This window comes from Cajanus cajan, chromosome 6 (assembly GCF_000230855.2).
Source record: "Cajanus cajan strain Asha chromosome 6, NIPB_CcT2T_4, whole genome shotgun sequence".
NCBI lineage: Eukaryota > Viridiplantae > Streptophyta > Magnoliopsida > Fabales > Fabaceae > Cajanus > Cajanus cajan.
The window spans coordinates 39646155-39718243 of NC_138522.1; the positions used below are offsets into that span (position 1 = coordinate 39646155).

Here is a 72089-nt window from a genome sequence, read left to right on the forward strand (position 1 = left end):
GTGCAACCAGAACGGGTCGTTCTGGTTTCAGAACGGGCTGTTCTGGTTCCAGATGCATTAAAGAAATTTGACATCCACCTATGCATCTACGTGGCATCCACGTGGCCAACAGTTAACTCCGTTTAAATAATTTGGACGGAAGTCCGATATTGCACTAATTTAAATTATTAGGAACCAAATTGAAACCAAAAATTAAAGTGGGACTAAATTGAAACAAAAAAAATATTATAAGGGACCAAATTAGGGTTTTAACCTATATATAAGGAGGGGTCTTTTTACTCAAATAATAAGTCTACCTGAACTTACTCCATTCAATAACTCATGTTCTACATCAAATTTCAATGATCCAACCATTCAATTTAAAGTTCTTAATACATAAATCAAATTTGCAAATTTTTAGAAAATTTAAAAATAATTTGATACTTCGTTTGATTAATTTGAATCAATGTATAAAATGATTTTATGATTATCCGTCAATTTGAATTAATGAAATGAAGTATCAAATGATTTTCAAATTTTCTAAAAATTTACAGATTTGATCTATGCATTAAGAACTTTAAATTGAACGGTTGGATCATTTAAATTTGATGTAGAACATAAGTTATTCAAAGGAGTAAGTTTACCTAGACTTACTCCTAGAGTAAAAGGATCTCTCCTCCCTCTCTCTCTCTCTCTCTCTCTCTCTATATATATATATATATATATATATATATATATATATATATATATATATATATATATATATATATATATATATTTGGGGATACTTTTCTAAGCATGAAATAGAGAGAGAGAAAGTGTGAGAGCAAAGTGTTAAGTATAAGCACAAAGAGTTAGGAAGAAGATACATAGAGAGGAACGGAGAACCAGTTAGAGAGATCAAGAGGTTTATGAAAAGCGCAAGATGTTGCTTTATTGTAAAAACTTGATCTTATTTTCAAATAGTGAAATCTGCTCTCTTTCGTAGATGTAGGCCAACTTGGCTAAACCACATAAATTTGTTGTGTTATCTTCTATCAATATTTTCGTTGTTATTGTGTTTTTTCTATGTTTATGTTTTTTACATTTTTGTTGAATTTTCTCCTTTTTGCATTTTTAGTTTGTTCTTACATAGAGTTTGTTTTTGTTTGTTTTCTTTCTTATTTTAAAATCAACAGTTTTCCTTTATCTTATTTTTTCAAGATTCACTTTGATCTTTTATTTGTTAAAATGATTATTTTAGTCATTTCTCTTTTATTTTTAGATCGATTTGGTTCTTTTAAAATAATGATTATTTTTATTTTTTGTGACATAATTTTGGATCAATTTTGACTGATTTAAAATGCTAAATTTGTAATAATTATATTTACCTGTATAAAAATTATGAAATTCAATCAATATTTGAATCCAAGAGGGCCATAAAAATGGTGATAACCATGTAAAAAATTATATTTTGTACAATTATAAAATATTATGATTTTTTTTTATTTTGTTGTCTTTTAGACTTATTTTTATATAATTTCTACTAATTTATAACACTTTTAATTTGAATTCAAGTTATATTTAAGTTTTAAATATTTAAACACTCAACATATTCATCATCAATTTCAAAATCATAAACAATCATTATTTTTAAATCATCAAATCAAAATATATTTATAATTATTTATTTTTTTTAAAATATTTGATTTATAAAACATATTTGAAAATTTTAAATGTATATTATGACAATATATGGTAAAAAAGATAAATATTAGAAGGGAGAGTTGAATGGTGTATATAAAAAACTTGCACGCTTTGAAGTATGTGAAGTAGCATCTGTCGTAGACGAAGGATCAGTAAGAGCAATTAATAAACACAGTATTTTTATATTAGTTCACCTCAACCACCGAAAATATAAGGAAAATAAAAGCTTTTTTATTGATTAAATTTTCAAAATCCATTTGTCAATAACAAATGTAATTTTTTTTTATTTCACTAAAGTGGATACCTATATATATATATATATATATATATATATATATATATATATATATATATATCCTAGAGTGAGAAACTCCTCCTTCTCTCTTCTCTCTTGCCTTTGTAATTTCTCTTCAATCAATACAACAATTTTGTATTAAACTTATTTTGCATTTCATCTTCATAAAATTTATTGTGAAAACCTGGGATTTGTAAGCCTGATTCGTCAGGTGTGCCCTTGATATCCAGTATTGTGCGGACTACCGCCGAGTAAATCTGGTTCATTGTTGCATGTTCTGCATATTCCCTCTTTCCCCCTTTTTCCCCTTTTTCTCCTAGATCCACTTTGGGACTTCTGGTATCAGAGCCTGATGGGGAAGTAGGAATTTATGGCAAGGTTTAAGTTTATTTTTAATATTAAAATTATGATGTAAGGTTATTATGTTTTGGATCTATGAGCTACGTTTTACCCTTTACTGCTTTCTTTAAATTTTGCTTTGTAAATGTTGTGTAAATCTTCATTCGGATCTAGTAGAGGATCTATGGTGTTTCTGGTATGGGGAGTGAGGCTGTAAGACCTAAGGAGAGGCTGTAAGTCCAGGAGTTTATATGCTGACCGTAGATCATCATAGATACTTACTAGATCTGGAAAATTTTTGTAAAGATTTCTCTAACTGGTTTATTGGCTGGAAAACTCTGGATCTTCTGGTACAGAAGAGTGTCTTCATACACCCCCAGAGAGACTCGTCACAGAGTCACCAACAACGCCACGAACTAAAAAAAAAAAAAAAAAAAAAAAAAGAGTTTTTCTGAGTAAAATTAGTTTATGATCCTTAACTCTTCAGTAACTTTATATGATGGTTTTGTATTAAAATTAACCTAGACCTTACTATAACTTCTTATGGAACCAAGTGAGGGTAATGATACTAGATATTGATAAACCATGAGTAATTTCCTTCGCTCCCTTTCCCGTCGTCTTACTATCAAAGCTTCTTCCTCCTCGTCTTCTTCTTCTAAAAATCTGCTCACAGAGCAACACCAATCTACGGAGGAAGTACCTCCTAAAAACAATATCTTCGAAGAGGAAGTCTGCTTTGAAGATATCAATCAAGCAATTGATAACTGGGAAATCCCTAAAATCCCTCAGGATGATCTTTACATCCCTGATGAAAACAAACATGTCCGCAGTTCTGATTATATCATCAAAACTGCCGAAAACAACATCCCTTTGGACCCCCAAACTGGTGAAGAATTCCACCTCCTCACAAAGCAATCAATTACTGAGCATTCTAGGAAGTATAAATACCTCCATATAGGATGTGTCCAAGTAGCTGTCAAACCTCTCATCAGAGAAGGGCTTAATGCCTCAATCCTTATGTGTCTTAGAGATATTAGGCACAATGACTTCCACGATTCTCTTATAGGAACCGTAGAAACAAGCTTAGGACATGGTCCTGTCTATTTCAATTGTTTCCCTAACAAAACTGTGAGTCTTTTAGACAGAAATGTTCTAGATTCGCTGTTTTTAAACATCAGACTGCATGGGTTGGACATGAAAGAAGGATCTATCCCTGCAGCCCTTCTTTACAGAATCCAATACAAAGTCATGAACACTTGTAATTCAAGGGTTCTGCTTAAAACAACTAATCGGGAAACCACTTTGTTTGTCACAGACATGACAAAAGCCAACGTGGTCGTTCCCAAACTCATAAAATGGGATGAGGTTGAATTACCTACATCCTGGCAAATTGATAGAGCAACCCCAACTTTACCTAGACAAGCCCCAGAATTCCAAGAAATTAGGCAGTCTGAGGCTGGTAAGGTAGAAATCATCTTTGACCGGAGAAATTCTTTCTCTTCAAGATCAGAAGCTACTAGATCGGAGTACAATAGTGCCAGAAGGTCTTTTTCTGTAGCCTCTCAATCTTTTAAGGACTCTGCTCCTAGAATCATTATTCCTGAAACCAACCTTCAAGGATTAGACAATTCTTCGTCTGTTCCTAGAACAATCTATAGTAGGGCTGAGGAAGAAACCTCATCTGAAATCCATTCCCCTACTCAATCTAAAATGCAATATGGTCACTTATGAATAAGTACACCATAGACAAACCTTCCCTTCAAAAGGAATTCTACTCTAATGTTTGGACAACTCAGAGAAAATGGTTTCTTAATAGTTTTAAGGGTGACCGTAGGTCAGAAATCATAGATTTGTTCTATACTTTTCTTAACAATGTCCAAACCCATGTGTGTTTCTTCGATTGGTTAAATGTCTACCTTCGTAGAAACAATATCTATCCTCCTTGGACTATTACCATCACAGAAGACCTTTCTGTTAATACACTTACTGTGTGGCACCGAAAGGATGGTAAGTTGGTTAAATCTGACCTTCCGCCTAACAGTAGTTATCACATCCCGAACTTAGAGGATAAGTATTTAGCTTCACCTTTTAAGTATAAATTGGATGAAACCGTAGGAGCTCAGGATATTAGAGCCCTTATGGAACAAAAAAACTACACCAACAAGTATCTCCAGGTTTTAGGAGAAAATCTTGAAAGAAAATCCTCGTCCTCTGGTACTAAGGATGATGAATCAGTTACCAAACCCTTGTTTAAACCTTTTAGTCTTTCTAGTCAGACTAAAAATAAATTTAGGGCCATCCATCTTAATTGGACTAAAACTTTAGAAGATTCTAAAGGAGTCAAGGATAACTCTATTGTTATTCCAGATACCCCTGGTTCATCACAAGTCGGATCTGTCAAGATAGGACCTGCTACTAGGAGTACCTCTCAAAGAGAACAATCTCTTAGGATTAACAAATTAGGAACCTCCTCTATAGGTTCTGACTCTGAAGACACTGAACCCAGTAATAAGTCCACTCTTCAGGTTAATCTTGTTATTACTAAGGCTGTCAACTGGAAGCAACCTTCTAAGCTTTATTATAATCGGGCCACAGCCCCTGACCTCCTTCTTGAGGAAAAGAATGATCAAAGTTTCCGGTCATTCAGTGCTACCAACATTTATGAGTGGAACATAGATGGTTTAACCGAGTATAATATCCTTAATACTCTTCAACATATGACAATGGTTTCTACAGCATATCAAACTGCTCTCGATAGTGCTGATGAAGCTATTGTTGAGATCTTAACGTCCGGATTTTCTGGGCAACTCAAAGGTTGGTGGGATAATTATGTTTCTAGAGAAGAGAAACATGAGATCCTTACAGCAGTCAAAACTGATGCTGAAGGTAATCTCATCACCACAGCTAAGGGTGAGTCGATCCCTGATGCTGTCAATACTCTTATCATGGCCATCATCAAACATTTTATCGGAGATCCTAGCATCTGGAAAGACCGATCTGGTGAACTCCTATCCAATCTTAAGTGTAGAACTTTGGGAGATTTTAGGTGGTATAAGGACACCTTCCTTACTAGAGTTTATACACGGGATGATAGTAATCAACCTTTCTGGAAAGAAAAATTCCTAGCTGGTCTTCCAAAGTCTTTAGGAGATAAGGTTAGAGAAAAAATCCGATCCCAGTTTAATGGTGACATCCCTTACAACCAGTTAAGTTATGGTAATCTCATAGCTTATGTCCAAAGAGTAGCCTTCAAAATCTGTCAAGATGACAAAATCCAAAACCAACTGGCCAAAGAAAAGGCCCAGAACCGCAAGGATTTAGGAAATTTTTGCCAGCAATTTGGTCTTCCCTGCTCTAAGGATTCTACTAAGACCCACAAGCGCAGAAAACCTTCTCAGCCCTTGCTGGGTAAAACCCAAAAACCTAGACCAAAGATCTCTAGGACTAAGGTTCGGCATTCTAATCCCAGAACTGGTAGGCCTCCTGCTGTCAAAACCACCCCTCAGGGCTCCAATTTCCCAAATAATTTTAGGGAAACCAGGACTTGTTTTAAATGTGGCCGCAAAGGTCACTTAGCAAAGTTCTGTAGAATCTCCTCTAAAGTTAGAGAACTCAATCTTGATCCTACTATCCAGGATCAGTTAAACAATCTCTTGATCAACTCATCTGATAACAGTGATGAAGATGTTCATAATCAAATGTCCTCTTCCGAAGATGATCAAGCCGATGACGACCTTTCCTCCACCAGTGATGAAGGCTCCGACTCTCCTCTCATCAATGTCATTCACAATGATGAGCAAAATCTTCTCCTCGATGTTTTAAAATCTATTCAAGATCCACATGAAAGGGATGAGTATCTTGAAAAACTCAAGCAGATCCTGCGCAAGCCTAACAATTCTCAACTTGATAATAGGTTTGTCAACAACAGGTTTGATCTCACTCAAACCCTCAAGCGCCTAGAAAAATCTGCAGCTAAGCCGGTTACTATTCAGGATCTGCAGATCAAAATCAGTTCCCTAAAAACTGAGGTCCGAGATCTCAAAAAGAAGCAACAGTTACATGAGACCTTTATATCTCAGATAACTGAAGCTTTTTCTGATGACATGGTTCAGCCGGAACATAACAATCACGAGGAGGACCATGATTCTGATCATGATTCCGCAGATACTCTCTTCAATGCTTTGATTAATCAATGTAGCATCCAGAAATTTTATATTGATGTCACTATTCTTATCGAAGATTTTGTCTTAAAAACAATTGCTCTGTTTGATACTGGAGCCGATTCCAATTGTATTTTGGAAGGACTTATCCCAACCAAATACTTTTATAAAACCTCCGAAAAGCTTAGGACGACTAGTGGATCACGGCTTGAAATCCAGTATAAGCTTCCTTCGGCAATTATCAAAAATGATAATCTCCAAGTTGAGACCCCTTTTCTCTTAGTAAAAAACCTTAAGAATGATGTAATTCTAGGAACACCATTTATTAAATCAATTTTTCCAATCAACATTTCTAGTGAAGGAATCTCTACCCAACACTTAGGAAAAACAATTACATTCAAATTCCTCAATCGGCCTCTCCATCGAAGCCTCAATCAGATTGATCAGAAACTCAACCAGATCAATTTTCTTAAAGAAGAAATCTCTTTCAAACATATTGAAAGCCAACTTTCTCAACCCTTCATCAAACAAAAGATCATGAGTCTCCATGATCGTTTTCAAAACAACATATGTTCTGATCTTCCTAATGCCTTTTGGGACAGGAAAAAACATATGGTAAGTCTCCCTTATGAAAAGGATTTTTCTGATAGACAAATCCCGACCAAAGCTCGGCCAATCCAAATGAGTCATGAGCTTGTCAAACACTGTCAACAAGAGATCCAAGATCTTCTCTCCAAAGGTTTAATCAAGAAAAGCAAGAGCCCTTGGTCTTGTGCAGCCTTTTATGTTAACAAGGCTTCTGAAATCGAGCGTGGTGCTCCCAGATTGGTTATCAATTATAAACCTCTCAATCAAGCTCTTCAATGGATTAGATATCCGATTCCCAATAAGAAAGATCTTCTTGTCCGATTACATTCAGCAAAGATCTTTTCTAAATTTGACATGAAATCTGGATTTTGGAAAATCCAAATCAATCCCGGTGACCGCTATAAGACAGCTTTCACTGTCCCGTTTGGGCAATACGAATGGAACGTAATGCCTTTTGGTCTTAAGAATGCTCCTTCAGAGTTTCAAAATATCATGAATGATATTTTCAATCCTTATTCAAATTTTTGCATTGTCTATATTGATGATGTTCTTATTTTTTCTACATCCATTGATCATGGTCATCCACCCAATCTGAAGAACTTAAACCTTGCCATAAATTCCTCTTCACCATCTTCCTCATCCGGATCATATTTCCAGAATGAGGACGACTGCTTTGGTATCAATCTTAATGAAGCATCTGAAGAAGACTAGGTTACTTCAATCTTCAAGATTATCCAGAATTATTATGATAATTTTGTTAAGAGGAGGACATGTCCATGTGACAACTTGGGAGTTCCCTGCTCCACATATCATCATCGTCACTTATCGATATTACTCCCAGACTATGACCATGGTCATCCACCCAATCTGAAGAAGTCAATCAAAAGTCAACAATCACTGCTCCTTTTGCGGAAAGGAACTGTTCACTGTAGCGGAAGCGGAAGTGCACTGTTCACTGTAGCGGAAGACTTTATTTTACTGTTGTAATAGTAACTTTAGTTTTCCTATAAATTTGTATCCTGCCCACATTAGAAGAGAGAACTTGTAATCGAGAGATATCTCCGTGTAAGAGAGCCTAGAGTGAGAAACTCCTCTTTCTCTCTTCTCTCTTGCCTTTGTAATTTCTCTTCAATCAATACAACAATTTTGTATTAAACTTATTTTGCATTTCATCTTCATAAAATTTATTGTGAAAACCTGGGATTTGTAAGCCTGATTCGTCAGGTGTGCCCTTGATATCCAGTATTGTGCGGACTATCGCCGAGTAAATCTGGTTCATTGTTGCATGTTCTGCATATTCCCTCTTTCCCCCTTTTTCCCCTTTTTCTCCTAGATCCACTTCGGGATATATATATATATATATATATATATAGAATGATAGATAGATAGATAGATAGATAGATATACAGAAATCCTTTTCTTTTATTTACAGCAAAATGGTTTGAATCCTAAATAGAAAAAAAAAGGGTATGCATCCAATTCTTAACCCAACTAGATTGAGTTCCACTGACTTTCAGAAAAGTTACAAATATTCTTTTATCAAATCATTTCTGGTTCAAACAAATGTTCTTTGACTGACTTTTTCAAGCAACTACTCAAGTATTCTTTTACTAACAAGTCTTTTTAGGCTCAAACCCATGTGTTCAATTACAAACAAGCCTCTTTAGAGTCAAACCCGAGTATTATTTTTTAGTCAAGCCTCTCTAGGCTCTACCTTATAACAAAGGTTATAAAGGTATTATAAGGTTGCAGTTGTTATCTCTTTTAGGCATGATTACAACAAATCATTTTAGTACAAGAAGGCTCTTGAAGAAGATATTATCAGAGTTTTCTATATTTACACGTCTATTCTCTATTGTATGTTTCTTCTGAGTTTTAAAGCTTTTTGTATAGTAGCTTTGAAAGAGATGAATGTTGCAATTTCTTGAGTTTGATTCATAAAACTATTTCGTCTTACTCCTTCATCTGATCTTTAGAAAGAGGAAGTATCCTTTGGTGCATTGAATACCTCAATTAATGTTTTTCATCTAAACATACTCCTTATCTTTGGTATATCAAGTTAATTATCATAGTAGAGTAGCAAAGAAGGAATAGTAGGAAGCAAAGTCAGCGTGCAGGCGACGATTTAGTTTTTTTTAGCGCCTTTTTCTGTGAAATCCGAGATCTTTGTCCTTTGTTCTTCTACTCTTCATGTTTTTATACATTTTGAACAGAATGTGAGTTCTAAGTCAATAGCTTTCAATCTGTTATGGTATAAAACATTCATTTGAATATTTAAACTCGTCAGTCATAATAAATGATGATCGTTAGAGATAGTATGTATGATTCGTCTTTCAGACACTATTTTGTCTTACTTAGTCTAAAACAACAACTTTTACAATTACTAAAAAAATATAGTGTTTATTATCATTAAAACTTATAAAACATGAGGGATTTAAAATTGTCTTTTGACTTAATACAATATAATATAATTATATTGATAATATAGAAATAGAGTTTAAATAGTAATTTTGTGATGCATTTTTTGTTCTTTAATTATATCGTGTTATCAGTCTATGTTCATTGTCTCTTTTTTATATATGTAACTATATATATATATATATATATATATATATATATATATATATTTATATTATCGAGAGTTACATTACTAAAAGGTTTGTGATAAATTAAGGAGTCGAGCACAAGTAGTTAATGTGTTGAACCTAAGATTAAATTATTCGAACAATATCCAAGTTTAATATTTGACAGAAACAATCATTTGCCAAACTTTACTGTTAGTCCCTTAGCCTCGTATAACTTAAGAGGGGAGGTGAATTAAGTTTTCTAAATTTTCCTTTTATAAAAACTTTTCCAATTACTTTCTTATCACTTTATTTCCTTAGACAAATTTGCATGTAAAGAATGATGATGAAGAACAACTCAAACACAATTAAATAACAAATAAATAAAAGTGTAGGGAAGAAGAATTGCAAACTTGATTTTATACTGGTTCGGCCAATCCTGCCTACATCCAGTCCTCAAGTCTCCCACTTGAGAATTCCACTACTCTTGTAAACCTTACAAGAAAATGAATCCTCCAACACCTCGGAACTCCCTTTCCTTGTGTTGAGATTCAAACCACAACAAGGAGAAAAACCCTTTCTCCTTTACAGATCCAATGATCTATTAAGTAATACAGAATGACTCTCTTGAAGAGTGGATATTACACTTTCATGATCTTTGATGAACTCTTTAGAGATTTTGCAAATGATTTTGGCCAAGTGATTAGTAAAGATTATTTTCACAATAGAGTTCGTCACCTTTCTCTGAAAAATTATAGGTATTTATAGACAATTGTATCTTGAGTTATGTCTTTTCATGAAGAGTTGTAACTCTCTATAATTTTTCAGAAAATAGGCTCTGGTAATCGATTACAAGACTTGGTAATCGATTACAACGGTTTAAGTTCAAAATGTTTGAAACGTTGTATAGTTCAAATTCGAATTTTGAAAATTTCTCTTCTGGTAATCGATTACAGTCAGTGGTAATCGATTACCAGAGAGCATTTTAACATTTTGAAAGGTTTTCTTTCTCTGGTAATTGATTACAGCAAGTGGTAATCTATTACCAGAAACATGTCACTTGTTTTGGCTTATGAAAACCTAAGATATAAAGAGCTTCTATTTTCCAGTTAAAAATATTTTTATTTAATCTTTTGAATACTCTTTTTGCTTTCTTTTCAAACAACTTATTCTTATATTCAAAAGTATTAAGTTTAGGTTTTCTTGAAATTCTTATTTTAATGGCCAAGTCAAATTTGCAAATTCTAAAAGTTCATTTTACATACTAAGCTAAGCAGTCAAGACTTATCTAGTTATTACTTGAGATCTTGCTTCTTGATCAGCTTGCTTTAACTTGACCTTTATTTTCTTCAATGCTTTGGCATCATCAAAACTTTGTGCATATTTTCTTCCACATTTACTTACCTCCCGACTAAACCTTAGAACACTGGTACAAAACAATGATTGATCAATCTTTACTTACTTCCTGATTAAACCTTAGAACACTAATACAAAACCAAAAAGGTTTGTGATTTTTCTTGTAGTATAAAATGAAAAAAAAAATCCAAATTGTATTAAAAATGTACTCAAGAATAACTTATTTAATAAATTACTTAAAGCAACTTAGTATTTAATATATATATATATATATATATATATATATATATATATATATATAATGCACATATTATTTTTAAAGCATTATGTTTAATATTAATTATTTATATTAAATTATATATCAATACAAATTGCATTTTTCAAATGTCTCCATATATTTAAATTTTTTTTCATATTCAATTAAATTAATGTAATGCAATAATATGAATAAATTTTTCATAAACAGAGTTAGGAAGAGAAAATATGAAAATAAATTACTTATAAGCTAAAATTAGTTTATATATAAATTATTTATGAAAATTTTCATATTAATTTCTTTGAAAAATAATTTTTTAATTTATACATAAATTAATTTTAACTTATAATTTTTTTTCCTTTTAAAATACCTATACATAAGTTTATCCAAATAAATCTTACTTTTATTAAAAGTGTTTAAAAGAGTGCACTTTACTAACATTATTTTAATCTACAATTTTAGTATTGGTAAATTATTAAAATCATATAAGGGTGACGTTTTTATTGAAGCACAAAATAACTTGCTACTCTACGTAATTTAAAGTACTATCGTGTTGATCGACAATCAAATAAAATTGAATTATGTTTTATTAATTATAAAACGTTCAAATTTTATATAATAACTATGTTTATTTGTATCTTATATAGACGTGGATGATCATAAAATTAACATGATTTATCTTAGAACTAATAGAGGAGTAAATATTGTAAGGAGAAAAACATAAAAATAATGTGCTAGATACTACCAGATACCAATAAAATATTGATAACACGTTAAACAAAATAATAATCATATATTTTGATTAAAATAAAAATAAGAAATTGTTTGTCATGAGAAATCACCACACCAAATCGTGTCACCAACATGCCTTTTCTAGTGTTCCTTCTAATCACTAATGTCAGTTCTAGTCATGCAAGATCAATGTTAGATTTCTCAAATTTTTAGGTTCTATGTTTTTGGGTTTTCATTCTAGAAAGAAATAGATTTTTTTTTAATTTTAATTGAATATTATATTATTGTCAAAATTGTATTGGCTGTTCTATTTTTCAGCCAAAAAGAATAGTCTTTCTTTTTTTAAAATTTTTTTAAACAGTAAAGGATATTTTATTTATTTAATAGCACCAGAAGTGCAATTCATATTACAAAAAAATTCACTTGGTTAACCGTAATATGGAAATGTCATATTCCATATTACTAGACAACCAGGATTTGTGTTGTACCTCTCAAGTCTAATAGGGACCAGTGCATGTACACATTCCAAACCCTCCTTTAGCCCCTTCGTCTTTTTTTTTTAACTCTATACACGACTCATACCAGCATTAATTGCCATTAGAAGTTTAGAAATTATACACCTATTAGATATTCCACCAATCACCAACAATCTCACGAATAGACCTTTGGATTTCCTCCTTTTTATCCTTAACTTCCCCATCCATTATACAGCCACCTGGGTCAGCTTGCCATTGTGTATAGTTGTATCTGAATTGTTTGTTTAGTGATAACCACCTCCAGGTATCATTTTTAATTTCCTGGATACATTTTTGGATTTCTAGTCTTCCACCCTTAAATCTGATATTGTTCCTCATCATCCACACATTGTAGACCACAACACTCCACAACACTTTCCACCTCTCTGAATTTTTTTTAGAAGATATTGAGATGGGCATTTGCTGAAAATGGTTTGATGGATCTGCTGGAAGCACAGTAGCTAAATCTATCCAACTATAACACGTTTTCCAGACACAATCAGTAACTCCGCATTCAAAGAACATGTGAGAGGTAGACTCCTCTGCTCGTGAACATAGACTTCATAGTCTCTCCGAATCTCCTAGTTCAATATTACTGCTATTAAGATTCATTGTTGTAGGCAATCCTTCCCTAAATAGTCTCCAGATCATTATAGACACCTTTAGTGGTAGGTGTAGCGACCATAGTTCTTTATATACTCCATCTTCTTCTCCACCGTTCTTCCATTAGCTGAGTTGATCATAAGTAGCCTTAATAGTATATTCCATGTTATTTCCTACCATCCAGATCCAATGGTCTTCACTATTTCTGTCCAACACAACTTCTTGTTATCGGCCCATCATTTCTTCCCATTGAATTTCATCCCTTCCCAACCATCTTCTTCTCCACCTAAAGCTCCACTCCCAACCTCCCTCTAGCCATTGTCTCATATTGTGGATAGTTGTTTGTTGTTGTCCTGAATTGATATACAGTCTAGGATAGTCTTCAACCAATGTTTGTTGACCAATCCACCTGTCTTCCTAAAATCTTGTCCTTTTCCCAATTTTCACTTTCCAATTCATACATTTATCAAACCATTTTTCCCTACAATCTCCACCACACATTCTCCTTAAGTCTCTCCACCACATTGAATAATCCCTTTTGTTATCCCCTTCTATCAATTTTACCTATCCTCCATATTTAGATTCTAGGACACTCACTCACAGATTGCTCCTGTCATGATACATGTGCCACCTCCATTTTGCTAACAATGAATCATTGAACAAGGATAAATCTTTTATTCCCAACCCACCTTGACTCTTTTTGCGGAAAATTTTATCCCAACTCACCCATGCAACTTTCCTTTAATCTTGCTCCTCCCCCCACAAGAATTTATGTTGAATACTTTCCACTTCTTTTTGTACTTTCCTTGGCATCTTGTAGAAGGAAAAGTATAATAGAGGCAGTGAGGATAGGACTGAGTTAATGAGACAGACCCTACCAGCCATGGATAACAATTTATTTTTCCACCTAGCCAGTCTTTTCTGCAATTTGTGTATTACATGCTTCCACATAGCCTTCCTCCTCGGATTATCCCCAACAGGGAGTCCTAGATATGTAAATGAGATATTCAAAATCTTGCAATTGAGGATAGTAGCAAATCTGACCATGTTTGTGAATGAAGTTTCAATCGCCCCACATCTACTTTTAAAAAAATTTACCTTGAGTCCCGATACAAGTTCATAGCATCTAAGAATGTTTTTCACAATGATCACATTATTAAGTGTAGCTTCCCCAAAAAAAGATTGTGTCATCTGCGAATTGTATTGTAGGAGGCTAACATCCACCCTTTCTTTACCGACTTTGTAACCTTTGAACATGCATTTCTTCATACATCATAAAACACTCTTATCAAAACCCATATTCCCATCATGTAATAATCACATCATTTTTTTGTTGTTGTATCCAACTCATCATTTTTATGTTTGTGCCACACATGATTTACTCACCAATGACCTTTTTGTTTATCCCTATTTCAAAATTAAATTTTAATATTTTCTAAAAATGTTATCGATAATTAGAAATAATCCTACGGTTTAACTATTTATAAATTCCAATTATTTGAATATAATTAACATATTCAAATTTATTATAATTTTTAATTATATAAAAACAGCTATTTCAGTTAATTTTTAAACACGAAAACATAAACTTTGTTTAAGTAACAAGCGAGTATGGCCAAGCAGATAAAAATATATAGATAAACGATTTAGATTAAATATATAGATAAAAATAAAAATAAAGTTGATAGACATGGTTGAATTTATTTTAGTTAATTGCGAGAATAGTGTGTAAAATATACATATAAAGAAAATATTAAAAACGTCTCATTAAGAAAGTGAATAGGATGAATATCAATTTTTATGTTAGGTATTTAAATTTTTTTATTTCATAAAATAGATGTTATAACTCAAATTCATAAAATAGGATTACATTTCATTTTTGCTTCTCGAAGACAATCCTAAGTTATTCTAACTTAAGTCACTTAACTTTTAGAATAAACGTGTTCAAGCTTGGACTTAATTTTTTTTCAATTCCGTGGATCCAATTATTTGAAAATACAGAGCAACTAATACTAAACGAGGTTTGTAAATCACGCTTCTTTAGAGTATGCTTTATTTAGATTTTGATAAAAATAAATGAAACAATTAACGTACATAATTAAAATACAGATAAATGCTAGTAGTATATTTTTGACATACTCAACTCTTCTTATTCGCTAAAATATATTAAAAATTGTCTTTTATGATTTTCCAACTTTCAATAAATTTTAATCAAAATGTGAGTTTCAAAGAATTGAGAGCGTAATAGACTAATAGAAAGTATCCCCTGGTTTGAGACTAATAGAAAGTATGTGTTATCATTCCTCTTAAAATTTATATTCAATATTTCAATTGCAAATTTTATATTAAAACATACGTCAAGATATGAGAAATTGATTTTAACAATAGACCATACAGTCATTTAATAAAATTTTCTAACTACCAAATGAAACATTATCTTTAAAAACTGGAACAATAAAAATTATAAGATATCTAGACACAAAGACACTGAAAACTAATTGGTGATTTAAAAACATTCACTAATTTAACTGGTCCCACTAGCAACTTTTCCGACACTGAAACTCTAGTACACCAAACAAAAAGCTCCAATTTTATTCCGTACAACATACAGAGGAAACCAGAAAAGATAAAAGTTCAGCAAAGTAATTTACATTGGCACCAAGATTTACTAACTTGTGTTCCGAGACACAAAGGAGTGTACATCCCACGTCACGTGTCACTTAGCTTCTTTCCTGCAAAGGAGAGACTAAATCAAAATATGCATAGCAAAGTTTGGAAGAGTTTTTACAGCATTCCAATGAAAATGGGCAACTAATGATCTACAGAAAGTTACCTTTCAAAGCTCTTCTTTCCCTTTTCCTTGTTCTTGCTGGTTTTGAGCAGGCTTATCTCGGTTCTTTTCAATGAATTCTATGATGTCTTCTTTGGTCCTGTTGCCATCGTATTTTGATATCTTTCCACTTGCTGACTTAAAGTACACGGTTGGATAACCTTTCACTTCAAAGCTTTCACTTGGGACATCATTGGCAATTCCATCCTGGAAAGTCATAAACCACATGCAGAACAAAACTCAATAAAAAAATAAAAAAATGTTTGGATACAAGTAAGGTCCATATCAATAAAATAAAATAAAAATAATAATAACTTATAAAATATACATAGATGATAACTAAAAACAAAATTATGAGTGTAAATCCAAAACACATAATATATTATCATTGTGAAATTATGTGTGAAATAATCTTATAAAAATAATAAAATCATAACCTTTCTCTTGATATAAAATATCCCCTCAGACAAATATCATAAAATCATCCTAATAAAAAAATACACTCTTATAATTCACCAGAAGATCTCGGTCATCAATAAATCATGTCACATTCACTCTGGATCATTAAGACATTAAATTTGTGGAATTTTCTCATTTATATATATCGCTTAAGTTTTATTCTATTCAGTGATACTATTCATATTTACGTTTACAATCTAACAATTTCTTAAAGTCTGCACGAATATACTACAGCTTAATTTTGTTCCACATAGCTTTCGGTCAGCTGTCAAAACTACTTCCACCATCAATTGAAATAAATATACTATCATGATAATCAAAGATGAAAACTAGATACATTTCTTACCAGTTTTGCAATAATCACATCAGCATCACTTTCGTATGAGACAGCAACTTCCTCCAATATTGGAGCCAACTCTGTGCAATAACCACACCAGGGAGAATAAAACTCCAGCAGAACTGCAAGGTGTTTGTGTTAGCAGTTATATTAGTCTAACATCCAATGCTAAAGGCAAAGTGATGTGTGAGAGATCCTACTTTGTGTATAATTACTGCCATGTATAATCACAAACACACGAGTAACTGCAAGGCCATGTTACTTTGTACGTATAATTAATGCTAATATATACATAATCACTGATACTACAGTATCAGAAGGACATGTTTCTAAAATAAAATAGGAAATGTATGCAAAGAATGTAAACAAAATACATTACATAAACAGTATGATCACAAGCTAATACAAGTTAAGAGAGACTTGGCTTTTTCAATACCACATTCTATTTTACTGACACCTTTAATTTTTAAGAAAATAATTCGATCAGTTTTTGTCAAACTTTCTTTTAATTTCATAAGCAAAGAGACCTTCCTTTAATGTTTAACATAACTCTTGATAAAAAAAAATAAAAATTAAGTCTGTTCCTTTATAGTTCGAAACCAATGATAATAGAAGTTTAAAGACAATGAATGCCAAAATCTATCTGATAATCCATGGAATAAAACCAAATCGAAAAAAAATCAATAAATAAAGCATACCATTCTTCCCAGAGTTGAAAACTACGTCCTGGAGACTGTCCCCAACAACCACTTTAACAGGTTCATTGTTAGCTTCAGGAATAGGTTCAGACTTCAGATAAGGTGCAATATTTCCGTCCTGAAATATTCAGAAAGAAAATGACAAACGTTATGATTTTCAAGACAAATAACAACCACAATAAGATAGTTTAAAATTAAAGAGTTCTCTACACATTAAATTAGACGCCAGATTAAATCAGGTAAAAAACAAAAGCTACGAAGAGATATAAGAATAACCTTGTATGCCTTGAGCCAACTTGAAATGTGATCAGGTTCCAAATTGGGTTTAACAAATTTCTTCCCGTCCTTATGTTGTATGACAATTAGAGGTACTTGGTCTTCCTTCACTCCAAGATACTGTCGAGACAAGCCACGCACAATTTCAAATATAGATATATTAAGCAGAAAACAACTACAAAATGTTACACCTTGAGTATTTTGATTTAACACACTACACTTCGGAATGTTTAACAAATTTTGACAAACCTGGAAATGAGCTGTACTAGACTTAACATCTCCCACCAGAAAGCTTAAACCCTGTTGTCTATATTGCTGAGAAGTTTCTCGGAATTTTGATTTGAAAGATTCAGCACCTTCAGCAGTGAAGTTGATAAACAACATTACCTACCAATATCAAATCTTTAATTTAGGTTTCTTGAACACAGGATAAGATGAGAAGAAAATCAAAACAAGGAAGTAATTAATATTTTTGAACAGGAAATGGAGTGAAAGCATGTAAATTTTAGGAATATTGCTATCAAGTTCAGAATGGTAGGCTGATGGGGAGGACACTAATGAAAGAGCAAAATTGACTTAGAGTCAATTATATACAAGATTAAAAATGCTTTTGAGAAATTCTTGATAAAAGCTCTTTATTTATAGTAAACAAACTCTCAGAAGTACTTTTAATTTAATTTATGTCCAAACAGACATTTACACAGCTTTTTCGTTAATACCTTTACGTTGGGACTGCCGAAGAATTTGACAATAAAAGGGTAATTGCTCAGATCATTGTTAAAGACAGTCACAAGAGGGACACTAGATTCTTCAACAAATTTCTCTAGAGCTTCCACATGGAAATCCTACAAGCATGAAACAGTTGTACACAACCAAAATAAGATCAAAACACAAAATAGGATTGAACAATCAATCCACAGAAATAAACACTACCTGGAAGTCAACAAAAAGTTCATCGAATGGCTTGAATAACCTAACTATTGGCCCAGTGACTGATGATTCTCCTCTTGGAAGGTGTTTGGCATTCAGAGTGTGACCAAAGTCATAGTCAGCACGCAACTTCTCTGCTAATACGGTAAAGTTATCAAATTCCTCCCCAGAAAATTTTGGAAACACTCCAACCTGAACAAGGAAAATATGATCACAGACCAATGTGACTTAAAATAAAGCATGAATGAAATGATTGGTCACTTACAATAGCAACTTTATGTTCACCAATAAAAGCAGTAGCATCGTCAACAGATTTAATTTCAGTTGAAGCAGGACCAGTTTGTGTCTTCAAATAGTCAACCATGCCATCTGCTTCATAGGGACCTTTGTAGGCTTGAACATTCTTTCCACCATTTCTAAGTATCTTAATTGTTGGGTATCCCCTAACATCAAATTCCGATGCAAGGACTTTGTTCTTCTCATCATCGGCATCAATTTTAGCCAAAACAACTGGAGGATCATGACTACTCAGGATAGAAGAGGCTTTTTCATACTGCATAAACCAAGATGCTAAAAAATCAGCATTTGCATAATCTTTCCAAGTGAACTCAAAGGATACCCCAAAGTTAAAGGTGAACAAAATTACCTCCGGAGCAAGCTTCTTACAGCGGCCACACCTAGAAAGAAAAAACTCACATCATATGAAAACTTTAATGCACTAATATTGATACCAATTGGTCTCTATGAAATTGCAGCAAACTTACCAGCTAGAACTAAAATTTCAACCAAATGATCTAAAATGATATATTAGTTTAATTTCCTAGCTGGTTTTATAAATAATTACAAAAAATATCATTGTATTTTTTATTTAAAAATATGTATACAAAATAAAATAAATTGTTACATGAATTAATTGTTTGCTATCTGGAACTTTAAACATACACCATAATATGAAATTTCTATAGTTATTTATAAAAATAAGGAATATTAAAAAAAACATGTCTTAAACTAAATAGACCGTTAATGACATTGTAATTTTTTTATTATCGATAAACGATAATGATGACTAAAGTAGTTATTATTATAATTATTATAATTATTATTATTATTATTATTTAGTGAAATATTATTATTATCACATAATATATAAATGCAACTAGTAATATCACCAAACCATTCAATATAGACTTATCATAAGTGAGTGATGTATTTTAGAAGATAAAATGTACTTATAATTGTTGATCGTAAAATCAACAATTAAAATTTGTGATAAATTAAATTCTTACAAAATAAAATTTAAAACTAATTATATATCAACTATTAATTTTTTAATCAATAATTATTGTTACATTTTATTTTCTAAAATATAATTCTCCTATCATTATTTTTTTAATCAATGATTATTATTACATTTTATTCTCTAAAGTGTAATACACTTATATTAGAAAAACTAACTCCTTCAACAAGTGCTTTTCCAATGTAAAAATTAAAAACAACAACAGAATAAAATATATAAAATGATAGAAATGTTAACGTCACACTTTTCCAAACAAATATTTTATTATTGATTATCAAAAATTAAATAAGAAAGTGTATTTTACCTCCTATTTAATAATTTTTTTCTTGATTTTATAATTTTTAATCAATAAAAAAATGTATTAAAAGAAATGTAATGGAAGGTGTATTATTATCAATGATTTTAAAATCAAACCAATAAACCGACAAGGTACTAATTTTAGATTCGATGATTTAACAATGATTAATCAATTATCAAATTAATATTAATAAAATAATAATAATAATAATAATTTTATAATAAATAAAATAATATTAAATAAATATCATATCATAATTTTTATAACACTAAAAATTAAAATTTTATAAGTTCTTAACACTATGAATGCATGTAAAAGACCAAACTAAATGTAACAATGAGTTTAAATTTTAATTAAATATATCAATTAACAACAATGATTGTACATATATAATAAAAAAATGTAAAATTGATATAATATAAAATCATAAAGAATTAAGTAATAAAAAATATGAAATATTTAAATATATTTTATAAAAAAATATTAATGAATTAATAAAATAATTTATTCTAATTTATAGTCTTTATTAAATATGTATTTTTATTTTCAAAAACGTATTTTAAATTTGAAAAATATTTTTTCAACGGATCTGTTGAATCTGTTTTTGACCGGTCTGTTTTCTAAACAATGATTATTGAATTTGTATAGCATCATGCAAAAGCTCTTGTGTGGTTTCCAATAGTATTTTTTTCTTTTAGTTTCGGAAAATTCCACTTAACCTATAATTGTTTTTTTTATTGATTTTATTTTTTTTCTTATTGTAACATTGTGAATTTTGTTAATAATTATTGATTTTATTAATTTAATTGTTGTGATTTGTTGTTTAATAATTGTAGAAACTCTAAGGTTTAAGGAATTCATAGGAATTTTAGTTGTTTAGGAGTTGATTTGAATCAAGGTCAAATTGACCAAATTTTGAAGAAGATATATAAAATTTATCTTAAAACTTAAATTTCACAAATTCATTTCTTAAAAACTTAGAGAGAGAAAATATAGAGAGAAGAGTTTTGGAGCATGTAAGATTCATTTTCTCCTACTGACTTCCTTAAGCATTTAGATCCTTCCCCTGAGCATAGTTGAGTAGTTGAGTTGAGATTCAAGTCTTAAAAGTTGAGAATCAGAGACTCGGGGTCGTCGTGTGAAGTTTTTGAAGGATTTTGTTTTTCCTTCCTTCTACCTCTTTTCTAGACAATTTGAGGTAAGAGAAGCTTACTGATCAATATTGTTGAATTGTTGTTGTTATTCTCTACCAAGAATCATCATGTTGTAGTTGTATTCTTAAATTTGAGATTGATTGAAGTTGGGTTTTGAGTTGTGGTTGTTTTATTCTTATGAGAAGCAAATTGATGATTTGGAGGGAATGTTGGTTGCATGCAAGAATTTATGGCTTATTTGAGTTGTTTATGTTGTGTAATTGTGATTTATGGTGTTGCATCTTCTGTTAAACTAAAGTTTAGGTAATGAGTTGAAATTGTGAATCTGCCAAGTGCAGAATTCATTATTGCGCCAAGCGCAGCTTCACTAACATCAGACGCGAGATTGGTAGTGTCAAATGTGAATTGAAGGGCTTCAGGTGTGGATATCCTTGGAGCTCTCTGACTTGGTAACGCTAGACCCTAGTTAAGTGGCGTTAGGTGTGATCAAGATAGTGGATCTATGCCTAAATGACGTTGAGCGTAGGTTAAATGACGTTGGGTGTGAGTCAGGTAAAGGCTTTTTGCCTGAATGAGGTCAAATGTGGCTTTAGCCACACCAAACGTAATTGACATTGGGCTCTCTACTTCATTATTGTTGGATGTGGGTGCATTGGTGTCAGACACGGGTGAGCTAAAGGCTCTTTGCCTCAATGACGCTAGGTAGGGGGAGAATAGTGTCGAATGTGGGTTACCAAATGAAAATATGTTGTTTATTTAACTAAGTGTTGAACATATATGTAATAAGTTGAATTACTCACATGAATTATGTTGTTATACGATCTAATTCCTTATACATTGATATAGAATGATGTATGTTGATATTTAAGAGGTTTAAAGTTGTAAATTGATGAGTTGTAAAGTAGTAAAGTTGTATGTTGTGTAGTGTTGAAGTAGTTATGTTAAGAATGTTTAACACATGTAGTTGAGTTATGTTAATTGACTTAGGACTGAAGGAGAGGTGTTGTTTTAAAAAATGAATATCTTGTCAGGATATGATGTTGTGGTGCTTTGCAAGCCTAGTTGTTGAAAAATTATTCTTGAGAAATTGACTCTTGACATAAAGTGTTGAGTCTTCTTTAAGTCCTTAATTGATATAGTATAGGCGATAGGTTGAACCATAGTGATTCTGAAGCAATCAATGTAGATCTGTATGAGGACAAGGTCAAGTCAAATGTGTATGAAGTGACCAGCTTAATAAGGTACAAGATTGGAGGTTAAAATCCTTAACTAAGTACTGGAAAGGACACAATACTTGGAAGGTAGTTGACATGCTAATTCCATAATAGGTTTGGTTATGCATGCTAAGGTTGTGGTAAACTCATATCCAAGTTATCCTAATCCTAATAGGAATATTAGACTTTTCTAATTTAAGTGATGAAATTCGAGAAATCATGTTGTGTTATGGATTTTTATCCAAATTTGTTGTTGATCTAATAAGTCCAAAAAATCGTGTTGTTAAGTTGGTTCAGTAGGGTCAAATCACTTAGATTGCTCACTTGTGTTATAAGAGATCTTTTAGTTAAAATGTGTGACGACGCATATTGTTGTTGTGTTGATATGTTGGAAGTTGATATATGTTGATATGTGGTAAGTTGCTTAAGTAGTTGTGTTGTAAAATAGTTGTGTTGTGAACTATTATGTTGATCACATGTTGTGTTGATCATATATTATGTCGAATACTTGTTCCCATAGGCTAAGATGATATGACGATAAGTTGTATGGTTATATTGTAAGTTGAATGTTGTTATGTTACTAATGGTAAAATTGTGTTGACATGTTGATCCGTATCGTTAAGCTGAGTCTTGGACTATTGGGAACTGTTGTGTTGTTGAAGTTTGTTGTATAGTTAGTTTAATATTTCTATACTATATTGTTTCATTTAAATTCAAGTTTACCCTTGTATGTTTTTTTGTAGTTGGACTACGATGATCATACTTACAAGATCATGACAAGAATAAGCTAGGGGATGAACATTTTGAGAGGCATGTCAAAGGATGATGATATCCTTTTTGGGCTACTCTTATGTAACTATATTAGATTATTGTAAACATGTATATATATATATATATATATATATATATATATATATATATATATATATATATATATATATATTGTTGCATGTATACCTAAAAATTGTTTGTTTGGTAATTAGGATTAGTTTGATTTATGTGTTACAATATTATAGTTACTGAGTTATAAAGTTTAAGGACCTTTTAGATCGTTACACTTATATTTTAATAATATTTTATTTTATTTAGTTTTTAAAAGTTAAAACATTTAATTTTAGTCTTTATACAAAATTAAAAGGTAAAGTTTATGAAAATATAAAAAATAAAAATAACACGTAAAAAGAATAAAATATAAGATTTTAATTAAAAAAGATTAAAATGTAAAATATGTACAACTCTAAAGATTAAAAGGTAATTAATCCTTCTTTTTTTCTTTTGCGTATCACATATATCTTTCACAATCTTATTTAAAATCATAAGACCTTTAGTAGCTAATTAGCCAAGTGTTTAATAAAATTGGATATCATTAGTTAGTCTAGAACTTAGAAGAAGTTAATCTATACACTTGATTAAAGTCAAACTGATTAGTTGACAAACTTAAAAGTCTTATCATCTTGTTAACTAGAACAGCTTAAGTCAACTTTTCTATGAGCTATTCATTTTAATATCTTATTCTTTAAAATAATTTTTTTAAAGTATATTTTATAGAGAATGTTTTTCTCGATTTCTTTTTATATTAGCAATATATATTTAAATAATTTTATTATTATTAAATTAAATTTATTAAAAATAAATTTCTATTGATCTTAGTATCTCACTTATTTATCAACTTTTTCTTTCAATTTCTATAAGTTTTAATTAATAACAAAATGTGTGTAAAAAAAACATGTTTAAAAAACATAGCGAATTGTCAACTATACTACACTAAGTTGTTAGAAAAAAATATTTATTTCACCTTTTACATTTTTTGCATATAAAAATTATAAATTTTATTTTTATTTTAATTAATCTTTAAACTTTATTTAGTTTATAAATTGACATCATAAACTTTAATTTTATTTCATCCTTAAACTTTATTAATTTTGCAAATAAATATTTTAATTTCAATTTCATCTCAATTATTCTTTAAAATCTATCCTAATTATAAATAGATTTTTTTAATATCAAATTTGGATTAAATTATTAAGAAAGAAAAAATATCAAATATTTATTTATTTTAAATCTAGTTATTATATTTTTTTAGAAATAATTTTTTATAAACATTAAAACATAATAAAATTTAGAATTAAATAAAGACTTTTCAATTGTTTTTTTATTATTTTCTTTTTTTAATTCATATCTTTTATTATATGTTAATACATGAATAATTAAATTGTAACAAAATAAGAAAAAAGATAAATTTTAAAAATGAATTAAAATATAATTAAAGTTCATATGTTTATTTGCAACAATAATAAATTTAAAGTATTAATCAAAACAAAATTAAAACTTATGTCTTTTTTTTATTTGTTTCATAAGAAAGTGTAAGTTTATAACTTTTTTTATGGAGTCAATTTTAATAGAATAAAGTTATACTTTTAATCGTAACTTTATGTTCAAATTAAAGGTCAAAATATAGTCTTTGATTAAGAATTATAATTAATGAACAATAATGAACAATTTGTCGTAACATCTTTTAATTTATGTATCTATTTATAATCAAGATAAAATTGAAGAATTAATTAGATAAAATTAAATTTTATTTTATATCTATATCTATTAATAAAAGAAATTGGAGTATGTAACTATTTCTTATCTTCACTTTTTAGTGGATTATTATATTTTTTAGATATAATTTTTTTTATATTATACCTAAATAATTATTCATAATTTTCTAATATCATGTCCATATATAATTATTAGAGACACAAAATATTTCGTTCATGTAGTATTTATAAAAATAATAAAATTTTAGGAAGTTAGTTAATATTTTAAAAAATAAAAATAAAAAAGAGGTTATTTCTCCTCTTTATATATATGAAGTTGTGATTTGAAGAATAACTTTATTTCTGTATTGACATATCGAGTGAAAAGTAACAAACTACACCCAGAGTAGCGCACGGAAATGGAAGAGGAAGAGGAAGAATTTTTTTCAATGACTATAAAATTCTCAAAACTGATTGAAAACAGAGTATATGTACACCTTTTTATCGGCATAATTGCTACATTAAAATATACTAAAAGTAAAGAGAGAAAAAAAAAAGGTGCAACAATTGGGTAGTGGTGATTTTTGTTGCTTTATTTTGGCGAATGAAATGCATTTCAACGGTCAAACTTTTGAACTCAACTCTTTAAATTACTATATTTGTTCGATTTAAAGAGTGACAAGGACAAGTAACGAAAGACATACCATGGCGCGTAGAACTGGACGACGATGAGATTGTGCTTGCTGACAGTGTGGGAGAAGTTGGAGTGATCCAATGTCAGAACAGCCTCCCATGTTTCACCGGAGATTCTAGAAGGAAGCGACACCACCGCCAACACAAAGAGGAACCAAATCCAAATCCTACAACAACCCATCTCACACGGAACGGAAGAAGAAAAGCTTTCAATTTTTTTTCACTTGTAGACAGAGACACTCGGAAAGAGGTTTTTGTTACATTTGTAGTTTTGTTTGTAGGAGGAGCAGCAAACAGCGGATTTGGAATTCTGGTATTGGCTACAATACGTATAGCGAACCCATGCTTCCCACGCTGCTACTCTCTCATACGTGGCGTAATCTCATTCGATTCTTCTTGTCACAACGACGTGTTTGCCTTTTATGTTTTCTTTTGCGCCCCGAATAAAATGCCTCTCTGCCTTAAGAGTTAAATGTAAGTAACCACCTCGTAATTCTCACTCCAAAGTACTCATCGTGAAAAATTATGCTTTTATGGTTCATTGGTTTGAGTGATCACGTGGCCCATTTGTTACTTTAGTTTAGTATCCTTGGTTAATACACTGTACAAGAATTGAATGTATTGAAGTATGGAAGGTAACTAAAGCTTCAATTATTAGAAGGACCCTAAATTGAGCACCACCTTGCCTCGTTTGTTGTTCCATCTCGGACCTGCATTTTTTCCCAAACCTTTTCAAGTTTTAATTGTATTGAAGTAGTGATGACATTGATTATAGTAGTAATTAAAATGCAAAAGCAGAAACAAAAAATATGGACAAATTGAAAAGGCATAATCAAGTGAAGGAGACAAACAACCTATTGCTAAGAAATTAGCTTATCTTAGGGGCTATTTATTTTATTTCAACAAAAATATTTTTTTTCGTCCTTTTTTCACTTATAATTATAAAAATACTTATTTTATTTTATGTTGATTTTAAAATAGTCAAAGTAAGCTTTCATCATTTTCTTTATTTTTTTTATACAACTCTGCAAGTATAATACAAAATGGAAATAAAATATCATTCTTAAAATTTGAAATAAAAAACTAAAATAGAAAACATTGTTTCAAATTAAATAGACACTTTTTCAGGTAAATGAATTGAAAAAGAAAATGATAAAAAAAAAAAGACTACTAGTACACATTTTGGTACAACAATTTATTAAACAACTACACAGTCAAATCTCTATGTAACAATTTGGTAAAAAATAATTAACTAAAAGTGTCATTAAATATTGTGTAAAACAAATAGCTACTGACCTTTTTAACTTGTCTGTTTGAAACAAGAAAAAAGTAGGTAGAAGATTCTGGAGGAACCAAAAAGGTGATAAATTTCGTGTAGTCTGATATCATTTTCATGAGGGAAGAAAGAATGAAAAACATGGGACTCAACGATTTTTTAATCTGCTCACTTTTGATAAAACGAAGAGGAAAAAATTGGTTTTATATACTACAAAAACTAATTATCCTTATTCTTTTTGTACATTTTTCTATTAATTTTTTTTGTTATTTAATAATTTCTATATAATTTTCTTTTTCTTTCTACACAACTAAACTATTATTTTTCCTTTCTTATCAAATAGCTTACAAAATTATTTCACTCTTTAATACCGTTTTTTTTTCCTCTTTACCTAAACTTTTTACTTAATTTATTTCTTTCTCTTCTTTTCCAAAATCACACATACCCTTGCTCAATAATCACTGACAAACGACCTTTTATATGCTACTAACCAGTCCAAAGTCCAAACAATTCTAATAGCTTATAATTTGACTTTTTTCTGTTAAATTAATAAAGCTTATCCTCTGGCTCGGCCATGATACTAGAATGCAGTGTGATTTCTTAATGGTAGTTCTTTGTTCGGAAGTAATTGACCCTTGGTGGCATTTACGACACTTAGTGAATCCTCCATTAATAGTTTTCCATCATTAACTCCCGTCTCTTCAGAAACAGATTACAGTTTCCTTCATTGGACAAGTGAAGGATGATTTCATATTTCAGCACACAATCAACTCTTTCAAAGAAGCTTACATGTGTACCCCAATTTAATGATGCTGATCAGCCATTTAGCTTTAATAGAGTCGGTCACAATCAGGACATAGGCGTAACAGAGAAAAGGATAGAATAAAAACTACAGGAAATTAAAGCATGTTTTAATTCACCAGATCATTCTTGAAACTTCTACAAAATTGCCTTGCTTCCTCCTGATTAGCTACTCCTAGGCATGTGCTACATATACAGTCCACCTACAAGTTACAACCAATCAACCAATGAATGAATTTTTTTTTCTGTACAAATTTTACCTAACTGTGGATTGGGTGTTAACAAAGCTGAATTCAAGATGCTCACTCCTGACATTTAGGCACCCAAACCCTTCATTGCTGAAACATGTTCCAAGCAAACCTCTTTGAGGTAATTCAAGAGGTGCTTTCCTACGGAATAAGAATAACTCTAGCTGCAAAACTGGTGGTTAGTTCTAAATCTTCCACCTACCCTAGAAAACCCCACATCCAATCCACACTAGTAAATGCAATCACATGTCACCAAAAGAAATCAAATAGCTGGAATCTCTACGAGTCTCCAACATTTTGAAGCCTGACTTGTTCATGAGCTTTCACCACCTCTGAAGTGAAACTCTCTAATGTCTTAAAAATGGGAATCAAACCAGCTTGTAAACTATTATTAGCTGCATCACGTACAAGTTTGATGGCTTCTTTATGCCTGACCCTCTCTTCATGCAATCTCTTCTTCATAGAATTTAAATCCACTTTTAGGTCATCTAGTGGTAAAACACCACCATCAGAAGCAAACTTTGACAATGCAGTCTTTCCTGAAACTTTATCATGCTCTTGTCCTGAGCCTACCATTTCTGTGCGCAAAGTTCTAAGCTGTTTCTCGAAGTCCTTTGTGAGATACTCCGCTTTGATTCTCTGGCGTTGCGCCTCATCTTGCCTTTCCCATAACTCATGTAGTTTTAGAGCAAATCCATGCATGGCATCTGCCACCCCAGTTTCTGAAATTCTTGTCATTGCTTGATGCCAATCATTGCAAATTATAAAAACTGGTGGAGCATCAAACCGACTTGGAGAGAAAGGGGCAATACCATCAGCTGTTTCTTCAGGTTCATTAGGAAGGCACCTTATGAGCCACTCATTCAAATTTCTGACATAAGATTTTTGAGTCTTAACCCAATTGTTGAACTGACAGCACCAATTCAAAAGCTCCTTTTCAAGTTCTACAATGGCCTTCAAACCTTCATCTCCTTGCAGGCCAATGTTAATCTTAAGAGACTGACTTTTACTCTCCATGATAGCTTTGAACTGTTTCTGGTGGCATCTGAGCATGAATTTCCACATTCTTATGAATCTGCTGACAAAAAGGATATTCATCAAATCAATAGGTTCATAACTTCTAGCTCGAGAAACAATTCAACTGTGTTAAAGAAACAATAGATTTAGCCATAAAACATCTTCAACCATTAACCACTGAAGCCTATTTCTCACCAATCACCCAAAGATATAATGACTCAATGTATACATCTCAAGACAAAAACCTCAATGGAATGTCCGGTTTGGCACATATTGCCACAATCAATTATTGGCCTCTCAGCATCCAGGGGGCTCTGATATCAAGATTTAATAATGACAGAAAAGTTTTTAAATTGCAAACTCAAACATTCCATAAGGATCTTCTCATTCTTAGATGAACAGAGGAGTGACATTGAGCCAATTGAACTGTGGGGAACAAAACTGTTAATTCAAGCATCTAAGGAGGAGAACAACAGGGTTTTACTTAATTAATTAGTACAAAAAAAGAAAACAACTATAACTATTTGATCATTAACTATCATCAAAATTCACAACAGAGAGATTAAAGCATGGCCAACAATGATGTGAAACTTCAAAAAGTGGCTCGTGTGTTTAAAAACATCTAACACTTCTTCATTACTTGTTTTAGTCTAATCCTTATAAGGGAAAAAGAGAAACCAAACAAATTTCCCTTTGAAATATTACCAAAATAGCCTTTTGACAGTATTTTCTTTTCAAAATTTTAAATTTTTGTGACCAGAAATTAATAAGCAATGACAGAAAAATGTTGGCATAGTGAAATAGTGAAGCAAATTGATACCCATTAACTAGTGCTGCAAGTTGAGGCTGCAACTCTTTATCCCTCAATTCGTGTATCCTTCCCATTATAGTTTCAGCAGTTCTGATGCAAATATTGATTTTTGTTTGCAACTTTCTAATTGATGCTCTAGTAGCATCAATTTTACTAGATTCAGCTCCTAGATTATCCAATGTTCTCAGTTTCTTGAACTGCTTCTCGTAAATAGCTCGTAACCTCTCTTCATCCTAAGAACAGGGAAAAAACGTGAACATATAAGCACAATTTGAAATTAACACAGAATGATATTATTGAAAGTCCCTTATTAATACAAGTAATGTATCATAGAAAATGATGCCGAATATGCATGACACATTGACAAAAAAAAAAAAAAAAGGAGGTTATACAGCAAATCAGTAAGATTAATATCAAACTATGAATAGACCCAATCATTTCTAACTTCATTCATTTCAGTTTAAAGAATCTAAATACTTGAATGATTTCAACAGAATCATATTATGCATGATACCTTAACTTCCTTATACAATTTCTTTTCCCATGCATAAAGTTTCTCCAGTGTAGATGAAAGGTTCTCTGGATTCGTCTTGAAGTCTTTCCCAGGTTCACCACAGTATGCTTGCGCCAATTTTATTTCCCTAGAAGAAAATTGTACAGATATGGGATGTGAAGGAAACCTGGAAGGTGCTACCATCTGCAAGATTCTGGAAAACATAACTGCATAAAAATACATAACATAACAAGACATTTAGTTGATCAATGTTTCAAACTCATTGTAAATGTAGGTAAGGTGAATAAACAAATACAAAATATTTTAACAATAAAGCCCAACAAATACACACACATCTATTATGTATGTATGTATGTATATAGTACGTTGTACGAATGTACGCAATAGAAGAGTCATGTGAAGGACCCGGTCTACTTTGACCTTTAAATCAAACTGCACCTGCGTTTTCTTGAGGCACAAGCCTGGGAGGCTGGAGTATGGGAATATAAAACTAAGGGATGCATAATGAAATATATTCCGCTTAGAATTGTTCAACTTGTTGACAATTTATCACAAAATCTAGTACCACCTGCAGTCTGTCTATACTAACTAGACTACCTGTCTTAGGAGAGGATACAAAAGGTGAATAGTACAGAAGAAAATGAACAATTCTCGGGAGTAAAACCACAAAAAACATCTTATTAATATAATTAATAACACTCAGAATAAAAAATATTCTGCCTGTTGAACTCATGCTTTTGCCAAATCAACATGAGCCAATAGCGAAAAGTTGCAGAAAATACTGTTTTACAATAAACCTGCTTCCATTTAATTTAGTAATTAGCTTCGTGCCTTTTTTTTCGATACTATCTTTGTTAAGATTATGTTTGTCCACATACATACATATAGATCATCACAATGAAACCAGTGTGCATAGCATATTTGCATGACCATCAAACTGCATAAATCATGTTTATTCTAGCAAGTCATAAGCACGCTGCCAAAGCCAAAAGAACCCAACAAGATAAAAAATAAATAAATAAAACAGAAGAAGACAACCCGGCTGATAAACAGGCTGAGGTGTTTGAGACGCTTTGTTCCAACTTCCCAATAAGCCCCCCCCCCCCCCCTCCCTCTTCCCCTTTTAATGCGTTTCAGGTGTTTGAAACGTAACTAATACTTTTTGCATAGATTCCACATTTTTCTTACTTTCTTGACAAAGTGACAAAATATGACACACACACCCCGCCCCCCTTTTCGATGGGAACGAGGGTGAGAAAGAAAGCCTTCAGACTACAGTGCTCCTCTAGAGCGTGGAGTAACTCAGGTACTGTCTGAACAGAAATTTTAATTATTCATTAGCCAAAACATGTTTCATGTTTACAAGGAGGGTCTATGTGTAGAAACAAAGCCAGACTGTATTCAAAAGAAACTAAATGTAATCAAATCTAAACAATGAAGCAAACAACACTAGCTTAATCTAATTCAATTACAAAGTAATCCAAAATCAAAACCCCAAAAAAAATCTAACTAGCCTTTCCTTCCCCTAGTCCTACAGGTCCAGCAAAAGGAGCCAATAAGCCAAATACGAGCTCAAGTTCACAAAGACAAAAACTCCATCAAACAATTGACATAAAAAGGATAAAACATTGATACCTCTAAGTGGCGCAACCCTGGAGCGATAAGGCGGTTTGCAAACCTCAAGCAACAAAGCAACCTCTTTCCCAAAACCAGAAGCCGTGACAAACTCATCTCGAATATCCTGAACAACCTCTCTGATATCCCTCGTGCCATGCGCAGACAAAGTGGTGACACTACTCAAAACGGAAGAGTCACCATCCACCGTCGTAACCGTGGCCTCGTCAATCTCGAAACTCACCCCTTTCTTGGGCTCCTCGGACACAACACTGTCGGGGCTGCTCTTAATCTCTTTCTCCACCTCACCGGCGTCGCTGCCGCCGTCGTGAAACCTCACCGTCTTGGAACTCCCCTCGCTGCTACTCACCTGCTGCAACGGCACCGCTTTGGAGTTCGAAGGCCCCTCCCCGAAATCCCTCACCTTTTTCTCCCCCAACTTCTTATTCTCCTTCAACTGAACCTCCTTCGCCGTTTCTTGCTCCGTTTCGTCTTCCAACTCGGGAATCCCCTCTCTCTCCCTCACCTCCTTCGAATCGGCACTGCTCGCACTCGACCCGAACCGGTTCGGGTAACCCGGGTAGCCGCTGTGGAAAGCCTCGAACACGTTGAGAAAATCCCAGGTGGAGACCCGCGGCGGCGAGGGCGGAGGCGGCGGCGGGGAAGAGGAGGGAGCAGGCGGAGGAGGGTAATAAGGGTAGTCCCCATTCTGGAAGCCGTAGAAAGCATTGTAAGAAGGATCCGGCCACTGTCCAAACGTGGCGACGTGTCTCTCCGGCTCTTCGTAGAGCATGGGTTTGCCATGAGGAACGGTCCTCTTCATGTAATGGTAATTCTGATAATAGGCATAAGGAGGAGGAGAAAAGGAAGGTGGTGGTGGGTGAGGTTCTGGGGAAGAGGAATGAGAATGAAAAGGGGAACTTAATTCGGATCCAGAGGAGAGTGGCAAGTGTGAACCGTGAGGGGAATCGTGAATGGAAGGGGAAGAAGAGGAAAGTTTAGATTTGGGTTGGGAGGGTAATGTGAGAACCGGAGAGGAGGAACCGGGGGTGGGGGTGGGGGTGGAGGCTGTGGTGGTGAGGTCCTGGTCTGCGAACTTGCGAAGGGCGTCGCCGATTTGGTTGAGCGAATGGAAATACGCCACGTGTGCTGCGGCCAGGGCGTAGCGTTGTTCCGATGCGGCTTTGAGCAAGTCCTTTCGCTGCCTGCATAGAGCCACCGCGGGGAAGTCGTCGAGCTTGGAGGCGGCGCAGCCCATGTCAGTGAGGCGAGAGCGAGATCGACGCCGAGAAACATGCTTCACGGTCGCACCCGGTCATCATGGTGTCGCATGATGTTGATGTTGATGTGCATGCAAAAGAGGATTGGAGAGTGGTGTTACTATTATGCAATAAAAAATAGGGGGGAAATTGGCATGGAGATTGGTGATGTTGGGGATCTGAAAGAAAAATTGAGAGTGAGAATTTAAAGTTGGAGAGGGGAAAGAAAGGGTAACGGACCCCTTTCATCATTATACCCTCTCATGCTTAATGCTAAATGCTAATCGCTAATCGCTAATTGCTAATTGCTAATTGCTAATGCTTCTTCTTTCATTATTTAATTTTATTTTCATGCTTTCGCTCGCTCAGCCTCAGCCTGTCTCAGATTCATTCCACGTGTTCCTTACTCATGCAAAATATTCTGCCAGGAGGTGGGGTCCCCCTAATGCTTCCGCGCTTTTAATTTTCACACCCTGAGAGTCAATTTGTCATATAGATTAATCCTCCACTATCATCTTATTAAATCAGATTAGACTAGATTAGCTCAAATCTTACCCAATTAAATCCCTTTGTTGTTTCATCTGAAATTCGGTGTACTAGTATTTCACTCTCTTCTTTTTTTTAGTTCATTATAATATGTTACATATAATTAATAGTTGAAATTCAAGTGGTTTAATTAAAATTTAATTTAACGTCCAATCTTATTCATTTTCTCTTTAAATTTTCTTATTTCTTACACTATAGCTTTACGAACCTTTATGATTATGTTGAGACTGCGACTACGTACTTAACTTGCAATTATGGTTATAAATCGCGGTTGCTATATACATGTTCATGTTGTGACCACGACATAGGAGTGATATGGACTAAGTTTGCGGTCCCGTTTGCAAAGTTTGTGATTTTTTAAAAATTTATATAATTATAGAAGAAATTAAATTTGGCATATGAAATTCATAGATTTTAGAATTTAACATGTAAACCTCTCGTGTTTATCTTTTTTTCAATTTTATGAGAGATTTTAAATAATAAATAATTTTAGTTAATTAGCATTGAATTTTAATATATTTTATATTTAAAATTGTATCATCTTAAATATAATCTAATATAAATCTATCGAATCGAATCTATTGAGATGTTTAGGTCCAATCATGGATAATATACTACAGAAACAGAAGGCATATAACTAATTTACATAACAACAAATAAATTAACATAAGGTTTGTTAGACATTCCTAATGAGGTTAGTATTTGTTAGCCATTAAAAATGAAAATTTTACAAGTCAAACCTTAAATAAACTTGACTAACATGTATACCAACCCTACTACAACCATGCTACAGGTCACAATTTAAAACTATACTTATAATAAGTGTATGCATTATTTATGACAAAGAAGTGTTAAAATTATTCAACAAATATAACGAGAATTTTACTAACCTTTTATTTTGATTTTAACTTTGAGAATGGTGCTTGTAATACAGCTTTTATGATAATAAATTTTTATTATTAATTAAAATTTATCAATAAAAAATATTAAATAAAACATAAAATTCAAACAATTTTATAATCTTTAATAAATTTTATTCAATAAAAAAATGTATTTAAGACTATTAGAAAGTTATATTTTACCAACATTTCTTTGTATATTAGCATTTAAGAGTATTTATTTTATAATTATATTTTTATAGTTTAAACCTTTAATATAACTCACTTAGAAAATTTCAAAAAATCATTTTATAAATGAAATGCTTTTTTAAAAGTCAGTCTAGATTAATAAATGTAACATTATATGTTTTGAATGATTTTAATTAATTGTATGATTATATGATTAAATTGTTATGGTTGATGTTTTGGAATTTTTGGGGGTCATAAAATCCTTGAAAATTAAGTTGTCTCTTAGATGATTTTGGTTAGAGTTAGTTGGCTCAGGTAGAGTATGGCTATATATGATTTTTCTTAGGATGTGAATTTCATAAGTTCATGTTTTAAGAAAAATTAAAGAAAAGTTAGAGGAAAAGTCTTTAGAACTAGATAATTCTTTCCTTCCCTCAATTCCTGTAATTTCTCCTTAACTCTTCCTATAGTTGATCGAAGTCAGTAAATTGGAGATTCGACCTTCAAGAGCTAAGAATCTCAAGTCAAAATCATGTGGAGTTTTTAAGCTATTCTTCCATCTTTTCCTCCTTTTCTTATTTTGGAGCAATTCGAGATAAGAGAAGCTTGTTGATTGAATGTTATTGAATTATAAGTTGTTGTTTGTTGTTAGAATTCATGAGTTGTAGTTGTTTTTGATTGAATTTGAATGATAGGATGAGTTATTTGAGTTGTCATTTTGAAGAGGTGTTGTAGGAGAATTAGGTGAATTTCATTTTTGATGGTTGCACGTTGCTTATTGTGTTGGTTTTGAGTTGTTGTTGGTGTATGTATGTTGAATTATATGTTGCATGTTGGTCTCTTTTTGAGTTTCAAGGGACTTAAGTCAAAATGAGATTCTGTCAAGAGTAGAAATATTCATCACATTGGGCACACCTTTATGGTGTCGAGTGTGACTCAAGTTAAGGGCACTCTACCCTAATTACATCGGGTGCGGGGTTGGTAGTGTCAAGCATGGATCAATTAGAATTTCTTCGACATAGCCACGTCGGGCACAGAGTGATAGGTGTCGAGCGTGAGTACTTGAAGAGCTCCTTGACTTGGTGACACCAAGTCCCAAGATAAGTAGCATCATGCGTAATCTAGATAGAAACTCATTACCTAAACGACGTTGGACATGGGTTTAACCACACCAGATGTTATTAACTCAAAGGCTCTTTACCTAATCCATGTTGAGCGTGGGTGAGTTAGAGGTTCTCTACCTCAATGGATGTTGGGGGTGAAAAGAGTAGCGTCAGGTGTGACTTGTTGAATGAAAACTCGGTTTTTAAGTTGTTTAAGAATTGAAGAATGATGATTTGATTAAATAGTTGATGTTATATGATGATAGTTCATTATGCATTAATCTAGGATAATGTATAGTGATGTATAAAGTTGTTTGAGTGGTAAGTTGATAGTTGATTAAGTTGCAAAGTTGTATGATTTTATAGTTGATTAAGTTGTTAAGCATGTGGTGATGACACATGTCTTAGTTGAGATACATAAGAAACTAGAAAAAAGTAAAGTTGTTTCAAAAATTAAAATATCTCATTGTGTGAATATAAGTTGTGGTGTTCTGAGAGCCTAAGTTGAGAGCTCTGAAGTAAATAAGTTGACTTCTGAATGGGTAGTTATTTTAAGTTATCACCTCTAGGTTTATGTGAAATTTGTGTAGGGGTCAGGTCAAGCCATACTTGTATAAAGTGATCAACTGAGTAAAGTATTAAGTTGATGGATAAAATCTTTAACTGATTGTTGGAAATGTGCGTAGTATTTGGAGGGTAGTCAGTAGACTAATCCCATATGAGACTTAGATATGCATGTTAAGGTCGTGATAGACTCACACCTAAGTTATTTTGTCCTGAAATTAATACTAGACTTTCCTAGCTTAAGTGGTGAAAGTTGAGAAATCAGTTTAAGTTGTTTACCTAACACTCTTAGAGGCCTAACGTTGTATCTACTTCATCTAGTTGCGATAGATCAAAATTAGTGATTCGATAAGGTTAAGTCATTTAGACAACTCATCTCTGTTGTAGATCTCCATAAGTTGATATGTGTGACGAAACATTAATTGTTTAAAGTTGTTTATGTTAAGAATGCTTTTATGTTGAAGTTGTTGAAATGTACTTATGTTGAATTATTGATAAGTTGTGTTGTGTTGTAAGATGTAAATGATGATAAGTTGATAGTGTGCCATGAAGTAACTTGATGTTGCCAAAGTTGAATAAGTTGTATAAGTTGTACATTATATTGTTGCTATGATGATTCTTTCACAAGTTTATCCCTTATTTTCCTTGTGTTTGAGACTATGATAATCATACTTAGTATGAGCAGGACATGATTAGCTTGAAAGGTTGGCTTGTTTCTGAAAGGTCATGCTAAAGATGACCACTTTTGATGTATTATTTTGATGCAGTGTTATATAGAGACACTGACCGATAATAGATTTTATGATTTAAATTTATAATATTCTAAACGTATATCTTTTGCATGAATACTAATCCTAGTTAGTATAGATAAATAGTTTATATTTTTGGTTATATAGTACTGTAATATATTAAGTATAGATGTTTGTCTCATTACAATAAACTTTGTAAAGAAAGATAACATCGCACACAAAAATTCAAAGCATTCATACATAGTTTGGAATAGGCATTCAAAGCATTCAAACTTAGTGTGGAATAGGCAAAGAGCAACGGGGACTGAAAAGTAATGCGTAGGTTGTGAGTTAAAATCTTTGAATCATTCTTTTCAAAGATGACGATTACACCCAATTGCAACAAATAATTATCAAATGTCTATGATTAGAAAAAAAAAATTATTCGCTAAATAGATACAAAAGTATTTATTTATAAAATTATTCGCTAAATAGGTATAAAAGTATTTATTTATAAATTTTTTTTATAAAGATAGACATACAGATGATATGGATATATATTTTATTATCTAACTCGTTACTCATACACGTCTTCTTACTTAATGTAAAATATATATATATATATATATATATATATATATATATATATATATATATATGAGGAGGGTTCAAACGACATCGATGTAACTTTTACTAAGTGTTACACCGCTCAATAACTTTATATTAAATATGAATTTTGTAAATCTAACTGTTAGATGGAAAGTTCATATCTCTTAGATCATATATGTTAAATTTTGTTAAAATTGAACAACAACTTGAAGGTAATCAAAGTGTTCATATTTTAGTATATTTTGAAATGTATATATTACGTCAATTTTATTTTATGAGAATGAAGTATCAAATCATCTTAGATTAATATAAAATTTGATATACATGATCTAAGAGATATGAACTTTCAATCTAACGGTTGGATTTACAAAATTCACATTTAATATAAAGTTATTGAGCGGTGTAATACTTAGTTAAAGTTACACCGGTGTCGTTTGAACCCTCCTCTATATATATATATATATATATATATATATATATATATATATATATATATATATATATATATATATATATATTAAAATTATGATGACAGTAAAAATACTCAATCTCAAAGCTATATTGTATTCAAACTTCTCAGTTCTCACAACTAAATTTAATATAATAAATTTAAAACAAAATAAATATGTTACACAAATTATTATAATTATTTGTTGTTTTAACTTGAGAATTTATTATATACAATTAACTTGCGCCAATCTTTAACTTAATTTTAGATATAATTAAGCATTGCAATTACAAATTTATAAAATAATCATTTTGTAAATTTTAATGCCTGATTTAAATTTATTTAACGTATTTTGTTTGTTATAGCATTGGATATACATTATATTTCATAATTAATTTCTTATGTTAAATTAAATAATATATTTTATTTTTATATTTTATAATTAAAATTAAAAATTAATATATTACATGTGGATAACAAATCCAAGTAATACATATTTTGTTGACCAACATATAGTTTAGGGGTTACATTTTCATCGTTTGACCTTAAGAATAATATATGTATGCATTTTGAGTTATGATTTTTTTACTACTTTAAATTTATAATTTAAAATCATTATCTCTAATTTTTATTTTGTTATTAATTTTTATTTTTTATTGATTAGTTTTTTTTATATATATTTCATTTATTTTTAGCTCACTTTTATTTTAAATAAGTGTTTTTCTTTTTTCATGTAATATTTATAATAATTATTTTAGATTTTAAATAAACTATGATCGCTAACTAAAAGTTTTAGATTCGACATTATATATATCTAATTTCTTTTAAATCAAGTTTCAAATTTGAATTTTATACAAAAAAAAATTATATTAGAAGAGTTAACCTCTTTATATTATGGATTATTGTGATTTAATAAGATTGTTTTTTCTGTCATAGGCTCAACAAAAAGGCATGAAATAACATTTTTATTTAGTTAAAGTATATGCAATCCAATATAAATACTTGCTTGTACTTGTACAGTAGTCGAATGTATATATCAACATTGTTACTTTCCGGGGTAGTGGTCAAAAAGTGAGCTTTTTTTTTTTGGCAAATTTTTATTTTATTTTTAACATTAGTATAAAAATGAATATTATAATATCATAGACAAACTCTAACTCTATTTATTGTCTTTCTTACAATTTTTTTTTCAAATTTGAATATGGAAGGATCATAAAAAAAATTTAATATGAAAGGGGAAGATATTTTAATGGAAAGATAAAAAAAAAAAACATTTTTAATTTTATTATAATTTATCACAATGGTTTGAATGACATCTAATACACTTGAATATTTTTTTCTATTTAATCAAACAAAAAATTCATTTTTTTAATTTCTTTTATCTAAATAATTAAAAAAATCATTTATTTACTTTATTCTTTTACTTTTTCCTTTTTAAATTTTTTGTTTACACCTAATGGCTGAAAGAGCCAAGTCCTTAAATAAACAAATACAAAAAATATTTTACTATTATATGAAATGAAGATTTTATTAATGAAAAGGTAAAAGTAATTAACGTAAGTAATTTTAATTATTCATGAAAATTAACAGTTTATATTTTTTAATATTTTATAATTTGTTATATGTATACATTTTTATTAATAATTGAGAATTTTTTACTTTTAAAAATAAAATACTCACTTTAGACAAAGCAATGAAACGAACATGATAAATAATTATAGTTATAGGTACACTAATAGAAGAATGCAATCCTTGGAAAACAAATAAAGTTGATAAACAATATACAGAGTTAATCATCTATACACTGTCAATGTAAAGTTTTTTACACCAGCAACCAATCATATCTTTTTAAATTATTTTATTTTACTTTTATTTGATTAAATGAGCAAATGACATGACACTATTAAGAGATATGATTGGTTGCTAGTGTAAAAAAAATTTACACTAACAATGCATAGGTGATTAACTCATATACATATTAAAATTATTTCCTTAAAATATAAATAACTCGGTCATCCAATCTGAACGTATATAAATTTAAAAGTTTAATGGTAATGTACTTATTATTACGATTGAGAAGTCTCTATATTTATTTAAGGTTAACTACAATACACTAGAAAACATAAATATACTCTAATATATAATTATCATATAATATTTGTAACATTTAATATAGTACAACTATAACGTAATGAAAAATATAAAGTAATCAACTACTCTAGGATTCAAATACAACAATACTTGGACTCAGGCAAGACTCAGAAGTAATAGCATGAAGGTGGTGACGTCGAGCAAGACTCAAACAGAGACTTTTTACCTAAGGTGGGATCGGGAGTGGTAGTTTATCATGTCAGGCACAAGATCTCAAGGGCCTCTACCTTAGCCGCATCGAGCATGGGTTATGTAGCGTCGAATGTGGACGAGGCAAAGAGCTCCTTGCCTGAATGATGTCAGGCGTAAGGTGTGTAGCGTCGGGTGTTAGTTGTTGAAGAATATATGATGCTATAATTGATGAAGTGTTGAATACTTGTTGACTTTAATTGTTAAATGAAAATATGATGAATGAGTTGTAGAGATGGAGTAGTATGTGATGATTTTGTTGTGAGTCGTTAGTTAAGTAGATATGAGTTGTAAGTTGTATGTTGACTATGTAGTTGTGTTGAATATATGATAAATTACTATGATGTATATTGATTAAAAAGTTGAATATGAGTAGGGAAGATTGAGTTATAAGATGTAAACTTGTATGTTGATTTTGTTATTGTGTTGAGTATGTAAAAATATGTTGTGATGTTGAGTTGTATTGACCACTTAAGACTAGAAGGGAGGTTTTTAAAAGTTGCATATCTCATTGCGTGGATATTTTATTGTGGTGCTTCAAGAGTCCAATTTGTTGACAACCCTTATTGATAAGTTGACCCTTGAAGTGGATATTGTGTTGTTCCTCCTCTAGTACTTTGTTGGCACTGTATGTGGACAAAGTCAAGATACACGTGTATGAAGTGACCATAGTATAGGGTCAAGTCAAGTTATACTGATTACAAGTGACTAACCGAGTAAAGTTCGAAGTTGGAAACCTAATTCCTAACTGAGTATCAAAATGGTGTAGTATTTGGAGGGTAGTTAATGGGATAATCTCATAAAAGACTTAATTGAGCTAGCTAATGTCGTGGTAGACTCATACTCAGTTGTTCTACCCTAACAATAGTACTATACTTCCTTGTTTAATTTGTGACATCTAAGAAATCAAGTTTTTTTTGTTGTGGATTTATATCTAATTTGCTATTGATCTAGCAAATCCAAAAAGATCATCTTATGTTGTTGATTCAATCGGGTCAAACCATTTAAACTGCTTATCCTATGTTGTAAGAGATTTCCTAGTTAAAATGCGTAACAACACATATAGTTGTTGTTTAGAGCATATGATATGTTGAGTTGATTGTGTTGTTCATATGTTGTATTGATATGTGATGAAATGTGTTGAAGTGTTGAAACTAAATTGTTATGGTGATATGCGTAGTAAAATGTGATGCCTTGTGTTGTGTTGTTAGAGATGAGATGTTGACGTGATATTCTTAAGTTATGTGTGTGTGTATATGTTATTTCTTTTTGCTCCAACTTACCCTTGCATAATTACTTTTGGTTTGGACTGCGATGATATATGTGGTATAGGAGTAAGGTAGGGATAAGGCTGGAGTGTCCGATGTAGATGAGACAGAGAGTCTCTAAAGTACTCATGTCCGACACCACTCATCTCACGCCTAACGTAAATGAGACAGAGAGTCTCTGAAGTACTCACACCTGACTCCACTCATCCCATGCTTGATGTAAATGAGATAGAGTCTCTAAAGTATTCATGTGACTTCACTCATCTCACACCCAATATAAGTGAGATAGAGTCTCTAAAGTACTCACACTCGATGTCAATCATCCTATGCTTGACGTAACTGAGACAGAAAGTCTCTAAAGTACTCATGTATGATTCCACTCATCCCACACTTGACGTCAATGAGACAAAGAGTCTTTGAAGTACTCATGCTCGATGCTACTCCTCTCATGCCTGATATGAATGAAACAGAGAGCCTTTGAAGCATCCTTGCTCGGTGCTATGATGTTGTGCCCAATGCAATGAAACTTTCTACACTCTACAGAATTGCAATTTGGGTTCTCCCAAATCTCCATTTTCCTACAATTCACTAGAAAACCCTAATTTCAACTAACCAAACCATTTACCTTTGAAGCATTATTGCTTGATGCTATGATGTTGCGCCCAACGTGATGACACTTTCTACACTTTGCAGAATTGTGATTTGGATTCTCCCAAATCTCCATTTACCTACAATTCACAAGAAAACCCAAATTTCAACTAACCAAACCATTTACCTCTTAAGCATTCTCACTCGATGCTATAATGTTGTGCCCAACGTGATGACACTTTCTACACTTTGCAGAATTGCGATTTGGATTCTCCCAAATCTCCATTTACCTACAATTCACTAGAAAACCCAAATTTCAACTAACCAAACCATTTACCTCTAAAGCATTCTTGCTCGATGCTATGATGTTGCGCTCAATGTGATGACACTTTCTACACTTTGCAGAATTGCGATTTGGGTTCTCCCAAATCTCCATTTACCTATAATTCATTAGAAAACCCTAATTTCAACTAACCAAACCATTACAATGCATCTATACATCATATAACTCATAATTTGAATACATCTTAACATGCAACTACATTACATATAAGATCATCAATTATACTCTTTAAGTAAGAAAATCCCAAACAAGAACATCTAAGTTTCAACTCTCAATTTCAATAATCAATGCCATCAATTTGGCAAATCAATGCAATAATCCACACATGTAACACAGTACAGGTTAATCTACAAGTTTTCCTTACCTCAAATCTTCAAGAAAGGAGGAAGAAAAGGAATAACAATGAAGAACATGACCCTTCGAGCTCTCATTGTACGATAACTTCGACTCTTGATTCTCAACTCCTAGGCTTCGAATCACAACACCACAACTCAAATCTTCGCTCTAGGGAAGGATAAAAGCTTTCTTGTGAAGTTAGAAAGGAGAATATATCATTTTGCTATGGAGACTATCTCTCTTAACCTCTCTCTAGTTTTTTGACGGAATGAACTTATGAAATTCAAGTTTTGAGAAAACCTTGTATACATTCTCTCAAAGTTGGTTAACTTTGACTTTAACATCAAATAACTCCCAAACAACTAAACTCACAAATCTTTTTAATCCTTAGAATTTTAAAACGGTAAACCAACACATCAACAAATATTCATTTAATTAATAAAATTAAATAAACAATCAATCACAACTACACTCTATTACACTTATAATATAAAATAATTTTATATTATGCCTAAACTAGATATTATTATCATTATTATATTTTTATTTATTTATCATAAAAGGTTAATAATTTATTAAAAACAATAACTTATAATAAAATGACACTATAAAACAGTATTTCACCTATTTTTTTAAAAAAAATTATTGATAATGCTATCCAAAAATTTCACGGGACACAACCTTTCACATATATTTGTCAAAAAAAATATCATTTTTTCTACAACGACCTATTAAATTAAAACCTATGACCTCGTTTTATAGTGTCATTGTTGCCTTGTGTTAATCATTGTTCATATTTTCGAAAACAATTTTGATGAGAGTAAATTTATAAAAATTATTTTGTATTCTTACTAAATATCCTTGTAACTTTTAATTTGAAATTTATTTTTCTCTCATCATATTTATTAAAAAAACACTCTTTATAAATCTTTCCACTCAACTTGAATAATTTATTTAATAATTTTTTTATTGATAATTCATACTTTATTTTTGATAATATGTTTTGATTAACTTGTTTTTTTTAACATATTCTTAAAGTAATATTTTAAAACAATTTTTTTTTAAATTAATTTAAAATTTGGTTGAAATTGAGTTGAATCGAGTCAAACTCAATTCAACTCAGATCAACTCGATAGTATTTGACTCGACTTGAAATTTGACTCAAATTTTACATTATTTTTTTTTATAACTTAATTCAAACTCTCAAAGAACTTGATTCAAGTAGTTAGCTTGAATCAAACTAATAGTCAAATTTTGTAATCATATATATTTCAAAATATCAGTCATTAATTTATAGTTTTTAGATAAAATATTTATTTAATGTAAAAAAAAATAAAAAAAATTATTCTATTAATTTTACAAGATTACAAAATATTACATCAAAAATACATAATTACAACCAAAATTTTCATAAACAAAAATTACTTTACCCTATATAAAATACTAGAAAACCAATTTCATAATCATGAGTTTGTAAGGTGACCACTTCTTATATCATTAATAATTCATATCTAAGTTTTTGAATATTATTGAAATTTTTTATAAACTGAAATTAAATAAAAAATTAATTATATAAATTATATTATTTTTTTAATGCATAGTCAATTAATGCATCAAACGAATTAAAATATATGTAATTAAATGAAGCCAATTTTCAATTGATTTAATTTGTTAACAAAATTTAATTTATCATATCAAATTTTAAATTAATTTTTGAGTTAATGATTCATTGTACGTCCATGTTCTGTATAAGCATATAATTTAGTTTTGTACATTACGCAAGCAACCTATGGGTGTGTTTGTGTTTGGTAAGCTGCTCCCATGAACTAACTAACCAAAAGGATAACTATTTTGTTTTGTTGGGAAGAAGGGAATGTGTTAATCATTGCTGCAACATCAAACTATCCCAAATTCCCAATAGCTACCCTTTGAGTCAGACACACGCTAGTCAAACAAATCTTAAAATAAAATAAAATAAAATAATTCTATTAAATGAAAAAAAATTATATTTATCATGTATGAAAATCTTTCAAACATATGGTAAATATAATATCATGACTATAATTATATCGGATATAAATAAGACTAAAGTACTATAAAGGAAATCGAGGAGTTCTCAATATAAATTATCTTAAAAGTCATCGGTCAGATCAAAGCATCTTATTTCATTCTATAGCTATCAAAATTATTAGATTACTAATGGGTCTGGTTGTGAGTACAAGCCTATTAAGATTAGTATAAATAGAAATAATTAGTAATAAATAAATGTACATTTTTATAATTATCAATTTGAATTAGCACTCTGACATCGAAGACGGACTTAAATATTGGAGTAATTTTTGTAGATATACATTCTCCCTTTAGGACATATTATGGAAGACGAAAATCCAACAGAAGTAACAAAATTATCAAAGTATCCTCGTGTAGATACAATAATTAATCTTTGATTTAATAAATTAAGAATACATATAATACGAAGAGAGGAAAAAGTACAAAAAATGGTCTTTTATTTTAGTGTAATGTTTTTATGCGAAAATTTTCAATTTAAGATTGAATAATATTGCTAAAAATAAGTTTACAATTACATTAACTATAAGTTACAATTAAAAAAGTTTAACCTACGGTTAAATTGGATCTGAAACAAATAGATTCACTTAAATTAAGTAATCTAAGTCATTAACTAATATGAAAATTTAATAGTTGATATTACGTGATATACAAAAAATATATATATTAATAACTAATTTACAGAAATAAATTACTTCATCAAAGTTCATTATAGTGCGTCCGTGTCATAAATGGTCTTCAGACTTATTGTAATTACAAAAAAAAATTGTAATTTTTTTATGGATTATTACTAAGAGTATTGCGTTGAACATGGAGACTATTTTTCTTTTTAAAGTTAAAAATTGTTGTAATTAATTATTAAGATTACTTACTTTATCTCTTTAGTCTTTACATATTTTCAGAGACTAAACTCTTCAAATTATATTATAAAAAGAAAATGGGTTAACTATTAAAAAAATTTACAAAGATGTGTGGAGGGTAAATTTTGTGGCTTAATTTGATAATTAATAGGTTAAAAGTTAGATGTGGAGTCGTTGTTATGCAGGACAAGAGGAAAATAGTCACCTCAAAACTAACCCAACAATAAAGTTTTTTTCCTTCTTAAAAAAAAAATATTGCATACAACGTAATGACACAAAAGAAAATGAGCTTTACTAATCTATGTTCTTCTAAAATTGAATAGCATTTGGATTGTGGGTTTGGAATAGAAATGTTATTTGATTTTACAAGTAAATGATTGGTTGGGGTCAGAAGAGGATGGCATACCCTACTTGCAATGGTGATAGTTAGTTGCTATTAATTGTTTTTTATGTCCTCTTCTCAGCAAAACTTGTTTCTTTTAATTCTAAGTTGACCTCAAAACACAAGAAGCCACGCAATGGACACCATTTTTTTAAGTGCTTGTTTAATGAGTCAATTAATAACAAGCTTATGATCCTTGATTACACTTAAATATAAATAAATCATCTAATATGAAGCTTTTTTTATATTTTATATTTTATTTTTTATTTTTATATATACTCATCTGCTATCAAGATTGGCATAAAATATTATTAGGATTAAAATAAATTTAAAACTAGATTTTTTTAAAATTAATAATAATATTTTTATAAAAATAAAAATATTTTAAAGATAAGTCTTAAAAAAATAATTATATTAATAATTTTTAAATTATGACACCTTAAAAATTTATATAAATATTAACATAAAATATATTTTTTAAAGAGACATACAGTAGGACTTTGTTAACTGCTTCTTCTTCAACTTTTGTACAATAGTGTTTCTTTCTTCTTCTCCTGTACCAAAAAATAAAATAAAATTGTATAGTACACTGCCTAAAGATTTGCGTGTTATTTGTAATTTGTAATAATAATATTAAAAGTTTTCAATTTGTATACATGGTGATTCATCCTATTAAGATACGGTACATGAATGTACAATTTATATTAACTACTGTAAAAAAATACACTCTGTATCTCTCTATATTTTGAAAAACAATAAAAAATAATAATAATAAATTATAAAGTAAGTGTTTATTTAACAAATAAGAGACATTTAGAAAAAGAAAAAGAAATTGAATGAGTTAGAGATGATTATAATTTTAAAATAACATAATTCAAAAATTGTATATACAAAAATAGAAAAATAAATTATATATATAAATATAGATATATAACATAATTGTATAATGCTAAAATAATTCACTATAAAAAAAATAATAAGTAAATATTAGTAAAACTCAATAACCCCTTTGCATTTGTGTAACTATAAATACAAATTGGAATGTAATAAAAAATTTGGTAGCTAATATAAAATTTTGCCGCTTTAACTAAAATATAAACAACAAAATTAGCTTGTTTTCTAACACTACAACATTCAAAATATGGAAAACAACTACGTCTATATTTACACGTATTAAGAATATGTATTGACCTCCTAATACAATACCGATAACAGTCAATTACATAGTATATCATATTAACCAGTTAACCGCAAATTAGGTGTAAATAAAATATTATAATAATATAAAATTTTGACACATATAAATACTAATATTTTAATTTTTGTAATCTACAAGATAAATGTTTATCATATAAATTTATATAAAAAAAATTAATAATAAATTATATACAAATAAATATTATATTTGAATATATAAATTATATTTAAAATATGTATATATAAATTTTGTAAATATATAAATAATATTTATATTTATAATAAATTATTTATATCATAATCTAAGATTATTTTTATTTATTAATATTTTATTTTAAAATATTAAAATTTCAATAATAAATAATTATAATAAATAAAAATTAAATTAGATAAAAAAGTTAAATAAATAATTAAAAACTCTCTCAAGAAAAATTCATAAAAATATTATCGTATAAGAAAAATCTTCGTATTAATATATATAAATTGAGTATAACAATTTAAACATATTTTTTTTTATATTAAAATATCGTGTATGGTGATTATTTGACCGAATGGTAGAAATAGTTTGAATACATTATTATCATTTTTATTGTTCATAAATTATAAAATCAATATTTTTACTATACTATATATTAACAATATTAACATAAAATAAAAATAAAAAATAAAAAATTATGTATACATTTTGCATAAATATACTATATTATGTATTTTATATATGGGGAATATTAATATACTTCTACCTATTTTTTAGTTGGAGTATGTTAGTAACTTATACCAAAATTTTAGGACAAAAAAACTACTCATTTCTTTTAATTTGGTTAATTTGTATAAAGGATATTATAATAATTTAATTTAATTTTAAATAAAAATAAAATATTTTCTATCTCTTATTAACTTAATTCTCTAAGTCATTTATATCTCCTATTAAATTCTTTCTTCAACCCATTTCTCTTTCCAATTAAATTCTTTCTCTAACTTATTTATCTCTCTCCTATTAAATTCATTCTTTAACTCATTTCTCTCTCATCTCTCATGATCTCTCCCCTCTCTCTCTCTGAATAAACAAAAAATTAATTAATAAAAAAAGAAATGAATTGGAGAATGAAGTTAATAAGAGAGAGAAAATGTTTTATTTTCTTTTAAAATTAAATTAAATTACTATAATATCTTTTATACAAATTAACCAAATCAAAAGAAATAAGTGATTTTTTTGTCCTAAAATTTTGGTGTAGGTTGCTAGCATACTCCAACTAAAAAATAGATGGAAGTATATTAACATTCCCCTATTTTATATATTCGTATATAAGTCATTTATAAGAGTATTCGGTCAAATAAAAATATATTAATATTTATATATTTTAATTTTTTAAATAATACCCGTGTTCAAAAATAAAATTTCTTATTTTAATACTAAATATATTACAAGAAATTAATCTTTTACATTTTTAATAAAAAAATATTCTGAAAAATCGCACAGAAACTTTGTATAGTAGTTCAAAAATTAAAGCTACCACGTTGTTTGATAATTACTTATTTTTAAAATTATTTAAAAAATTAATAACTTTTTTTTTGTCACAATTTAAATTATTATCATAAATTTAAAATATAATTGGCATTATAAAAATATTTACTTTTACAACTTAGTCATAATGTAATTTATATATTTAAAAAATATTTATTTATTATAAATTTTAGTTTTATAAAATAAAAATTTTATTATATTTCTTACACAAGCTATAATTATATATATATATATATATATAATTATATATATATATATATATATAATTTTAGAATTGTATCGCATAAATTAAAAAACTCGTTGTCCTAACTTATGTTGATAAGTGTTGGGTTACCTTCAAAACAACTAAAAACGCTTGATTATTACAAGTCATTAAACTATTAAGAGAATTAAAAAAATATCATTATTTCACTTCAATGACTAGTAACATATTTTTATTAGTATAAATATATCATTCCTTTCCAATTGAAAAGGAGAAAAAGATTATTATATGCTTGTTATACACTTCGTCCGATTACTCTAGACGTACTTATACTCAGCAAGAATAAACCATTATTTTTGTCTCTGGAAATAATAAATATTATTAAATTAGTCTTTAAAATTTTAAAGTATCAAACAAATATCCAGAATATCATATAAGTCTTTGAACTTAATTAACTTATTATTATTTTAATACTTGAATATATATTTTCATTGTTCATTAATATATGGAAGTAGATATCGTATTAATATTTTTAGGCGCTAATTGACACTTATCAATGAATTACTATGTATTTTAGTAATTAATTTTTAAAATAAAATAAAAATGAGAAAGAATAATGTTTCTTATTCTTACTATGCAATAGAACGCGATTCGAGTGTAGGCATTGGCGTCCAAGCAAGAAGGTAGCGTAATTTGAAAAGTCGTAAACAAATGAAATTCACAAACAGAGAGGTCAAGAAAGTGAGGCTTCTTTCGAAATTCGTAGTACAAGTTCCAACAATTCAAATTTCAAAGTCTCGAAAATTAAAAAGGAAAAGAAAAAGATAGGGACAGAGAATTGAATTCAATGTTTGTTTAAGATTTGAGGCAATACTTGGTTCCCTTGTCTGTCAACAATTCAACGCAACGCGTAAACAGAATCTAATTCTCGTGTGGCTCATTTAGAAAATCAAAGTATTTGAGGGTCCCTCTCTGTTTGCTTTGTCATTTTGCCAACTTAAATGTCTTTCTATTCTATTTTCTCCTTTTTTTGCTATAAAACTTTGAACCTTGAAGTGACATCAATTGAATTGTCTCAAACAGTTATTGGGGACGCAGTTTCAGGGTTAGGGTTACGATACCAACTTGGTTAGGACGTTTTGCTCACATGTCACGTGTGTGATTTTGTATTTTTCGAATTCGGCTGAGTCCATTAACCAGTAGGTAGTACGAGTACCTCTATAATTGTGATTTTTTGGTTTGGTATGTTTTGGGTACTTGTCCCTCGACTAGTTAGGAGTTACCGTAGCATTTTAGCCTACTGACACCGATTTCACAAGTGAAGCATAGGTTTGTGAGTAGTTCATCGTATTCAACTTAGTTGATGGATGTTTTAAAATAGAACTTTAGAGATTAAAACATCGAACTTTAGAGATTGTTTGAATATGATCTTTTTATTCATTTTTTAGGATTACGTTTGTCCCACTGCCTTTTTTTGTTGAAGATGTCATTTATCCTTAAAGTCCACAGATCGCTCTTAACGAGGACAACAAGAATGAGTTTTGTAATTGAGACTTGCAACCGTGTTTGAATTGGAGTCACGACGTGAAAAATTATGTTTGATGAGAAGTAAAAAATAACAATTTCTATGTAAATTAATATATGGATGTGGAAAGAAGATAAAATTACGTTTAAAAATGAAAATCAAACACGCACTTCAAGAACTCTTGTGGTTCATAGTTGAAGTTGTATTCAAATAATTTAATGGACCAAACTATTATTTGACTAACAAGTTTAGATTTTCTTAGCATTTGTTTTATTGGATAATCAATTTTAACGATAATTTGATGGCTCTAAAAGTAAGGGTGCAAGTGATAGATTGTAGTGACTAAGATAAGAATGAGTTTCTCAATGATCTAGTATCTAACTTTTATTTTATGGAGAATTTGATTAATGAAGTATATTGGTATTTGTTGTTTTTCTTCCTTTTGAATTAAGGTTGCCCCAATTGCTCATTTGGTGGTTGTGAGATATAGAAGGAAGGGTGCCTTTTGTGTTAGTCTACACAATATGGGAGGTGTGGCGAGGAAAGACTTGAAGTGTCCGAACGACTCTTCATAGGCCTTGTTCCAAACGAAATCAATTGACTTTTTTAAGAGGTTGAAGAAGTGTTTAGCTTTTTCAGTAAGGAGGAAGCGGGCTAGTTTGGCTAATCAAACGATCAATTTTCGTGCCTCTTTTACTATTCATGGGCTCCTCATGTTGGTGAAAGCTTCACATTTGTCATAATTGGCTTTAATGTTGGGGAGCGAGCAAACATCTTTCGAGCTTACTTTGTTCAGGTAAGTGTAATCGAGAACATGAGCCACTTCCCACTCAATTTTTTTACCATAACTACATTGGTGAGCCATATGATAAACGTGAATTCTCTAATGAAACCACAATAATATGTCTACTGTTGCCTAACTTTCGCCTTCTCTAGGTGATCGACTTTGCTTCTTGGTAGATGGAGAGTTTATGACCTATTATGCTGGGGTCAATTCCTAACATATCAACGGTACTCCATGTGAATAGGTTGGTTTGTCGAGGAGGATTTGAGTGATACCTGAGTAGATCTCAAGGGATAAGTGTCTACCAATCTTGGTTACTTGATCAAGATGAGCACTTATTTAGAGGCTTTCCAACTCATCGATGGGTGTTGGACAACTATCTTTGCGCTAAAATCGAGGGTCAAGGTACCTGTAATAGGTAGAGTTGTCAAAACAAGTTACCCGACTTGGCCTGGCCTAACCCACCACGGGTTGGCCAATAGGTGGGTCAACCCAACCCGACTCACCTTCTAATGAGCTTACAAAAAATGAGCTTGATCTGGCCCACCACCAGTTTGTGGGTTAAACGGGCTGACTCACTTGATTTATAAAAAAAAATTAAATGTCCAACTAGCCATTGTATCATTGAATAGTAGTGGCCATATGGGGGTAGTGTGTGGTGTGGGAGGGACTGTAATAGTGGTGGTCGTGTAGGCGTGGTGTGTGGTGCGAGAGGGGCTATGTGTCGAATAGTGGTGGTCTCGTGGGGGTGGTGCCTAGTGCAAGAGTGGTTGTGCATTGAACAATGATGGTCGCGTGGGGGTGGTGCATGGTGCGGGAGGGACAATGCGTCAAACAATTACAAGGGTAGTTGCACAGTGGCGATGTGTGATGGTGGTCGCATAGTGGCAATCGTGTAGTGGCAGTCACACGATGCGAAAGTGGCTATGCTTATGCTTATGGAGAGTGGGTTAAAGAGTGTGTCGCAACCCGAAAATTTCCGATCTTGCGACCTATGATTTAGACATCCTTTTAAAAGTCTCATTAATTAAGGAATGCCCGGACACCAGACTAATCCTTAATTAATGGTTTTGAAAATAGGTTCATGGAGTCGCCACCAATATTTTACTCAAAATATTGGAAAAAGAAAAGGTTTTTAAAGATCCAATAATGGCCTTGATAACCAAAATTGGGTTCGGGGGTCGATTACGTGTAGGGAAGGTATTAAGCACCCCTACAACGCCCTAAATCGGTACCCTATAATGAAGATAACGTAATAAGAATTAATAGATTAAATATTAAATCCCCTTTAATAATGTTTATTTACATACTTAAAATATAAATTAAGCAATTTCTCTAAAATATCTACATTGTGACATTTATTATAATAAAAAGGAAATAAAAATGAAGAATAAAAAGAAGAAAAGAAGATTGAATGAAATACCTCTTGAACAAGCTTTATTGAATCTTCAAATATGGAAAAGGTGTTTTGTGGCGACCTTTCACACTACAGTATGCCTCACAAATCTCAAGAAATACAATAGGAGGGAGAGAGAATATAGAAATGCGACACAAATCTCAAAAAATATAATAGAATGGAGAGAGATAGAGAATTTTCGTGCTCAAAGGAGTTTTATTCGAAATTTCTCTGGCCGCCATGAGAACTGTGCCCGAGGCTTCAATTTATAGGCATCAGATGTGGGCCGGAACGGCCCGTTCTGAAAACGGAACAACCTGTTCCGGTATTGGAACGGCCTGTTCCGGAATTGGAACGGCTCATTCCGATATTGTTGGAACGGCCCGTTTCGGTATTGCATTTTTAGGTGTTTTAGCCACGTTGGAACGACCCGTTCTGATATTGGAACGGCCCGTTTCGAGTTTGGAACGGCCCGTTCCGATTCTGGAACAGCCCGTTCCGGGCTACTAAAACAACCTTATTTGACCTTTAGGCCCTCTGATATCCTATCTTGTTATTTGCCTGCTTCGGGAGCTCCTTTCCTTCATGATGTAGGTCCATTTTCTTGTTTGTGTGCCCCTGGACGAAATTGGGTGTCTACAGCTGCCCCTTTTTACTTCTCCTTTGGAGTAGCTATGTGTTGCTTTTCCAAAGGCAAGTAAAGACGTAGACATTTCGTCCGGGTATCCTCCTCGTCTCTTTGGTATTGGCGCTTCTACGTTCCTTCTCTTGGATAGGTGTATTTGCTCGTGTCCTCGCCCTTTAGAGTAGTTGAGTGTTGGTTGCATACTCTATTGGGTAACAAGGCTGACAAACTGTACACCTGATCTTCGATCTTCAAGTAGATGCTCCATTGTTTCTCTTGTGATAGTGCGTTCTTTTATTTGTAGCTTGTTGAAGAGGGAGTATTTTCACAGCTCAGCTTCCCTCACGGCTTTGTCGTATACCGGATTGGGATGCGACTACGGTCTCTCCAGACCTTTCCCTCACGGCTTTGTCGTATACCGGATTGGGAGGCGAGTACAGTCTCTCCAGACCTTTCCCTCACAGCTTTGTCTTATACCGGATTGGGATGCAAGTACAGTCTCTCCAGACCTTTCCCTCACGGCTTTGTCGTATACCAGATTGGGATGCGAGTACAGTCTCTCCAGACCTTTCCCTCACGGCTTTGTCGTATACCGGGTTGGGATGTGAGTACAGTCTCTCCAGACCTTTCCTTCACGGCTTTGTCGTATACCGAATTAGGAGGTGAGTACAGTCTCTCCAGACCTTTCCCTCACGGCTTTGTCGTATACCGGATTGGGATGCGAGTACAGTCTCTCCAGACCTTTCCCTCACGGATTTGTCGTATACCGGATTGGGATGCGAGTACAACCTTTCCAGACCTTTCCCTCACGACTTTGTCGTATACTGAATTGGGAGGCGAGTACAGTCTCTCCAGACCTTTCCCTCACGGCTTTGTCGTATACCGGATTGGGATGCGAGTACAGTCTCTCCAGACCTTTCCCTCACGGCTTTGTCGTATACCGTATTGGGATGCGAGTACAGTCTCTCCAGACCTTTGTTGTATTTTGAGGAAACTGTCGGTGCCCTCATTGGCTTGCTTGAATTTTGGTAGATATTGCCCCAAGGATGTTGGGCAGGAGGTGTGTCGTGATGCCTCTAATTTGGGCTGCTTTTGTCGTTTGTTCAGATGTTGTCAATTGGAATTTGTGTTTCCCTTTCTTGGCTTTTCTTGTTGGTGTTGTGGGATGAAAGACTGCCCCTAGGTGGATGGGCAGGAGATGTTTGATGTGCCCCTGTGTTGGTGGGTAGAGAAGTGGATGACTAGCAGGGATTCCAGTGTTGCCCCTGCTACATGAGTATTGTGATGCCTCTCCAGGCGCTTGTTGCGGAGTCCTTTTGATTCATGGATGATTAATTGTTGATGGATGGTTGTGGATGCCCCATGGTGAGTATGGATGCATGGATGCACATGACAATGCAAGACAGAAATGGATTGGATTTTTTATTATATTATTTTATTTTTATTTTTTTGTAAAGTGAAGTTATACCCTTTTGTGCACACTTGTGCCCTATGCATGCTATGCAATGATGCCTCTATGCTAATGCTTAAATGCATATTGATTTGTCTTTCAAGAAATTAATCTATGCGCATTGATCAATGACATGGATTGTTAGCCTTTTAGCCATGTCGAATTTAGTGTTGCTTTTTTGAACCTGAGATTTGTGTAGTTCAGCCCTCTCGCTCGTACCGGATATGATATATTAGCCCTTAGATTAGGTGTACCTAGACTCTGTTCTAGGACACCTCCATCTTCTCCTTGTGAGTGTTCACTGTGCATACTCCGTGTATCTCTCAAATTTATCTTAATGCCATATAGGTCAAGAGGAAAGAGAGGAAGAGGATATATATATATATATATATATATATATATATATATTGTAAAAGTTTTGGTAGAAAGGATTTTTTTCAAAAATGGTTTATAGAAGAATGGCTGGCCGAGGTAGGCTAGTGGTTTAGGCTGATGAACAAGCACATTCAAAGTGAGGAAATCATTTTTCGCGTTAACTTATTATTTCCTTCAAAGTTAAGCGATGACTTGGGATTGCATATTGATTAAATGATCTTATCGAGCCGCCTTTCGGTTTTCAGCTCGGGATGCTGCTTTGTCCTAACTTTTGCCTAGGTTACTTGAGATGCGTTCCCTAACGGACATTTTCTTTTGATCCTTACTTTTGCCTAGGCTACCCTTTTTGTTTGTGGGTCTCCTAGCGGACCTTGCCCTAATTTTTGTGCAGCCCCCTTGGTGGGTTTCCTGCCAGGTTTTTGCAGCATTTGTGATCATCTTTCATTCCTTCATTAAAGGGGGATGCCCCTTGCACTGATTTCATTTGGACTTTTATCCACAAGTCATGCCCAATTTGATTGATATTTATGTGTTTTTATTTTTATTTTTATTGTGTATTAAGCTATTGTCTCTGATGACGTCCTTATTTCAAATGTACTTGTTCATTTAAGGTTTGTTGACGAGGCTTAGAGTAGATAAGAGGGAGAAGAGAAACGAAGTAGAAAAATGTATGGCATTAAAACAGAATTTTTAATCTACACGTGCCCATTTAATGTAGCTTGAAGGCCCGGGCATGCCCCGAGTTCGTGATTCATACACAGAGAAGTAGAAGGAGGTTGCCCCTTAGAGAGGCCTAGGTCATCTGACTGTAGAGCTAGTCCTCCACTTGCTTGGATGTGGCACTTTGTGTAGAGGGAGGTCCTTTAGCTTCTTCTCTCGTGAAGGTGTTGTCAACCCATATCCTGAGACTTTCCTGAGTAGAAGTGATGATAAAGCTTTTCATGGAGTCTTGCTTCTCAAGAGGAACACTTAAGCTGTCTCTTGATTTTCAGCTTGAACAAACATTGCCCCTTTTTTGTTTTGTTTTTTTTTGTTTTTTGTTTTGTTTTTTTTTTGCCTAGAACGCTCATTTGCGGGTTTTCATTCTAGTAGCTTCTTAACAAGCAATGCTCATCTCTTGTTGAAATCACCTTTTAAGAAAGCTCTATTCACTTTGCCTTAGTGTTTGAGGGATTCGTCCTCCTCAGGTTCCCTTTATTAGCTGGCATCTCGTTAGGAGTGTGAATCCATCCATTCATGGTTATTTCTCCTATTTCGCTTGGATTTCACGGTTGCACGACACGACTTTATCCTCTTTGGGGTAAGAGTTGACGTCTTAATAATTGTGGAGTTCTTTACCCTAAAGTCTTTATGCATGGCTTACTCTCCATTACTTTTGATTAACGCACATAGGTTAATTTCTCTTTTTATTCTCATTTATTCTTTTACAAGGAGGGATGAATGTAATGCAGAATGTAAAGAAAGTTGAGAATAATAAATATCAGTCTCATTGATTTGTTTATTTGTGAATGCTCAAATAGATTTCGACAGTATTAAGTGAGAATCTATATTAGATTCTAGGAAGACTTACTTCGACAAACATATCGAAGCAAGGGCCCAACCATAGTATTTTTTTTTATTTTTTATTTATAAATTGATTTGGGTTTTTCTTTATAGCACAGATACTGCCGTACATTAGAGCATTCATTTTTCTTAACTTTCTATACGTATTGCAACCTAATCCTCCTTAGCTAATAAAATAAAATGAATGAAATTAATGAGCTAATCTAGAATGCATGTCATTTTTTTTGCCTAATCTTTATCATGTTTCTATTATCTAAAGGGGAATGATGCATGGTAAAGATGGGATTTCTTTTATTGATTTATTTTTCACAGAAAGGAAACTACCTATATGATGTTAATGGAATGCTGACCTAAGAATGTACAAAAGGATATAAAATTTTTATTATTATTTTTTATTATTTGTTTGTTTATTTTAAAACTCCAATCCATCTTATTAGAACAAAATAATACAAACAAATGCACACACATATGTTCAATCAACGTACACCCACGAACAGTCATGATCAAATCCTTGGTCTGTGGTCCCTGTCAAGAAAAGTGCGTTGTATAGGACGATTCTAATCTCACTGGTCTTTAAGGCCCCCAAGGTGCCCCCATTATAGGGACCCAGTATCTCTGTCGTTGTCACCTGGCAAACTCTAAGGTCTGTCGCAGTATTTCGAGCTAGAGTAACTGGTTATCACCTTGAGTGTGATTTCCGACAAGGCTCGCAGGCTCCAAGGCCAAACTTGGGCCGGTCGTACGTCAACCACTCCATATATTTAATACCCTCATGCCCCCGGGTGTAGGGGGAACTGTTGTGTGCATAGGTTTGTGTACAATTTTATTTCAAACAAGTGCGGAATTTAAATAAGCAAACATATATCAAAGCCAAACAAAGAAAACAAACAAGGTAAAGGGGAAAAATATTTAAATTATAATTCTTATTTTATTAACTTCATCATTTATTTGGGCCTGACCCTCTTAAAACGTCCCCAGTGGAGTCGCCATCTGTCGCAACCCGAAAATTTCCGATCTTGCGACCTATGATTTAGACATCCTTTTAAAAGTCTCATTAATTAAGGAATGCCCGGACACCAGACTAATCCTTAATTAATGGTTTTGAAAATATGTTCATGGAGTCGCCACCAATATTTTACTCAAAATATTGGAAAAAGAAAAGGTTTTTAAAGATCCAATAATGGCCTTGATAACCAAAATTGGGTTCGGGGGTCGATTACATGTAGGGAAGGTATTAAGCACCCCTACAACGCCCTAAATCGGTACCCTATGATGAAGATAACGTAATAAGAATTAATAGATTAAATATTAAATCCTCTTTAATAATGTTTATTTACATACTTAAAATATAAATTAAGCAATTTCTCTAAAATGTCTACATTGTGACATTTATTATAATAAAAAGGAAATAAAAATGAAGAATAAAAAGAACAAAAGAAGATTGAATGAAATACCTCTTGAACAAGCTTTATTGAATCTTCAAATATGGAAAAGGTGTTTTGTGGCGACCTTTCACACTACAGTATGCCTCACAAATCTCAAGAAATACAATAGGAGGGAGAGAGAATATAGAAATGCGACACAAATCTCAAAAAATATAATAGAACGGAGAGAGATAGAGAATTTTCGTGCTCAAAGGAGTCTTATTCGAAATTTCTCTGGCCGCCATGAGAACTGTGCCCGAGGCTTCAATTTATAGGCATCAGATGTGGGCCGGAACGGCCCGTTCTGGATTCGGAACGGCCCGTTCCGAATCTGAACGTTATGTTCAAATTCAGCCCCCTGGAACGGTTCGTTCTAAAAACGGAACAGCCCGTTCCGGTATTGGAACGGCCTGTTCCAGAATTGGAACGTCCCGTTCCGATATTGTTGGAACGGCCCGTTCCGGTATTGCATTTTTAGGTGTTTTAGCCACGTTGGAACGACCCGTTCTGATATTGGAACGGCCCATTCCGAGTTTGGAACAGCCCGTTCCGATTCTGGAACAGCCCGTTCCGATTCTGGAACAGCCCGTTCCGGGCTACTAAAACAACCTTATTTGACCTTTAGGCCCTCTGATATGCTATCTTGTTATTTGCCTGCTTCGAGAGCTCCTTTCCTTCATGATGTAGGTCCATTTTCTTGTTTGTGTGCCCCCGGACGAAATTGGGTGTCTACAGAGTGAAAAGGTGGTGAGGACTAAGGAGTGAACAAAAAGAAACCCCTAAGTTGTGAATCACTTAAGTGGGCTGTGGTTTAGGGGTTTTGATTTTTTTTAGTGAAACGTGAGTGGGTTGGTTGGGGCCTCTTTTTTTATTTTTTTTATTTTTTTTATTTATTGGGCTTATGAGCCAACCTGAATCACCATAGGTTCAACTCGAATGAGATGGGTTCAATTTTTATTTATCAGTACTAAAATTTGTAATTTTTTTAGCCCAACGCAACTCAAACCCGTGGTAGGCTGAGTTGGCTCATGGGTTATGGCCCATTTTGACAACTCTAGTAATAGGTGGTGGGTTCTTTGATGTTGCTACTCGTTCAATAGTAGTGGATGTGATTTCTTTGTCATTGGTAATTTTGAGGCTTCTAGCATAACATCATCTTGTTATGAGTTGGTCGACTCGGACTGTAGTTATTCCACCATCATCGACCGAGAATTTCATTGTTAGGTGAGGTGTTGATAGCAAGACACCTAGGGTGTTGAGGGTAAGGCGGATCATTCGATGATGACATTGTATGAGGTGGTTGTGTCCACCAACAAATATTTGATGCTCAATGATTTGGATATCTACAGCTTGGCATTTCCGAATTTGGTTGGGAGTTTAACATAGCCTCTTGTGCTGATTGCTCGACCTATGAATCCTAATAGAAGTTTGTTGTATGGCTTAATGTTGTCACGGGGTGATTGCATTTAGAGAAATATGCACCTATACAGGATGTCACCTGAGCTTCGTTAATTTATAAGGGTTTTTTGTACTTCTTAGTTGGTAATATAGACAAAGACGACCATGGGGTCATCTTTATTTTGGATCCATGCCTAAGAAATCTTCGTTGATGAAAGTGATGAGGGGTATGGATTTGAGTGATCCACCATGCATGGATGTGATGTTGTTGATGGTTTTAAGATACTTTTTGCGTGATAAGTCGATGGGGCCACTATGAACAAAACCACCAACGATAATGTATATAGAGGTTTTATCACCACCTTTGTTACTATTTTGCAAGTCAATTGCTTCCCGTGAAGGTTTTAAGTGTGGTTATTCTACCAGTGTTTGTAAGTAAGATTATGCAATCTAAAGATGTGCATATAGATGTTGCTATAGATCACTTAAGAGGCCTTATAACTTATTTAAAAAATTATAGGGAAAATGATTTTGCATTTGCATTAGAATCCACCAAAGAAGTGGCTATTGAAATGGATATAGAGCCTAAGTTCAATGAAAAACGTAAGATTCATAAGAAAAACTATTTTGATGACATTGATAGTGATGAGATAGTTCATTCTGCTAAAGATTCTTTTCGCATTGATTATTTTATATATATATATTAGATTATTCTATTTCTTCTATTCAGAGTCGATTTGAACAATTTTTAGAATATGAAAATATGTTTAGTTTTTTTTATTTGATTCAAATAAATTTAAAACTTTAGGAAAAGATGAATTGAAAAAATATTGTATCAATCTTTAAAAGATTTTGAGTTTTGAGGACCATTATGATCTTGATGATCTTGATTTGTTTTCAAAATTAAAGTTATTGAAAGAAATTCTACCAAATAAAATTAACACACCATTAAAAATATTGAACTATATAAAAAGGTTATGTTCTTTTCCAAATACATACATTGTTTATAGAATATTATTAACATTACTTGTAATTATTGTGATTACCGAAAGAAATTTTTTAAAATTAAAATTGATTAAATCATATTTAAGATCAACTATGCTACAAGATAGATTGAATGTATTAGCTATATTATCTATTGAGAGTGAGATCTTAGAATTACTTAATTATAAAACTTTAATAAATAATTTTGTAGCTCAAAAAACTAGAAAAATAGCATAAAAATTATTATATTATATTAACATAGGTCTCTATCTTAATTTTTGCCTAAAGTCCCGAAATTCCTAGATACGACCCTATAACCAACCAACTAATATGATAACAAATTTATGATAAGAATTATATAAAGTTCTTAAATGTTATATGAATTTTTCTATGATTAAAATTAAAATTTTATCTTATTAATATGTGTAACTTTTTAATACATGTTTTTATTGTGTAAATTATCTATGATAAAACTCTAGTTTTAATTAAAAATAAAACAACAACATTTTGTTGATCTAAAAAAAATATATCGATGGACAAAAATCGAGTAGGATGACCAAAAACGTGTCTAAAATGAGAAAGCTTTTGTACGAAAAGCCATTAAAAGGAAAATCATTTACCTTTCTTTCATTTTTTCAGCTTTGGAGCCATCATGAAAATCGTAGCCTTCCACTATTCTTTTTGGGCTAAAAACCTATTTTGGTCCCTTATAATCTTTTTTTGTTTTAATTTAGTCCTTCATTAATTTTTGGTCTCAATTTGGTTCTAAACTAATTAATTGGTTTCAATTTAGTCCTAGATTAATTAATTAGTTTCAATGTGGGACTTTCCGTCCAAATTGCTTTAACGGTATTAACTTTTGGCCACGTGGACGCCATGTAGATGCATACGTGGATGCCACGTGCACGAGAAATTTTTTGAAACACCTGGACCCAGAACGGCACGTTCTGAAACCGGAACAGGCCGTTCTGGGTGCACTTTTGGTGTGTTAATTTTGCACCCGGAACGGGCCGTTCTAGGTGCAAAATTAACACACCGAAAATGCAACCAGAACGGCCCGTTCCGGTTTTAGAACGGGCCGTTCCAGTTTTATTTTATTTTTTTATATATAAAATATTAATAATTTTATAAAATATATATTATTAATTATATTTTAATTATGTTATTATATCTAATAAAATAAATATATTAATATTTTTTTATACTTTATTTTATTATGTTTATCTTATTAATTTTTATCATTTTATTCTTTTAATCTTAAATAAGTTGCAAAAAATTATAAAGTAATATTTAAATATTTTTACCATAAAAAAATATTTTTCAAAATTATTATATTTTTTTAATAAAATTAATCAAGAATATTGGTTTAATTGCATTTTTTATCTCTCAAGTATTACAGTTGTGCAATTTTGTGATCTCCAAGATTTTAATTGCATGATTTTAGTCTTTAAAGAATTACAATTGCGCGATTTTGGTCCTTCAATTTTTAATTAAACATTTTTAGTCCCTCGAATATCATAATAATATGATTTTTGTTTCTCCTATTAAAAATTAATAATTTTAATATATATATATATATAATTTTTTAAAATTAAATAATTATTTATCTATTCAAATTAACGTATATTATAATTTTTGATATTATATCAATAATATTATTAATATATTTATAGATAAACTAATAATTTGATAAATATAACTTGTTATATATTAATATACTTTTACAAAAATATAAGTATATTAATTAGAAATATATCTGATCTTATATATTTATATTTTTGTAAAAGTATATTAATATATATTAAGTTATATTTATCAAATTATTAATTTATTTATAAATATAGTAAAAATATTATTGATATTAATTTATCAGTAATATTAAAATACTAATAATATATAAATTTTATTTATTTAGTAATAATAAATATATATCATTTGATACATTAAAAAAAATAATATACGTTAATTTAAATAAACAAACAATTATATAGTTTTAAAATATTATATATATATATATGTATTAAAATTTTAAAATTATTAAATTTTTAATGAGAAAGACTAAAATTGCACAATTATGATATTTGAGAGATTAAAATTGTTCAATTAAAAATTGTGAGACTAAAATTACTCAATTAAAACCTTAGAGATCAAAATTGCATAATTATAATATCAAAAACACAATTAAATAAAGAATATTTTATTCACAGTTTTGGAACGGGTCGTTCCGGTTTCAGAACGGGCCGTTCCGGTCCAGGTGTTTTCAAAAAAATTCTCATCCACGTGGATACCACGTATGCATCTACGTGGCATCCACGTGGCCAAAAGTTAACTCCGTTTAAATAATTTGGACGGAAGTGCCACATTGAAACTAATTAATTAAAATGGGACTAAATTGAAACCAATTAATTAGTTTGGGACTAAATTGAGACAAAAAATTAATAAGAGACTAAATTGAAACAAAAAAAAATTATAAGGGACCAAAATAGGTTTTTAGCCTTCTTTTTGCGTACCCGCATGCCCTACTACACTGTCGACCAATAAAATAAAGATCGATTTAAAAAAAAAATTACTTACACATAACAACACTACACAAGTTTTAACGTCGAACATGCAATATTTCCACCCCCGGTAGTTTATTTAGTCTCATTCATTGATATAATACTAAAAATAAATAAATGGTTCATATCAACTCAAAAAAGGAACTTTTAAAAATTGATGATCAATCCTTTGAAATTAATATAGTGTATTTGGTAAGAAATTTACACTTTGTTTAGGCCAATAAAAAAATAAGAAGAAAGAAGGAAAAATAGTTATTTTGTGTTGTTTGTTTATAGAGAAAAGTAGAGAAGAAAAAAAAATTGTGTGAACCCACTTAAAAAATTCCTACCAATATGAGAAGAAAAGGGTGGAATTTTTTATTTTTTATTTTACAAATGTAGGATCCATGCAAAATTACAATTCTAATCCCATTGTTATTTCTCTAGAGTCTATATTTCATAAGTTAAGGATAAATTTATCTTTTTAAGAAATCTCATTTTCTTTTTTTTTTTTCAATTTTTTATTCAACCAAACAACTGAAAAGAAAATTTAATTTAATTTTCTCTTCTACTTCTTTCTTCTTTTAATCCAAATACTCTAAATATCTATTCATTTTATACTTATTCTCTTTCCTCTTTTCTCTTTCATACTTTCCTTATCATCCAAACAAACCATTAAAATGTTTATAAGCTTTTTTATTTTGTTAGTTTATAAATTTCTCTAGATAAAATAAACTTATTTGGTATAAAAAAGGAATTTTTAATTAATTAATTATTTTTTCTACTTTTAAATAGAAATGATTTAGGATATATTTTTTTTAATTTGATATTTATACACTCTCAATTGTATAGTTTTTTTAGTTAGCTAATAATTCTATTTTCGTGGGTTACATAATTATTTTTTTTATTAGTTTTCCTTCGTAATAATAAATAAGTCTGATGATAGGTTATTATATTTATTATATTAATTTTGATTTATATAAATATTGTATCAAATAATTTTAAATTAACATAAAATTTTGTATATATAATTTGGATAATTTTTTTTAATATAATAGTAGATTTTAAGAAAATATTATCAAATTGATTGTTATTAAACCATGTAATAATTGATACAAGATATAATGATATAATTTGATTATTTTTTATATATGTTGAATATAGGTTAAAATATTTTTTGAGTTTTCATTGTTTCACTTACTTTATCTTTTAATCTTTATAATTTAAAATAAAATTTTTTAGTTTCTATATATTTTTTTACAATTCTTTTTAGTTCTTATAGTTTAAGATAATCCTTGTAATTGTATTTTTTTTATAAATTTTTTTAGTCTTTGTCATCAATTATTTTTTTTTACTTTTTTTGGTGTTGAAGTAATAGATGTATTAATTCAACTTTATGTGTATGATGTCAAATTTATTTTATCAGAGTTACTCTAAATTAGTATCTCTCAATTTAATATCTTTTTTGCAATCTCACTTGTGACACTTATTATTGAAAAACTTTTTTTTGCTCTCACAAAATTGAATCTCTCATCATGTCAATATGAAATAGACAACATTATCAAAATAAAATTAATGATAAGGATTAAAAAAATTAAAAAAACTGTAAATATAAGAATTAGAAATAATTATCTTAAATTATAAAGATTAAAAATAATTAAAAAAATAAGTATAAAAATAAAAAATATCTATTTCTAAACTTTAGACTTTAGAAATTAAAAAGTGAAGTAAGTAAAATCATTAAAAACTTCAAAAATATTAGTTGACAAATTCCAACTTGATATTAGAGAGCAGAGTAAACGGATAGAGAGTAGTCGTAGCCAATAAAATAAAAGATACCGACGTCAAAATAACTCCCATTATTTAAAAAAAGACGACTTCCGAGGATTTATAATATGAAACCTTATTTGTAGGCAGCCATCAGGAGAGAAACCAGAAAAACAAAATCTGAGGGAGCCAAACCCGTGCGTCGACTTTTACATTTTTTGGTCCATTACTTGCCCGTACAGGTTTTCTGAAATTGTAATTGCTGATGAGGGTAACTGGGTAAATGCCATAAAAGTGGGAAGGATAATGAGCTTTGCAGAAGAGAAAGGTGAAAGAAAATCTTCATAATTTACACGAACAAAAAGCTTACCAAATGTGATGCATTTACTATAGTTATAATTAACACAAGAACCCACATGTTCCCAGTAGGGAGGCAGATTGATTTTTCGCAGCTTTGAACCTTTGAGTTTCACATCCAACACCGGTTAGCTTTCCTACTTTGACCAAGTAATTTGCTTGACAAAAATTGATATCTTGTATAGATGTTCATACTATCATTATTTTTACACAATTATGTTATTAAAATTACCATTCTACATAATGCGTATGAAAAAGTATTATGAAACACCTTGTGTAACAAAGTATTAAGCTTTTTTTGTTACAATTTCATAATCATACGTTTAAAAAACTGTAACATTTTTTCCCCATCTACTCTTAAATTATAAATTTAAGCACACATTTTGTAAAGTCAAACTTTCATCCTCTTCTCTATGTTAAATCACTTTTTTATAATTTTTTCTCCCTCTTTTCTTATTATTCAATAATCTTCATTATGAGTAAAAAGTTTTTTTAATGAAAATATTATAAATTTCAAATTTAAAATATTATTATTATGAATACGTCATCTTTTCAAATTTAAAATTAAATTAAAATTTTAATAATAATAATAATAATAATTATTATTATTAATTTAAATTATATTATATTATTATTATTCAAACTATATCATTTTATTTTGAATCTATATAACAAAAGATTATTTAGTTTTCAAACTTTACAATAACTTATAAACTTATATTTTTAATTTAACAATCATATTATTAAAAAAATAATATAAAACATAAGTTATTGAATGAAGTAACTCTATTTATAGTTACTCTAGGTGAACTTTCTCCACATAAGAACTCATGGTCTACAATAAATTTCAACAATCCAACCGTTAAATTAAAAAATTTTAATGAATAGATCAAGTTTATAAATTTTTACAAAATTTAAAAATCATATAATACTTTGTTATATAGATTCAAAGTAACGTACAAAATATTTTTTATTAATATCTAGTTAAATTGAATTAATGAAATAAAATATTAAATATTTTTAAATTTTTTAAAAATTTGTGAACTTAATCTATACATTAGCAACTTTTAATTTAAATCATTAAAATTTAGTGCAAAACATGAATTATTAAATGAAATAAGTTTATTGAGACTTATTCTTGAAGTATGTGAATCCCTTCTCTCTCTCACACACACATATAGATATAATTTGAATATTTTTTAATACTTCATTTCATTAATTCAAATTGACATATATTCATAAAAATATTTTATGGGCCAATTTAAATTTATATAAAAAAATATCATATGATTTTCAAATTTTTTACAAATTTGTCGGCTTATTTGTTTATTAAAATTTTTATTTAATAGTTAAATCATTATCATTTAATATAGAGCCTGAATTATTAAATAAAGTAACTTTGTCCATATTTACTCTTGAAATAAGTGGTTATATATATATATAGAAAGAGAAAAGAGAAAAGTGCTAACAACACACTCTTTTAAGCACATTCTTTATTTGGTTGAAATTTTTTTTAAATACAAAAAATTGATGAGTCCCACACTTTATTTAATGACTCAATTTTGTAACTTTAAATAAATTTTATGTTAAGAGGAATATGTTAGTAACACTCTAGATAGAGTAATATAATTTTTCATATTTTTATTAACCCAGTTTCTATTTTACCACTAATCTAGTTGGAATCTCAGAATAAAGATGGGCTAGTAACGAGTAATTAACAAACAAGTCAAATTTCCCCCAACTCGCCGAACTTTTGAATTTTGTGACATAAAATGAATTTAAAAGTTTAATTATGACTGAATACTTGCATCACCAGTGCTAAATTATCATTAAAAAAATTATATTACGCCATGTAAACTCATTCATATTAAATGAGATAATGCAGAACAAAAGGCATAGTGAAATTAAACTACCTACCACTTATAAATCGCAAAATATGAATAAAACTTATAATGGGAGGGTAGGGGAGGAGGGAAGGAAAGGAACCAAATTCGGTTCAACCGATATGGATTTAGGAAAACGATATTACAAAATTCAAAAGAAAATTAATTGGCAATGTTAGTACAGGGTTACTCCGCCCCCTTTTTTCTCCCATGTGGTTTATTTTGCCACTAGGCTCTAGGAGGAAATTGAATTCAAACTTCAAAGAAAAAGTTATTTTTTTTTCCCTTCTGTTCAACCTCTTGATGGCTCCATGGAAGTGACAAGTGCTTTAAGAAAACACCCAACTACACCAGGGTGAATTTACGCAACACGGTTTTGATCAAACAGGAAATGCGAATATAAATTGGAAATTTGGATCGTGTGAACATTTTTTCGGAGGGGAGGGTTTCCACATTTAAAGCAATGAAATATAAAAAGAAAAACAGAACTTATGGGGACTTCAGATGCATTTGAATAGATGAAAAAAATGAGATCAGAGGGAAGAAAAAGGCTTTCTATATTAACTCCAGAAAAAAAAGAGAACTCTCCTTAAAAGCAACAATGCATTTCCCTCTTTTTCTCCATCCAAATATACATTATAAAATAAAACTAATAAAAGACTTAAGAATATTATTTTACATTAATATATTAAAGTTTTGTGCAAAACTAAGAATAATTTTGTCAATTACTTTACCTTTATATAACTTACCAATAATTTATTGGTTCCATCTATATAAAGTCGTATAAATCAAACTATTTCCACAAGGAGAGAAAGAGAAGCCTCTCTCTCTCTCTCTGTCAACTACATCAACTTCTTACTAATTTACCTATATATTAAAAGAAAAAAAATATTGAATTCAATTTATGTTTTCAAGACTTTAAATGCATTAATCTTTTCATCGAATACCTTTTTATAAAGAATAAAGAGGATTAATAGAAAAATATTGTAAAAAAACCTGTAACATTACTTGATCATCACTTGCAAAACTTGAGATAGTAAAACGGGCCAGCACTATTTAGGCCCACATTGTCACCAGCCTGTCAATTTTTTTTTTAAAAAAAAGTTTGTATATTTATTTTGTATACTTCTTTCAACATATTTTTTTTTCCTCAATATCTAAAGGATTCATATAAATTAATGTACCTAATAAGAAAATAAATATCAAATTATAGTTTGATTTTGCTACACAAATCTCAAATTTGCTACATACATATGTAATAATAATAATAATAATAGTTCTTTCAAAAAATTTGATGCACAAAAAATCTCAAATTACATATAATAAAATAAATCAAACACAACAAATTACATATTATTTACATAATAAACCTGATAAACTTATTTAACTTAACATTAAAATAAAAAAGAAAATTTGGCAGGCCAATAGGCATACATATCCCAACCTGCTAGTAGGCCAAGCCAACTTGCCCTAATCCGTCATTTGACTCGACGAGTTAGGCAAGTTAAGATGTTTAACCCAATCTGCTAATTTTGCCTTTTTGGCAAGCAAATAGGTCTACGTCCATTTTGCCATCCGTGGGCAAAACCAACATTCAGCCCACCCAAAGTTACAAACACTTGCCTGCAACTGATAGTAATATACTTCTACAGTTTAATAATATACCGATAATAATATGCTCACACAAAGGTCCAGGTAAGGGGAGGAGAAGAATGATAATACTTCTACAGTTTACATTCTTTTTATCATTAGGTTACACTTATGTAGATCTCACTAAATAATGGCATAGTCCCAATTTAACGGGCTTCATTTCCTATTTTGGGAGTCAAACATTAATTTCACCTTATGTGAAGAATGGTAAAAAGATGTGTCCAAATGTATGATGTTAAAAATGAGATTGACGAGTGAGTTACAAAGGATTGCCAAGATTTTACATGGTCAGGAAATATTATTGGATGAGATTCCTGCACTCAATTCTAAAGAAATTTGGGAACAATATACTGAAATCGAAAATGATAATGTTCATCCCAAAAACAATTTCCAAAGACGATAATTGTTAAAAATAAAATCATTCACAAACTTCCACATAAAAACATAAGCATTAAAAGTTTAGAAGACGGATCACGATCCTCTGCTTTCAACTCATGGATCTCAACCATTAAAGTAAAATTTTACATATAAGAAATATTAATAAAAAAATATAATTAAAACATAACCAATGATACTAGATTAAACTGCACCCTCTGCAGTTATATTTTCAACTGCAGGGATCCGTATCCTTGGAAGACTTTGATAATCATTCATAAAAGAATAATGATACTCATACGACAATTTTTATAACATCATCTTGTGTGTCTATCTTTCTCAACCATTAATAAGTGATATGATGTGGAGAGATAAGCACAAAAAATATTGTACAAGAATCATGACCCTTCACAGAATCAGAACTCAAACTTGATTAGGCATAGTAACTCTACGAGCACACCATAGACACTCCCAATATAATATAATCAAGAACTAACATTCTCTGCAGAGAAATTTATCAGAGGAAACAAATAACAAATAACATTCACCCTCCAATGAATATAACTCCCTATCCACTTAAACCCGCAAGCCCACCTCAAGATTTAGTTATAGTCCACATTTAAGTAGTAGTATATTTTGTCAGAAGAGATATTGAGGAATTATACCCCAAGTCCCTTACATTTAGCCCAACCATCATTCCTTCAATTGCTAATGACCTCCGCCAGTTGTTTTCTTCATCAAATTTTTGGTGAATTTAGATTAGTGGTGGTATGGAACTAGATGGTACTAAACAGCGGCATAGGAGATCCAACCTGTGAACCCAAGTTTTTTCTTACAGAAATGAGGATAGAAATGTTCCATCTTATCTTTGTTTAAACTTAAGCCTATGATCCATAAAGAGAGTAGAATTCAAAAAGGGACTTATGAAACTTATTATTCGTAAACTTTGCCATTCCAACCCTCCTCTCTAATGTTCTGTCAGGAAAATAAAGGCAAAGGCAAGATGTAAAGGATTAGGATAATTAACAGCCGAGAAAAAAGGAATAATTTATAAATAAATGATCAAATCATGAGGTACTAAATGTTGTATACTTTGAGTCATGTTTGAAAAAGGTTAATGTATTTATTTAAATAAGTTCTAGAAATTTATTTTAAAATAGTTTAGTTTTTAATCAAAAAGATATGTTACTTATTTTAGTCCTTTTGACTTTATCTTTTAGACCAAGTGTTATTTTATCATTTTGACTTGGTCTTTTAAGAGTCAGTTTTACTTTATTCTCTTGCTACTTGCTAGATGATCTGCTCTTAAGTTGTTTGAGAAGTTATTTTTTTTCAGGATAAATATAATAGTATTTCAGGTTTTAATAAAGCTCTCTACACGCATCTTTTCTTTACTATTCAATTCCTTTGTGAGCTCTTGGGTTACTTTCACCAAAAAATCTAATAGTTCTACTATCCCAATTACTATTAGGAAAGGTTTGTTATATTCTGAAAGACTTACACATCACGCAGATAAGTCCTTGAAAATAGTGTTATCACACATTCTTTGGTTATTAATGTTCATGATTATACAAATTCAAGAATTGGAGATGGATCATGATTCATTCTAAAGATGGACAACATGTACAACACCGATCCACTAGCCTTTACCAACTCATTTACTAACCCATTAGGGGCATGTTTTGATATAACTCCCCAAATCCCAAACCAAATCATGGTTACATGATTAATTAGTGCAATAATATGCTATTTTCAAGTGCTTATTTTTGTTCAATCAAGAGAATACTTGCTGCCATGTGTAAAACTTAGTACAAGTGTGCAAATGCCAATGCAATAATAGCAAAAACCAGAAGAAGAAAAATTCAACTAGCTTCCAAGCAGTGATGTCAAAAGTGCCAAAACAGCAACAATAATCATGATATTTAGAAAATAGTTCGACTGTAGAGGCTTATCTGGGCTTCCACCAACTGCCTCATATTCAGCACGTATCTTCTGCTTCATAGCCTCAGACAGCTCTCTCTGCAATTCAAATAGGCACACTATTGAATTTTATTCCTTTCTTCTTCATTTAAAACTTCCATATTTTATATGTGATATCACTTGATTTGAAAATAGCTTCTTCTTGTATTACTAAAAGATACTGGCACAAGAAAACATGACACTTGTTTTTACTCCTGCACCAAACCAGGAAAAGTAAACCAATGAACAATATGCAAATATATATCCTATGCTAGTCTTTCATGAAAAGGTATCTCATAAATTTTCTGCATTCAACTAAATGAATAGTAAGATATGATAAATTGTGCAAGATAAGAACCTTTCCAGAGGAGTATTTGGCTGCTACAAACTTCTCTGCCCCTATCACAATGCCCTGGCAAAGAGATCGCAAAGGAAATTCTTGGTAACTAGGTCAATTGTCATATTATTTGGACTCAAATATGCATAGACATGAAAAGAAAAACGTAGCGAAATTAAGTACACAAGAACCGAATCTCCAGG

General features: G+C 30.9%; 3 protein-coding genes across 4 annotated transcripts in view; all 3 read right to left on the reverse strand.

The window, feature by feature from the left end:
* Window positions 1–15548: 15548 nt before the first annotated feature.
* LOC109808189 (protein disulfide-isomerase) lies at window positions 15549–26375 on the reverse strand. The gene is made up of 11 exons (XM_020371079.3): window positions 25796–26375; window positions 19250–19280; window positions 18869–19156; window positions 18607–18795; window positions 18393–18518; window positions 17923–18060; window positions 17674–17793; window positions 17398–17515; window positions 16709–16821; window positions 15907–16110; window positions 15549–15805 (listed from the first exon to the last, which is right to left on the reverse strand). The coding sequence occupies exons 1-10, from the start codon at window positions 25963–25965 to the stop codon at window positions 15910–15912; spliced, it is 1494 nt and encodes a 497-aa protein (XP_020226668.2). The 5' UTR covers window positions 25966–26375; the 3' UTR covers window positions 15549–15805; window positions 15907–15909.
* A 1575-nt stretch (window positions 26376–27950) lies between these two features.
* On the reverse strand, window positions 27951–33645 carry LOC109807978 (protein ALTERED PHOSPHATE STARVATION RESPONSE 1). Its single transcript, XM_020370745.3, has 4 exons — window positions 32087–33645; window positions 30452–30657; window positions 29947–30170; window positions 27951–29184 (listed from the first exon to the last, which is right to left on the reverse strand). The coding sequence occupies exons 1-4, from the start codon at window positions 33321–33323 to the stop codon at window positions 28389–28391; spliced, it is 2463 nt and encodes an 820-aa protein (XP_020226334.1). The 5' UTR covers window positions 33324–33645; the 3' UTR covers window positions 27951–28388.
* Window positions 33646–71320: 37675 nt separating this feature from the next.
* The window catches only part of LOC109808156 (putative L-ascorbate peroxidase 6, chloroplastic/mitochondrial), a 6593-nt gene continuing 5824 nt past the window's right edge, over window positions 71321–72089 (reverse strand). Inside the window, exons 11-12 of one of the 2 annotated variants that reach the window (XM_020371029.3) lie at window positions 71908–71961; window positions 71321–71609 (exon numbers count right to left, since the gene is read on the reverse strand). In XM_020371029.3, the coding sequence (XP_020226618.1) occupies window positions 71457–71609; window positions 71908–71961 (207 nt within the window). In that variant the 3' untranslated portion in view covers window positions 71321–71456. Of the gene's footprint in view, window positions 71610–71637; window positions 71765–71907; window positions 71962–72089 lie in introns of those variants that run through there. The other variant, XM_020371030.3, reaches the window with a different exon arrangement.

Bases quoted from the DNA above. Each gene is read 5' to 3' on its own strand.
- LOC109808189 (XM_020371079.3), bottom strand. From the start codon at position 25,965: ATGGGTTGTTGTAGGATTTGGATTTGGTTCCTCTTTGTGTTGGCGGTG. The intron at 18,061-18,392 runs GTATTAACGAAA...TGATATTGGTAG, and splicing joins TCGGCAGTCCCAACGTAAAG to GTAATGTTGTTTATCAACTT. The intron at 17,794-17,922 runs GTTTGTCAAAAT...TTGTCTCGACAG, and splicing joins CTAGTACAGCTCATTTCCAG to TATCTTGGAGTGAAGGAAGA.
- LOC109807978 (XM_020370745.3), bottom strand. From the start codon at position 33,323: ATGGGCTGCGCCGCCTCCAAGCTCGACGACTTCCCCGCGGTGGCTCTA. The intron at 30,658-32,086 runs GTATCAATGTTT...ATTTTTATGCAG, and splicing joins CAGGGTTGCGCCACTTAGAG to TTATGTTTTCCAGAATCTTG. The intron at 29,185-29,946 runs GTATCAATTTGC...TTTTGTCAGCAG, and splicing joins CTTGCAGCACTAGTTAATGG to ATTCATAAGAATGTGGAAAT.